Source organism: Athene cunicularia (assembly GCF_003259725.1).
Source record: "Athene cunicularia isolate RWA chromosome 3 unlocalized genomic scaffold, athCun1 chr3_part1, whole genome shotgun sequence".
NCBI lineage: Eukaryota > Metazoa > Chordata > Aves > Strigiformes > Strigidae > Athene > Athene cunicularia.
This window is the reverse complement of record NW_020799097.1, coordinates 60,856,905-60,920,067: the sequence shown is the minus strand read 5'-3', so window position 1 is coordinate 60,920,067 and position 63,163 is coordinate 60,856,905. Positions and strand designations below refer to the sequence as shown.

Genomic DNA, 63,163 nt, shown 5'->3' with positions numbered 1-63,163 from the left:
GGGGGGGGGGGGGGGGAGGAGATTGTTAAATAGCAGTCAATACCATTTTAACAAATCTGTGACAAAAGACATCATTGTGCATTGAATTAATTACAGGGATTACTGAGGTTGCAAACCCAAATTCCAAAGAATTGGCAGCGGCCATTTCAACAGAGACCAAGGAAGCTTTTGAGGAACCCAGGGCTGCTGCCAGTGCAGCTGGAGCTTCAGCTGTGACTGAATCAAACTGCCTCACCAAATGTCAAGGGAGAAGAGCAGCAATACCAGCTTCATGTTTCCGGGCCTTATCTGTGGAGTCATCAGAGATTATCAATTTTAATTTGTTGCTCAACTGTTAACGGCTGCAGGGGAGACAAACAAAAATGATGTAGTAGGAAAGGTAAACATTGGGAGTTTTCCATGCTGTTGCATCTCAGAGCTTGTGACACTTGTCACTTTCATTTTTTTACCTCGATGAAATCTCCACCAAATGTCTGGTTTTTAGGAAGACTGGAGCAAACACCAAGTGCCCACATAACCCTCATCTGACTCCAGTTTGTGAGGTGGCTATGGCACAAATCGGAACTATGGACTAGCAACAGAGGGTATAAATTGCACCTCGTTGCATGAGGGGCTATCCGCTCACTCCAGCCAGAGTGTGAAGAGCCTTGCTGCTCTCGCAGCAGGAGGACGGACCGAACTTGCAGGCAGAGGAAGGAATACTGACCTATGAGGTCTCCTGTGATAATCAGCTCCAGGCTGGCAGGGTCTTGACCCTTAAATTGCAGCATAAACCTTCTCCCGGTGGTTGGTGGTTGTGGCAACTATTTCATGTTGCATTGCTTCTAACCCTCAGCAAAATTTCTGTAGCTATAAAAAAGATCGGGAGCTCCAGACTAAAAGCCTGAAGCTGCTTGTTAAAGAACAATGGGTGCTCAGCACGACACAGGACTCTCCACCTTTTGGGAGCTAAAGAAGCTCAGTTTCTCAGATCCTGCTGTGAGGACTTCACTGGTGCTGTTGCAAAAGAGCTGCATTGTAAACTATTCTAAAAATGAATGAAAAAATAGCAATTGTCTTGTTTCCGAAATATACTTATAGGGAATTTTATTTAACACTCAAAGTATGTTTAGAACTTTATAGAAATGGAAGAAATTCTTAATAAAAGGGACAAATGAGAGTGGAGGTATATCTGAAACTGTTTTATTGTGTCTGGCAATAATGCCCTAAATGAAGTCAGAAATCCTATGGAATTTATGGGCACATCAAACCATGTAGATTGAACTGTGGTCTTCAGGTTTGTATCTGTATTTTGTATTTGCATGTTACTGGCATCAAGGGATGGTACATGGCCGAGCAATGAGCCAAGGCACAAGTTTCAGGACACACATTGCAAGACATGGGTTCTGAACTTTCCAGTTCAGATGTCTCTTTGTCAGGAAAAAAAGACTTAGTCCTTCATAACTATTTGCTTCAGAATCCATTAATTTTACTCTCCAACATGCCCCCTTTTTGATAAGTACACAAAATTAGTTTTGCAAAGAATTACCATTTTTTTTTCTGTTTTACTGGTCTTGAAGAAAAATATGATCTAAGGATAATAAACTGATCACCTACTATTTCCTGTATCATTGAAAAATGGCATAATCCTGCTTGCTTTTAGTCTTAGTTTGGCATATATTATTGCAACTTTAATAACTTTTACTCTAACAGTTGTTAGATTGCTGGCAACAATACAAGCAAACTATGAAAAACCTTTGTTTTAGCAATAGAAAATACTTGCTTGACAGTGATTGCCTGTCTCTCTAAGCTATACAAAAATGTTTTTTATTTCAGAAAAAATGCCTAAACACATGCAATAAAATCCTGTCATGATGATAATGTACTGACAGTATTTCGTGGGAAGCACATTGTAAGATGTTTGAATACTTTAATGCTACACAAGCAGACATTCATTATGCTGTTACCAGTGTTATCTCTAGCAAACACAGTTTTAACACCTAACCTGGCAACCATATCTAAGTGGTCTGCACAAGCAAGCCTATTACCAGGAAGAACACTTTTGTACCTATGGTGGAAAACGTGTAGGATATTCACCAACAAGAGGAAAGAAAAAGGGAAAATACTGTATTAGAGTAACCAGTCCTGTGGTTTCTTGCAGACCTGAAGGGTTAATACTGTGCTGCTTCCAGCAAGGTTAAAAGCAGTGCTTATCAGCCTGAGAGAAGTCCAGAACAAAGCAATCGTGTAGGTACTGTAACATCCACTGCAGCTAGCTAGCGATTTAAAGAAGATAAAACATTATTTCATGAGTTAAATGTGTTACAACTGAAAATAAATAAACAGAAGGCATCCTTGTGTTCTCATCCATATTGGTCTCTGCATGATATAGATGTGCTACAACCAACTCCTCTTTTAGTTCCTGCCTTAAAACCCATTTCTTCTAAGACATCTATAACTTGGTATAACAACTTGGTAATCCAAAAGGTAACATATAGAAAGGCTGTTGTGAAATTGCATCGACTAACTCTCGTCTGAATCTTCAAGATTCATAGATGGTCAACTAGGGGCAGACATTTGAAAAAATGCCCAAGGAATTTCGGAATTCATATCCTCCATCTCCAAACAGATTTTTATTCCTAAATCATACAAACAGCTTTGAAATCCACCTTTATTTCATGTCTAAGAGTAAAACAACTGCTGTATTAAATCAGGTTAAACAGTGGTCAAAGATCTGCAGCTGAGAAGATTTTTGAGCCAGAGGGAAGATCTCCTGCTAAATACTGTTTGAGATAATTTTTCATCATGTCTAACCACTTTTTGAACACATGAACACTATTACCATCTACCCCATTCTGCAGTAGAAAGTTTTGGAGTTTAATTCTCGGTGCCTGAAGAAATGCCTCTTTAAATTTTAGTGTTTATTGTCATCATGGAAAATATGTAGGTCAATGTATTCTGAGAAAGTCCTGTGCCCTGTATAGTAGTGTTACCATTCACATGCTTCATGTCTCCTTTTCAAAAGCTGCAGCCACTGGCATTCACTACTTTTTTACTGGAAGCAAGTACATGAAATGCCAAGTTTGCATTTCACTGCTGGAACAACATTTATTTCATATGAACATACTAAAATGTCATCAAAACAAAATTCTGGAAAATACTTTTACTTTTGAAAAGTACCCAGAATTATGCTTTGAGACGGGCTGCACTGAATTCTCATAAAAAAAAAAAAAAAAAAGTGATTTTCACAATGCAAGTTGTTCCAGTGTTTTAGCAGAACACAAATGATCCAGGAACTTGTTGCACATTTAAGGAAACATCTGGTATTGTAAAATAGGTTATTACTCAATAAAATCCACACAAAATTAAAATACTGTGTGCAGAGATAATGAGAGAAGCACCATTTGTTATTCCTTTCAGAAAAAAAAAACCAAAAAACAAAAAAACAAACAAAACCAAACAACTAATGAAGGCTTAAAACAAGAGTTTAAAATTATTAATATTATACTTGACAAGTATAGTGTTAAGACTAACTAGAAAACTCAAGAGAAAAAACCTCCAGAAGGGGAGGAGCACCTGGGAGGAAAGAGAGGGGAAGTTACATAATCCTGTTTTAATCCTGCAGATGCTGTTTTTTATTCATCTGAATTTCAGTGCGGTATGTGCAAGCATTGCAAGTTTAGGAGATGATCAGATTCAACAGAACAAAACATCTAATGAAAACATTTTGTTGTTTGGATCAAATTTCCTCTCCATAAAAGGACGTTCATAAAGTCTCCAAGTAATTTGAATGGCTGTGGCATTTCTGTACTTCAGAGTAACAACAACAACAAATACGCCATGTTTCTGGAGTCCTGACCATTAAAGCCTTCACTGGACATCTGGTTTTGCAATCCTGACAGGTCTGTTCCTAAACACTTTTGAAAGCTTAAACACTATTTAAGAACAACAACTGTAGATAAATTTGAATCATCCATGAATTGTAGAGCTCTCTAATAATCTCTAAGTAAGCTGACTAGACTAATTTTTTCTCAAGAATACTATAACTCTTTTCCAATGGAAACAACTACCTAACGTTAGGGTTTAACATGTTGCTACTGTCAGGAGTAAATACCCGTCCTTGCACTGCCACATCAGCCTGTGCCCAAGTCCCTTGCTGGTGCACGTCACCTGCTCAGCTTTCTGCTTCTGTGCTTCTTCTGGCTTCATGTGACCATGCACACACAGAAAAATTCACTAAGCAGGGAAACTGTCTCCTGGTAGGAAAGATTCACACTCTTGTCTCCAAACAGGGTGAGTGGATGTGACCAGCACCTGAGCTCACTCCAATCCTCTTCAACTCTGCCCTGTCACCAAGCTAACCCATCCCACTTCCTCTTAGACTCCCACAACAAAAAACTACCCAGGGAAATTCCGGGACAACATTTTAGTATTAGTCTTCAGGGCTTTGTAATTTGCTTCCTCTGCATTTATGAAAACAGATCTTTAGAAATATAAAAGTACAAGAGGATGCACAACATTTGTTCTGGTAAAACTGCTTCAGACTGATAAAATGAAACCATTTTCTGGCCCAGGTGAGAAGCCCTCCAGGAAAGGGAAACAATGCATGTTTAAATAGTTGTTAAAAAAATAAATAAAATCCTTCAGGATGATATCTCAAGTATGCAGTAGGTGTTCTGGGGCAGAGCACTGCACCTACCCCTTTTTTTGAGAACCAGTCTCAAGTCTTTAGCAGGGTGCCTACTGCGGAATCCCTGCTACTTTATGGCCTGGGCATATTATGCCCGACCTGGGCATTGTCTAAAGTCTGTCCAAAGATTCACCAGAGCTAGGTGTTAGGAACAATAGCTAATTCAGGCTTCAGGGAATGCCAGGAAGCACATAATTCCAAGTCTGATTCAAGGTCTATACCAGGTACTCTAGACATGATCTTCAGGAGCCCAGAAGATCACAAGGGATATCTTGTCATCCAAACTCAATCTACTGCTCTACTTTCAGAGCAGAATTTGAGTATGTTGATATGAGTCATAATTTTGTCGGTGGACAAAGAGAACTGGTGTCTGCATGAGATGAGGCTGGGAGACTAGGGAACATGTGCTAAACCAGCCCTAAAGGGACACAGGGCAAGTTGACTCAATACTGGCTTCACAATCAGGGTAAAAGAGTAGTAAAAACCTAAGTCCTCCAGTTTTTACTATTTTACTTTCACACCTTCTTGTAGCCCATAAAAGAAGTGGAAGTCAATACTCTTGAATCTATTAATGAGATAGTATGAATAGATTCTACTACAAAAAGCAGGTCTTTTACAAACAGAGCAGCCACTCCTGGACTGACTCCAAGCTTGCACCGGGTATTTCAGGCAGCACTCATCCTGTTCACTACTCAATCCACTCTTTCTTCCAGCTTAATTTGCAAATGAATCTGAGGAGTAGAGTTAAATATCCTTTATAAATTTCCCAAATCATCTATGTCTTTTTTTTTTTTTTTTTTTTTTTTTTTTTTAAGATGTCTACATTAAACTAATTCAGCAATTCCCTTATATGGACATTCCACAGCCAGTTTATCTTCAGATGTCAGGAACAGATTTGCTCATTCCATATTTTTTTCCCTTGCCTAAACTTGTTTGTCCCCAGTTTCTCGGTAGTCCATCACTTATGAGAAAGATTGTATTACTCAGCAAATCTTGGCTAAGCATCACTCGCTGTAGGATATGTAATACAGAGACTGTGCAAGTGTTGCCTTCCCATATGAGCTCTTCCTGCTAGGACGAAGAAGCTGGAAAAAATGAAAATAACTCAAAAGACGGGGTATGAAATTTACATGACAAAGAACTCCTCCAGAGAAAAGCTTAACAGCTTTTTTTTTCTATTCATTTTTCTATTCATTCATCTTTTTGTTAAAAGATACGAAGAAAATAAATGACACTTTTATTGCCAGCTTTTGCAGGGATGTTTCTTTAGTCTGTTACCATTAAAAAACTACTATGTTCAACCAAACCCAACTATGTATTTCAAGGGGGGTTGAATTGACTCAACCAGGATGTTAGTGGTGTCTAAAAATCATTTTACTCTCACCCCAGAAAGAAACATCGTGTATTTTTAGTGAATGTTTATTTTTGTCTGGGGTTCCTTTTTCATGGAAAGTTCCAAGAGCTCTGTGTACCAGATACCTTGGCCACATAGTGGCCACATAGTTTACAAGTTATTGGTAAACCATTTTGTCTCAGACTAGTAATTTAAATTTCTGAAGAATTGCTTGTCTTTGGAAGGTATCTTCCTATAACACTTCCAGGGTGTTAACTTACCGCAGGATTATTGCATTTAGTCACCCTGGTACTTATTCTTATCTCCTGAATTGCAACATAATTCACAGAGAAAGCATATGAACAGTAGTGATAGCTGACATTTTGGAGATGGCAAATCATTTGTGCTGAGGTACTTCTTGGTGAGTTACCCCTTTAGATGTGTTAAGTGTCGATAATCATGATAAGTGTTCATTGACAGAAAGTTGACTCATAGTGATGCCCTGTGACACATGGTTAGAAACATTGATCAAACGATTAGACAAAATCTTATTTTTTTAATCTCAAATCATGTTTTAATCTATTTTATTTGGAAAAAGGTCTAGAGTTTACTTAACTACTCTCATGGGGAGAGGGCTAGGGCAAGCAATTCATTAAGGTGAAGCAAACGTGCTTTAATTGCCAGTCAGAAGTCACTGCCCATATTCTAGTTTAGCAATCCACATGCCCCATGGGTTTTCAGAGCATGTACAAAAATTATGAAATAAGGAAAACTTTGGACGTAGCTCTGTGTTCTTGGCATTCTTAGATAGCAATGGGAGTGTCTAAGAGATTCTGTAAATGCAGATTACCTTTTCTGTGCCTGATGCCTCACAGAGACATCTCCTCTGTCTTTTGTCACAACCCTCTTTACTAGAACAGTTTATATGACAGGAGCACCAAGCCTGTCTCTTTCCATGACTCACATCTCTCTAACAAGAAGAAATACAACTCAAACACTCTGAGACTGATCAGGAAGACCAACGTGATAAGGAAGCCTTCTTACAAGGATAAACACCTGGAGCTGCCACCATGACCTGGTCTCTCACCACCACCATCATTCCCAAAACCAAACTAGTCAGTTGGCATCAGGTAATAAGGTAGGATGAATCCCCAACACCGATGGCCAGTCCCAACAGTGCCACTGCCCTTGAACTCCCTTCAGTTCTGTACTTTGTTTACAAACAAAAGCCAAATGCTAGCAAATATTATTATTGTTTAACTTCTCCACTAATTATTGGAAGATAGATATTAATGGAATGAGTTTTGAGGGTGCAAGTAAAATATTACTATACTCCTTTCTACGTGTGAACTTAAAGTCTCAAAAACATGCCAGACAACTATCTTTTTAGAAGTTCTATGTGAAGAGCAGAGATAAGTAAGCAATAATTGTACCCTATGAACTACGTAAACACTGAATTCTTGCAAGACTTACATGAAAAGTATTTGGAATAACTTTTTTTATAAAAGTTACAAGGCAGTAAATCTTCTTGTTTTTCCCCTTTATGGTATAAAAATCCAAAGCTCCAGCAAATCAATTTTAGCACATGCATCAGCTAAAACATATAAACCAACTTCTCTCTGATCTTCTTTCTGAGCTTATTTCTCAGTTATTAGTGTTTATCTTATACATTGTGTGTCCCCTAAATAATTGAAAAGTGTCCAGGAAGTTAGATGGGGTTTTTTTCAGCTACTCTGGAAGTCTGCAAACAATAAAACAGGCAGGTCTTTCCAGTTCCAGCATCCTAGGATAACATCTGAATAATCTTCTCTCACTAACCAAATAATAATACTGGTGAATAGTGCTCAAGACTTGCATCCTGTACCCAAAACATTAAAGAGGCAGGGACTGAGCTATCAGGATAGTCATGTAATAGTCACTCAGTCAATCAGCTCTCACATATAGATAATACATTGAACTGCCTTTGGCCTCCTGTATTTCTTCTCCATCTTCTGATTGACTGCTCTCAGTGGATATAAATGGGAATGAGCTGCAAGGCAGCTTCTCTGCAATGAAATCTGAGTAGATGCAGTAACTACCCCATCCTCCATCACATGTCTGGGCTCTTTACAGCCAGGCTGCTTTTCCCTTGTCTCTGTATATGTTCTAACTAAAACTCACATATCTTTTTATGAAGAGTTGGAATAGGATTTTGGCAAAGAAAGCAAGGACAACGTGAGTTTTGGATGTGATGAAGATGAGAGTCATGGCAGAAATGTGCTGATAAAAATTTCCTGTCCTCTGGGAATTTTTAGGACTTCAGAAACTTTCACATTCTGCACCAGGTCAGAGCCATCTTTCAGATGGGGACAGCAGTCAGACAGAAAAGCAACAAAACAAGTAGCACATTGGTTGTTGAGACACTAACTCAAGCTGTACAAAATCCAGATTAAAGCTTGTGCCTACAAGCTGCTCCAACTATGGATTTTGTCAGCTCAGCTGGCCATGGAGAGGTATGGCTGTCAGCCAGGAGTCAGTGAGTTCAGGTTGTTTGTCAGCTCAGGAGAAGCCTGGAAAAAAAAGTCATGGAGATGATATGCTGGCCTCTAATCTTGTTCTGAAAGTTGTTTGGCTGACAAAGTTGTGCTGGGACACCACTGAAAGCAAATTCAGACTCTGCAAAATTATTTCATTTCAGTGAGCTAATTCATACAAAAAAAAAAAACAAAAAAAACAACCCAAAACCCAAACCAACAAACCTCAACTAAGTTTTATTAATCTTCTTCTGACCATCTCTATCCTTGCCCTTTTTTCCCTAACTAGTCAAAGGTACTTTGTACAGTCATTTTCTGGCTCAGCATGACAACTCCTGTTATATTTCAGAGATGATCTCTCTCACACATTCTTGCAGATGCTGTGCAAAACAGTCAATAAAGTCAATATAGGAAGGAGGTATTGATGATTTGCATTACAACGCCACCCTTGAAATAAAGGACCCCTCACCCTGCCACCACCTTTTCATTCGGTCATCCACACACATACTTCCCAACCTCATAAACACGTCTGGAAGTAAGGCAAGTAGGGAACAGTTTTCCTATCCAAGTGTTCAGGAAGATGATTCACAAGCAGTGAAAGCAGAGTGAGAGCTAGGACTGTTGAAATGGCAGGACGAGCAGTACTCATACAAATCCTATCAGCACAGATACTTTTTGTTTAAATTGCTATAAAGCCAGGTAAGTTTGTCACCAGACTTTTAGTGTTAATCTCTGTTAAATATCCTTGAGCACTCTCTCAAACAGATTTTGCATTACCTTTCTACAGTACCAATGCCTTTTTTTTTTTTGTCTTTCATTTAATTGTTATTCATTGAGGCAAAGAACACAGATCCAATTGAGTCATTGAGGCAGTTCCCTGTTATCATGGATAACTGTAATTCAGGCTGATTCATAGGCTGACCAAGCTCTTTCTTAAAAGTATTTTTGTTTATCCCTTGCAATTTCCATTGAGTAGCTGTTCCAGAAGCTTACTGGTGAGAATCTGTCTTCCAATTTCCAGCCTCAATCTACTGCTAGCAAATTTATATATAATTCTAAATATTTGGTGCCAACATTGTTCTGTACCATAGCCAGATTGTTTTGTTCTTTCTCTGCTGTTCATCACTACTATCACTCTAGCAATACAGCTAGACAGAGTGGTTTATCTTCTCTCAGGTTCTTGGTTTGCTCTGCTAAACAAGACAAGCTTTTAAAATCTCTTCTTGTCTGGGAAGAGATTAAAGTAGGTAAGAATATAGGGGCTTAATTTTTCATATCATAGCAGGATCCTTCCTTTGCTCCTGCTCCAAATCGAAAACACCTCTTCAGTAACTGGAATTGCAATGTTCCCTTACAGTTTGAAGCCCCCTTCACATTCTAAACAGCAACAAAAAAGTGTCATCAATGTGCATTAGGCAGCCTTACATCAGCTGTACTCTGTACCTACAGAAATCACCCCTGGAGACCATGTGGACAACTATTTGACAATCTGCTTAGCTACTGACAACTAGCAATCCAAGGCATGCAGGTGTCACCAGTGACAGTCACACCTATGTTCATTTTGAAGCAAGCTTTTGGTTAGGTAACAAACTGCTGCAGCTCTGTGTGAACTCTGTATAGGCTTCAGGATGTCTAAGTCCACTTTCTTGGAAGTTTCACTGCCACTGATGTTCATTCCAGGTCTACAACACAATCCTCATGCCATCCAGTCTGAGCTGGACAAATCTGTAAGTAGCTATATGTGAAACCACTCAGAAATAATATCTAAAGAAGAAATTATGCAATTTCTTTGTTTTCTCTCCTCTACTTGGCCATTAGGGCATCACTGCAGTCATCACTCAGTCCAGCCAAGTCCATATGGCTATATAAAAACCAATACACATGGAATACCTCATTTGTATTCAAAGTGATACCTAGACATTGACAGCAGTCCACAAATGACATCAAGTAGTTAAAAAGCAGATGGATTATCAGAGACCAGGAGGAAATAATAGTTTTCTTCAGTTTAGCCTCAAACCTCAGTAAACAATCCAAGATGTCACACAAAAAAAATCCCTGAGCACAAACACCACACTGGTGTGTCATGTCCCATATATCATTATCACATGCTATAGCTGTCCAGAATACTGTGCAGCTTTGTTGGACAAGAACTAGACTGTGGATTCAGTGATTCATAAAGAAGGAGCTTTAGCCAGAGCATACAAAGTTTGTCAGTGCTATTTTTCTCTGCAGTTATTCTGCATTAATCACAGTGTAGAAACATATTCTAGAATATAAAAAATCAACTCCCATGAAGAAATACAGTCTTCTTTACAGTGGATTTCATAAAGTTCCTGAGATATTCCAAAAATCAGTTAGACAACTTCCCTTTTGACTTTGTCATTCATCAGTTGTGTTTCACCAGGACCTGTTTTTTATAGCACTCAATCAACAAATTTGTCAAACAACATTACAGCAGTTCATGGTTGTATTAGCTTGTTTACAATGGAAAAGAAGGAACTTTCTATAACTGCAGTAACAGCAAGTATTAATTTTTGCCTGCTGCTTCAAAATATAAACTGCCTGCCTTTATGTGAGATAAAATATCTTGGAATCTATATTTCTATTTCTAGAAAGCTTTCACATTGCTTTTATGCACACCTTTTAACTTTTGGTAGCTTTTAATGTCTAGAGTGTTAGGTAGTACCACTGACAACATTTCCGCTGTATTATTTCTCTTAAACATTTTGCATGTGAGGAAGATATTGAAAGAAAGACTATATATACTTCTGTAACCTATAAGATTTACAGCATTTCTCATACAGCGATGTTTACTTAGAAGTTCTCACCCTCAAGGGGTTTTTACACCAGTACATTAAATGAAATCAGTACTTCATGGAACAGTTATAATGAAATACATGTTACCATAAAATGTTAAAGCCTTTTGTTAATGGAAATGCTTATTTTTGGACTTCTCATAGCTCATCTTATTTCTTTGGAAGAAGCTATGTGATTTTAATGACTAAATTAATCATTTTTACACTAAGATTTCTGATAGTCCTGAGTTGCAGAAGCAGCATGATTTCTGGCCTGAGAAAGCATGGGTGGCAGCGATCACAATCCCAAAGACTGAGCAGGGAGCTAGTTTTGGTTTTATTCCAAATCAGTTGTTTAGGAAGTACGGTTGGCACATGAACAGTTGGGCCAAATGCTAAGGGCCAAGGTGGAGAAAGGAATGGGGACTCCTTTCATTGCAAGTGGCAACAGCTAGAGAAGCCAAAGATCACACTGAGCCACAGATGTTGGGGAGAAAAAAGACACACATTGGAGTAAGAGAAATGATAAGCAGGAACCATGGGAAAAGGAAGATGTTGGAAAGCAGATATAGCCAGAGATACCCTGCACAAAAAATAGAACCTGATGTGGTTGCTTCTTATACCCGATGTTGTGGGTCAACTACAAAGAGGGGTCACTGGCCAGACCTTGTGCTCTCCACAGCACACAGTCTCCTAGGGAAATGTTACCAGTCCTTTTTGAAACATGCTTCACTGCCATCTCTTTCTCTTTTCTCATTCCTCTGCTTTCCCACCAAACAGTGTCTTGTTTGCTGTCACTCCATCTGACTCTGCCTTTAGGAGACAGGATTATAAGGAATTATTTGCTGTCAGACCACCAGAAACACATTTGGTATGCCAAACACAGCCTGAAAGTTGTTGTCAATGTTAATAAACAAAAATTTACTACAACAAATACAAGATCGTATCATGTGTGTTTTGTAAGCCTATGCAGCTAAACTGATTCCAAAACTACATACTACTCATAAGATTAAGTCTCATGCCACATAAAATGTGATCTAACTCATAACTGAGGAAAGGAAATGAGGCAATATTTCTCATTCTGTGGAAAGAATTCGAGAAAGCAACAGTTTGAACTCACCTTTCCCATGGGTCTGCAGTTAATCTTTCAAAAATGCCAAAGAACAAAATCTTGAATATTCTATTTTTTTCTGCAGTTCAGACAGTGCTTTTTTTCTGCCCTTCTTCCTCCTTGAAACTGAAGACAGATCTAAAATGCTTAACGGTGCTAGGAAGATACCCAGCATCTGTAATCTGAACAAAAATTTAGAAGGATATAAACCGGTGAGATGAAAAGATGTGGACAATGCCCCTTAGGGAAGACTGGAAAGGAGGGCTGCAAATTAATCTCTTTGGAATCTGCTGCTGCATGAAAATGTGCTCCCAGATACATTAAAGGCATGCTTTTGCCTAAAATGGAGGAGACATTCATAAGGAGAAATTAAAACCAGCTATCATTTCTGAAGCATATTTTGCATTCTTGGCTGATGGGAATATCCTTCAAATGTTCTAGAGATGATACAAATGGTATTCACAGTTGTAGTTTTGGTAGTTAGACACAAGTCTATCAGCTTTTCTCCTGAAAACAAATAGCAATGGGGAAAAAAAATCCAAACCAAAACAGCTGAATAGATGGAAATTACACTGACTGGCTTTCCTGCAAAGCAAAAGGAGCATTCCTTTCCAAAATGCTTTTTCTCAGCCATTCCCCATCAGTCCTTTTTTCCTCTGGAGAGCTGGTTACTCCTGAGATTCAAGAGAGAATTCTGTGGTATGTCCTGCATATGATAATAAGAGAAGGACAAAAAGATTGTTATTTCCCATAATAATTATGAAAAGTTTTTTTGGTTATCAAATTGAGTGTTTTATAATTACAGCTGACTGATACAGCTTCCGTCTGTGCTGATGTGTGTTAAGCTGCTCATACAAAACAGTCTGACATATCTGAAATGCAGGACTTTGAGAAAATCTTTTATCTTGCCTACAGAATAACAGGCTTGTATTCTGCCACTAAGAAAATTTCATAACAATAAATAAAACCACTGGCTTCAAAAAGCATTCCAGAAAAAGCACAGTGATTAGCCTTGCAATCTTTGAGGAATTCCCATTGCTGAGTAGTTAATAGAGGTCTATACTGGGTCCAATAGCGTTCAACATATATATAAATCATCTGAAGGGAGGGTGCAAAAAGGATAGAGCTAGGCTCTTTTCAGTGGTGCTCAGTGACAGGACAAGAGGCAATGGGCACAAGCTAAACCACAGGAAATTCAACTTAAAAAGAAAAATCTTCTTTGGTGAATTAAGATCCATTATGTTTGCAATGTTCTAGAAAATGCATCTAGACTAACCTTCAAGTTATATGTCTTTTTAGGTTTTTCCTGCATCTTACCCTGAGTGGTCCTTGTAGGCACTCAGAGATCCTCCTGAATTATTGTGGATATTCTGCCTGGAGCCTGCTTAGAAGAACACAGGTTGCTGAGCAGAATTATGGAAAAAAATCTGGAAGTTTTGTTTTTATGGAAATGAAAAAGATAACTGGCTTACTATGCCCCCATCAAAGTGTGGAGCTTAACCAATAGCTCATTACTCTTTCAGCTACACGCATTACAGACAGTCATGGAAATGATTAAAAAGCCTTCAGTTGCCTTTTTTGATGCCTTGCAAGCACAGCTGGAGTTGATATGGTTGGCACATCTGTGAACTGTTGATCCTGTTGAAATCACAATGTGGTCAAAATTCACTTGTCCAGCCACGTCTCTCTTAAGAGTGGTTTCTAAGTCATATCCTGCTGTCATTGTAGCTGTGAAAAACATCTGCTGTTGAAGTACAACCAGACAGAGAAATGGCTTCCTTACTGCCAAATATCAGGAAGGGCTGTGCCCACCATCTTCCCAGATGAGACCACCCTGCCTCTTAGCTTATAACATCACTCTCTACAGTCCCTGATCTTGTGCAAAACCACACATGCCTTTGGCGAGTTGTTCTGACCATTAGGCAGCAATCTGACTCAGTAATAAGAGGCAAGCTAGACAGCAAACAAAATTCTGAGTTTGCTTTTCCTCAGAGAGCCTCTGGAAAACTGGAGTCCTCTTCTCCCTAGGCATGTTTCTCTCACATGGAGAAGGACCTGGAGATCTACCCTTCCTTGCAGCCAGCCTTGGGAAGCACTTGCTCTCCTTCCAACTTCCAACCATTACAAGCAAAGCAGGCTGTGGCTGAGCTTCCTGGACAGTGGGCAGTTTGGTTCTTCTTAATATACATTCATAAGTAGTTTGGGTCCTTGCCAAAAGACTCCTCCCACTTCACGTCTGGTTGACCTCAAACCCAAAGCTGTCCTAAGCCCTGACCCTGGCTGATACCAAATCATGTTCTACACACCACTTTCCATCCTTCTGAGGACACTCCTGTTCTTTGGTTCCTGCTCCAGGGACTGGGAAGGCTTCAAATTTCCTGTTAGATCCAGACTATGAGAAGGAAAGTCATTCCAGTAATCTTCACTTCCCTCTCCCCAGGGGAATGTGATCAGCGAGGGAAGTGCTCTTTGATGAAGATGACACTTCTGAACCTCCACTTTTGCCAAGACATCATGTCCAGAGGCATGACTGCTTTGCCTGCCTCCTTATTGGCAGCCTTCACCCAGGGGCAGGAACTCCTTGCACTGCACAGGAACAGAGCAGTTAGGTTAGAAAAAGTCTATACTTATAAACACAGTTGCACATTTTGCATACGAAAAATCCCATCATCCTATGTACAAACATTGCAGGAGCAGTGTAGGAGGCAATGTGAAAAAACAGCCCTTTCTATATCCATTAGTAATATTTTCCTTAAGGAAGAATGTTCAAGGTAGGAGTCAAGGGTATTCTGTGCCATTTAAATGTTTGCACTCAACTTTGAAGGTAGCCTTCAGTGAGGTACTGACAAAAAGCCAGCGGTCTCTGTAATAAATCTTAAGCAAAAGAAGAGGTTTTTTTTATATGGTGACAGTCTCACAGAGCCAGGGCGTGGTGTTAGGGAAACAGTAGCACCTGCTTAAAAAAAAAAAAAAAAAAAAAAAAATCATTTAAGCCTTTCCTCGCTCTGGCTGTAAGATTTTCTGGAGCAGGGTTGGCTGTGTTCCTCTTTCCTGCTCTCTTTTGTTATTACTCTGCCTTGCTACAGAGACAACACTAGTTATAGGTGGTGCAAAATTTCTAGATTTGCTTACAGGTTTGGTTTAATACTCTAAAACTAAAACACACCCCCTCTCCCCCCCCCAAAAAAAACCCAATAAAAAACCAACAAAACAAACAAGCAGAGGAGAGGGAAACAGCCAGATCCTCCTGAGTTCAGATTTTCAATGGCTACAGACGTGCTCAGTTTCTCTGCTTGAATAGTGGTCTATTCAGCAGATCGATTTACGCTTATCCCAATCCAGCTTCATACTTAGGGGTCCCAAAACTGGCTAAAACCCACAGAAACAAAGGGCTTGCCATTTTTGGGAAGTTATACCCAGATCCCCTAGCAAATAAAAGTTTGAAACTTTCAGAAACAACATCACTTCCTAGTTCTTTGGACAAATCAGGGCGGTTATCAAAGGAGGAGTACATTTTTAAATTAAGTATTTGCCATATGTTGGTTTTACTATGTGTCATTGTCTATTTGTTGTTACTTTTACTGTTCCTTTATTTTAACTTCTGAATTTCTTAGCATTTCTGAGTAAAAAAAAAAAAGTTAATTTTATACATTCAGTTGACTGTTCTTTTGTCCTGCTTTTCTATAGCAAAGAACATGTCCTAGGTAGGCTTCTTACAACATCACATACTATTTCACTGCCTTTGAACTGCAGGATAGAATTTATTCCCTTCCTACTCTCCTCTACATACCAGAACTTTCATATAGTTGATAACTTTAATGCAGAAAGGTATTCTTTGCTTTTGAAATGCAAACCAGGATCAGTTTAGGATCCTGAAACATAAGTGGCTGAAATGTTCCAGGTCAGTGTTAAAATGAAATAAAAATTTTTTAGATTCTCAGAATGACTGTGCTGTAGTTTGTAGCCTTGGTGGCACACAAATTCTGTTTGAGACATCTGTTCATTTCTATCTCCACACAAATTGGAGAAGTTACTCTATTTCAAAAAGGAAAAGATCCATACAAATGTCTTAGGAAACTGCTTATAGTTTCAGGCTATATCTCTCCTGGCAATGCAACCATATGTACACAGTATTGAGTGTTTTCTTATGAATTGACAATATTTTTTAAATTTTTATTTCTATAAATGGATAAAGCATTACATTTATTTTCAAATTTAAACAAAAATGCCTCTGCAAACATATGAACCTGTTAAAAATTTTAGATAAGGTCATCGAAGTCTGAACAGTAATGCATTTCCCTTGCACAAATCCCCAGGGTTCAAGAGCTGCACTTCTTCCCACGTGTAGCTTTAATTATGTGACACAAGGGTGGTACACAGAGCCAAATCTGTCCCTTAATCATCATTCTATCAACTTCACTACTAGTTCTCCAATCTCCAATACAGCCACTGGCTCATGTAACTAGGAAAGGGAAAGCAAGAAAACAGTCAGAAATCCAGATGTGTTCTAAAGTAGTCAATGACTAGGCTCCCTGGCTGAACATAATAGTGATGGGGGAAAGAAAACTTCCCATGATTGTTCCTGTAAGTAACAAAAAATCCAGAAGGTTTAAGGAGGCCTCTGAATCCACAAGATCAACAGGTAGTCATTACAGCCTCTGGGGAGAAGGAGAGGGAACACAGTGCTCCCAGAAGCAGTGTATAGCAGACTTTGTCACGGGCTGTGACTGAAGCTCTACGATACTGCACAGAGAATTGGCACCGAGAAAGCTGGAGATTCTGCAACAGGAAGAGAGTACCCAGGCACCGGTGCCAAGGGAAGAACAAAGGGCTAAGAACCAAGTCTTCTACTCACATAAAATGTTTAGTTAAATATATCCCTATGCAATCTTCATACTTCTATCTGTAAATGACCCACTACACTTCTGAACGTTAGGTATTATGATAGCTGAACGGATAGTAGGAGAAATAAATATGACTACAGCAAAACCACTTTCATATTTGCTTTCTTAGAGTAACTGCAACTTCAGACTTCATAACCACAAAGTTTGTGTAAAATCCAAATATGTGACCAAGATCATCTTGTGTTAGATGCTATACAGATACAGAATCAGAAATACAGTTTTTGTCAGCTTCATAGGCAGGGATCTTTATGTAGAAGGGCCAATCTTTATCAGCAGGGTGGGGTGCTTTTCTGTGAGGAAGCTAGACATTTTGATAAAGCAGAATATAAAAGAGTCTTGTAAAGGAGGACAGCAAATTAATTTTGCTGCTATTTATGTCCAGTACCTGTTGTGTGTGAGAGCATGGATTAAATTAATTTTCAGAAGTCTGGGCAAACCTCAAAAACATTATTTCATCACGCAGGTACCCACAGATACACATAATTCAAACATGAGTGCAACTGTTCACAAAGGCAAATCTACACCAGAAATTTGCTTTCACAGTTGAACTAGAGTATTGGTCTGAAGTTTGTATTGCTGCCACGGTTGATGATACAGGGGTTAATTCAAATTTAAATATAACAAGTCACAACAATGTCACCTCAGTCAAGTTAGTTCTACTTTAAATTGCTAATGCAGACATACCAAATATTATACTCTTAAAAAACTGTTTGTTTCTTCTTATCTCTGAAATTAATTTTATGATTATAGACTAGTTAATTTACATGTCTAAATTAGTACATATTATGCAGATTCATTGACTTGAGTTAGGGTATGATTAATTATGCAGTGAAAAATTGAGGCAGTTTAGCAGAAGTCTCTGGTTTAGACAGACAGACTTTGATGCCACAGTGTTGCAGGGTGAAATACAATTCCATATTCAAGGCAGTCATGTAAGATACAAATCTCGACATTCAGCTTGGTCCCACATCTTGATGTAAGATAAACATTGTCAAGCTACATTTGGAGTGTATGTGCATACACTGATCCTCTGAGACATGGAAAACAAAATGTCCTGTAGTTGTTTTGGGTTTTTTTGTATAGATTTTTAAAGATTCATTTTTTAAACAGTCATATCTCCTTCAGTTCGCAATTAGTTACAGACAGAAACACACTGACATTTTCTTTAAAATTCAACACTGTGCCTATAAATCAGACAAACAGACAATTGTCTGTTGTTATTCATACCTGTGCTTAGCAGCATTTTCAGTGGAGAAAATCAGCTACCGTCAGTTAACGCCTGACATTTCTATAATAGCAGAATCTGTGAATTTCCACTGCCTTGTCCCACTTACCTTCCCTCACTAGTAATTTGTGAACAGCACGGTGTGAGTTTGAGTCTCTGTGTATGAAGTCATTACAAAAAGGAACACTGACTATTTTTTGGATGTCACCACTAATCTTGTGCTCTAATCTCAGGTTTAACTATTTAAAAACAGACATAAAAATTCTTCTGGCTAGAGCATTTCTTTTACCTCTTCATGTTCAGAAAGCTTTAAGATTTCTGATGGGTACAGAATATATCTCATTTACTCTAACTTCATTTCACTTATTACTAGCATAACGAATTAGCCCAAGTGGAAAACACAGGGGATGATCATAGAAGACACTTCCACTATATACACAAACTTTTTGTGAATTTGAATATGTTTTTTAAATACATAGCAGCTTTCCATGTGAATTAGTAGGTGAAAAAGAGAAATTCAGAACATACTAGTATTACATAACCATAATCTCTCGGTAAACAAAGGGAAAAAACACACACACTCCTCTCAAACTGTTTCACTTTCCAACTCCATTCTAGAAATATTTTATATATAGTTTAAAATTCTGGAGTCTATCTGCTATGAAGCATGTTCCTTTTGAAGATGTTTATCAAACCGGTACTAACAAAATATTCCATTTTGAAAGCCTGGCTCAGCAATGATGATTTAATTTACTTTAAGTAATTTTTATTCAGTTGGCACACAACACTTGACTGAAAAACATGCATTTGAATAAAGAAATTAGCTCCTCTTAGTGTGTTTTCATGTAGAAGAGCTGTGGTCATGTTTCCTACATACTTTAACAAGGAAAAAAGTTAAATCATTTAAATTTGCTTTCTTCGGAGCACTGATGCTTTTTTAATAGATACTCAGTTAATTTCAGTCTCAAATACTGGCAAAAATGTTTTTAGCTGTAAGATCTCAGAGATGGGTTCCTTTCTTTCTTGATAAAAGTCAAGCCCAGTTAGCAGCTCCACATCCCGAACACGTGCAGAATGTGCCTGAACTCTTTCTTCAACCCATTCAGAAAGTGTCTTATTTTCCTGCCAAAATAAACAAGAACAATGCTCAAACACATAAAAGGCACTTTGTTGTTGTTTGGTGGTGGTGTTAGACAATAACCAGTGTCTGAACTGGTTTTGACAGACTAAAGGCCTCCAGTTGGTGAAACTTCTTTCAGGTTTTCCTAGACATTTTTACAGCCCTGCATTTAGGGATCTCATTTAGACAGAATCAAACAGATGTCCTCTCTCCCCACCTCCCCACCTCCAAAGTAACAGAGAAGTAAAATTATGCTGAAATGGCAGGTGTGACTTTTAACTACAAAGTACAGTTGAGTCATGTTTTAAACACACAAGTAAGGATATTTTTAGTTACAGTATAAATTAACGGCAGTGCTCAGGCTAGCCAAACAACAGGAGCCTTGACAGCCTGAACCAAGTCCTTACAGCAGCTCAGTCTTGATTGTTGGACAGCCATAATAATTGCTAGATAGACAGGGGAAACAATGGAAATGTAATCACTAATCAATTAAAAATTGTTCAATTCTCTTACTAAAAAGGTGGGGTTTTTTTGTAAACAGATGGTAATTTGCTTTTTTGTTAACAGTATCTGCTTCTGACACAAATGGTTCACTAAATTTACATCACTGCAAGACAATGAATATAAAGTGAAGTGATTGTTGCTAAACTTCAGAAATAACAGATGTTCATTTCTGAAAACTAATCCATTCAAATTATTTATTTTGTATATTTAGTCAGCTCTGAGCTGCCAAAAAAATCACTGGGCAGTTATGGGTTAGCCACACCACAAATGAGGAGACACCCAAGTTGTTTCTAAGCAGCACAAGCTTGCACCTGTCTGGAGTTATGAGTTCAAAGTTATAAATAAGCTAAATAAACACAACTGTGTTGATTTGAGGGGCAGTTTAAGTCTGTGCAGACATATTTGTGTGTTGGGAGACTCTGTAATACATACACTGAACTAAGGAACCTTCTGCATCCCAGAGTTTATGGAAGAGACACTCATCTGGCCCAACAATACGCATTACACTCAGCTAATTTATTTTGTTTGCTACAAGATATAAGATTTACACTGTTAGTGGTAAGCATAGATTTTATCTAATTCAAGTATGAATTTCAACTGCAGAACCATCCATCTAAATGACTACTGTCTAATTTCTGATAAAGGTGGAACAAAGGATTGAAGGAATTCTCCTATCTACACTGAATGGAGAAGCACTCAAAGTCTTCTGATACCTCTGGCGTAAGTTTATCCTGCAGCCTTTCATAAAGCTATTTCATCACCCTGTTGGCTGTGCTGCAGTTCTCAGCCCTTCTCAGGTGACAGTATTGCCATGCCCTGCTATCAGACCCTCCTTTCTTCTTCCTTGCTTCCTATAAGCTCATTAGTTTCCAGCTGCCTCTCCTGGAGCTTCTTGCTCTCCTAGTCATTGCTTCAGCTCTCAACTCACTTTCAACTCATGGGGAGTGAATTAATTAAACACTTAGACTTGTAAAGATTCTCCAGATGCTGGGATGCCACTGGGAATCAGTTCACAAAGCTCATTGGCACACAGGAGCATAGAACTTTACTTACAGCACAGCTTTCCGTGTTGTCAGGTCGATGAGGAATGATAAAAGACAAAGCATCCAAGGAGCCTGAACAATTCAATGGAGTATAGGACTTGTTCTTGCAGCTAGTCAGAACCACAAAGTAATGGGTAGGGACAGGGATTTCTGTATTGTTTACATGCCTACAAAACAAACATTAATTAAGGGATTTATCAAGATATCAAGTATTAAAACTACTGATGTCACTAGTAATTTATAGACCTTATTTCAGCATTGATCTTTCACTATGTGACTTTTATTTACTTCATAATTGAAATAATTACCTAATAGGATAGCCTCACTGTCTGTTTCACAAACAGCCAAACACACATGGATTCATTCTTTTGCTACAAGAAGTCCCACTGAAACCAGAAGGATTGCTTACATGGTCAATACTCTATTTTGTCAGATCTCTCTGCATCTGGAATAGGCAGGATAGAGCATTGTATTTGCCTGTCATTACATTAATAATTTCAATCACATGAAACTGAATTGGAGAAATGTGATGAGAAAATTAGCTTCTGGTTCCTTGCCATCAAGAAATGCCAGAAAGATGACTTATGGCTATGTGCTATAGAAAGAGGTTTAGGATACCGGACTGAAAATGTCTTTGCCTCCCTTTTTTGATTATTCCATGAATATGGTCACCTTTGTGCATAAAATTATGAGGAGCCGACAGCTTCCCAAATTTGCTGTACACCTTAAGTATTCCACAAAACACCATCACTGAAATCATTATACTGCTTCATATGACTGACTAACGATGCTGAATAAAACAGACTTATTCCAAACTGTAGACAACATTATGTGGTCAACTGGGTATTACAGCATTCTGCTTGGAAGGAAGTTCTAGTCTCTCCTCCCTTCCACCCTCCTAGTTCGTGGCAGAGATGATTTTACTATTCTCAAACCATTTTTGACAGATGTGGTATTAAGTCTAGCCTTGAATAAAACATCTCCAGTGACAGATTCAGCTGTGCAGATTTCCCAGCACTTTTCTACTACATAAGTGTTCTTACTGTCAGAAGGCATTTTTCCTATATTTGGAACAATCTAAGTTGTTTGTTCTTATTCTGTTTTTTCCTCCTTCTGTCCTCATTCACTAACATAAATAATTGGTCCTTTTCTTTTATATTTCTCTTTCATAGATTTTTTTAAATATAAGTCTTCTCTTATACCTGTTTCTACACACAGATAATTTTAAAAATGTTTTTGTTATGCTACCAGAGCTCAGTAAATTGCACCTAGAAATTGTCTGACCTTCAAGTGATCTGTGTAAGCCATAGCTATGCAAAGGTACCACTCAGGAACATTTCATTTTACATTCCCAGTTACATGATGTAGTGAAGGCAAACACAAAAATCTGATATTTGATAAAACGCATCAGTTTGAGACAACAGGGAGAAACAACAAACAGATGAGTGAGCACAACATGAAAGTGAGAAAATTATGTTTAAGCACATCTTTTGCATATTTAGATGTCATATATTCTCCTAGTATTTCTGTTGCAGAGGCTCTAAAATCTAGGCATAATCTTGGGAAACAAATTACTAATCTGTATCTGTGCATGTGTACATAGATACACATGTAACTACAAAGCTTTTTTCTCTTTACTGGAACTTTGATTTCTACAGTACTGTATCTGTTTGCAAGAGTATTTGCTGTCATATGAGTAGCAGTGGATATAGTGTTATAAATGGAATACTTTATTCTCCTTCATTTTGATTGTGTGGAAATACAGTGAAAAATAATCTGGAGTTTGACTTATGGAGTTTTCATGTACTTACTGCTTGATTTCATCACGAGTATCAAAATGGCCATCATAATTGTAATCAAACACTGGTCCACTGATGACATTTACTCCATTCCTCTCTCTAGCATACTCCTGAAGAAGCACATTATGGAAATAGTCCCACATATCTGCCATTAAAAGAAATTATAAGCATATTTAATATAAATTTGAAGTTATTTCACCACTAAAGAAAAAGAACATACTTCCTTTTTCATTATAGATGAATAATAGAAAGTTCCAAACTAAACTGCCTCTAAAATCAACCCTTTCTTACACAGAATTTGGATTTCATGTTAAGTAACATACTCTCACTCACCACTGAAAGAGGCACGGTAAATGCTATTATAGCTCTGCAAGGCCCATTGCACTACTGGAGATAATGCATTCAGTCTGAACCTGTAGCTGTGATTCTGGATCCGAGAGGACATTCATATCTGGCCTGTCTATCTGCTAGCACTTACAACTGTGCCGATTAGTAGGAACTGAGATAATGGCTTTGTTAGAGGAATGTTTACCACCTGAGAGTTAGTCTAACTCTACAGAACTCACGTCAAATATCACTAGGCACTCTAGCTCAGTTCAAAGATGTTATTTTAGAAAATACAATTTGTAGGATATAACTAGTTAGACTATTCAGATATTTACAGCTATCATGGTAAAAAAACAACAGAGGGGTTTGGGGCGTTGAGGGCATCGCCCATGGATTTACCTCTTGTTTATGGTCTAGAGTAACTGCTTGTAAGTTTAAACCTCTTGGAGAGTTTTCCTTGGAAAACTGTATTTTTCATGATGTCTTTGATCTACTTGAAAGATTACAGCCACTTTGGCTTTCTGGATCTCTGTTTTTTATGACACAAGTGAATAAATAAATGAGGTCTGAATGCATTAGAAAGGTAGTCACATCACTGCTTTTCCTTCAGCTTTTTCCTTACACAATTCCTCTTTCTATCCTTTGTCTAAGAAAATGACCCTAGCCCTAAGAGTAGAACAAGATGATATGCAGTTGTAGAAAATTTCTGATTGGTGATTATGAAGAAATGCGAGTCAGGCTGGATGGAAAGAAGTAATGTAGCTTACTGCACTTGTATAATAGGAACATTTTCCTGAAACAAATATTCCAAGATGAATATTGTCTAGTTTGGGTTTCTGCTTGATGAAACAGGCTCTGTATCGAGGCACTGTTTACAAACTTTGTCCTGTCTTCTCTTCAGACCTTGCAAAAGGGAAGAAAAAGTGCCATTTTCATTCACCTTTAGCATTTCCCTAAGGGGATATTTTCATGAGAGTTTAATAGCTAGCATTTCATGTTAGGACAGCACACAGGAAATGAAGAGAAAATTCAAAAATGAACAGGCACAGTTAAGCAGAGGTTAGACAGGACCATACACAGAAAAAACCCCACCAAATAAGTGAATTTTAAAATTTCAAACGTCTACTTTAAAACAGTTTTAAATATATTTGCACAAAATCTGGATATACTGCAGGCCATGTATTTATGTTTCTAAGTCCTTGCCATAGCTTTATCAAATCCAGAACCATAATTACAGAAAATTAATCAAAATTAATCAAAACTTTGCAACCTACCTTTGAAAGCACTATACATGGGAACAATATTGCTGATGAGTAAGGCATCATACTGTTCATCAGCAGATGAATTGAAGTCTATATACAGGAACAAAGTATAAATTAATGAAATACTATACAAAGACAATTTTGATTCATATGTCACTATAAATAACAGTTACAGGTATTCAATTACATTTTACATTTGGGCATGAGTGTATGATCCTACTGCAAACATACTTCCGAATTTGTTTGTACAATCTGTTCAATAAAGTAATTATCAAATTTGACAATAGCAAATTATATATTTATACAAAGGATGAGTGACAGCCCTTCACTCCAATCCTTTACATCTTTCAAACCAGTTTTCATCATATTCAAGTTGTTCCATTTTTAAAAGAAAAACCTAAGTGTTCTAAACTGAAAATACTTAGATACAAGTAGCAGTTGCCCTGCTTTTGGTCAGTCTACAAACACTGGAAACCTTTTTCTGCCCAACATGCTGATCCGAATAAGTTTGTTTTGGTGTTTGGGTATATGTTTAAACATAAACCCACATCCAGCTGATTAAGACTTTCTAAGCTCTAGCTATAAAAAGAACCATGCTCACTGGGAGGATAGAGGAAACTGCGGGTGAAGGTCAGCCCTTCTGGGTAGTTGGAACAATTTTGGCTCCGAGCAGCAGGGATTCTAACATCAGCCCGCAGACAGTCTGAAACAGTGGGAGGAAGAGGAGATGTGTTTTCCTGTGAAAAGGGAAAAAAAAAAAAAATTACACCCACGGCTGTGGCTAACCCAGTGCTTTGTATTGTTTTAACTTTCTAGAATGGACTTCATTGAATTTTCTCCTATTTTCGTAGTGAATCAAGTCAATGCAAGTAATGGACACTGACATTTTCTGCCTAGTGTTTTTCCTCCACTTCTGTTTTTAGGTAATTCAGGGAAATCCTTATGCAGCATGTAAAAATGTAGTAGCAAAATAAGGTTATACCTTAGGCAAAACCAGGTGACAAGTTTGGCTCATTTGTCACCTTTACATATTTCTGGAAACACAAACTTGACATCACATCCTTCTGGAAAGCAGCTAGTATATAAAGATGACACTATCACCTCATCTTAGTATTGGAGGATGCTATCTCCATAATAAGAGTCCGTGCTTCTGAAGAGTTAAAGCTAAATAAATTCATAGCAAATTCATACATTTTACTGGCTAGCTTCACTAGCTTCACTGAGACACGTTAACATCCATGATACTTAAGATCTGGTCAAAAGTGATCCTGATGAGTATAATTGTTTATATAATCTTTATTTTTTTCTATAACCTTTTCTATAAACTTTATCATAATTTTATCACAGTGTTAACTAAAACATCAGAATATGCTTTTCTGTGTTTAACTGCATACTCATTTACACATAATTTATTTTCATTTGGTAAGAATGGAACATATTTATTTGCATAGCTCTATAAATGGTAGCTAAACATCTACATTGATTTTCAGTACATTGTTCATTTTGACTAGTTGGAACTGAGCAGAAATAAAGAACTGGAATGCTCTTGTGCCTCTTTTGTACCCTTGATTTAATTTCTTTACTTAATTTTATAAGAATTCCTGTGGATGCCCATATTATGCTCAGATTGTATATTAATGGAAAACACATATACCATATGGAATGAAATATAAAAGACAAAAGACTGCCTTTACCACCTGAGCAGATAAGCTGTCATTGTCAAGCAAATGCAAATCCCAATAGAAAAGTGACATCCAATTCATTTGAGCAATTTGTCTTTTCTAATGTCCAAATCAATAAGGCAGGGTTAATGAATCAGGGACACTGAAGAAACCAGTATTTTAAACTTAATAATTGAGATGTGAAATTCAACAATGGCCTCAACTTATTTATGATCTCTGAAGGGAAATCTGAATCAAAGTAAAAAAGGTCTGAATAAACATGTCAAGAACTGTCCTGAAGAGAACTTCATTCTTCTCACTAAATACAGCAGTCACACCTAATGTTATCCAAATACAGCAGAGAGGCTGCTTTTGACATTTTACTTTACTTTTAGGGATCTGGTGTAGTTGGGAACCGTCAGTGTTAGGTCAATGGTTGGACTAGATGATCTTCCAAGGTCTTTGCCAACCTAGATGATTCTGTGATTCTGTAACCTATATCATGAATCTGGGTTATTATTAGCATTCACGTTTTCTCCAGCTTGAAGCAATGAGGACACCACTCAACTCTCTTCTTACTATTTCACATTTCTTGAAGCTAACTATATGAGCTCTAATCCAAGTGCCAAGGCAGAAGGACAGTGTTTTAGAGCTTCTGTCCATCATGTATGTAATACATCATATAACCTGTATTTTTATGAACACTCCCATACATTTAGGAGGTGAAGGTTTCTCATGGCTATTTCCATTGAACAATGCAGGAGAAAATTCTCCAGCTGAAGAAATGGGAATTCCTAATGAACCTGCAAACTCTCAAAATGCTGAAAAAGCAACCACTCCAGAATATTTCAGCTTGTATTTTCCAGTGATCTACAAGTCAACATGTAAACAATATCAAAAGCTGTTGAGAGATGAGAATGGCTGTCTGTGTCACCTTTTAGTACAATGAGACCAACAGTTAACACAAAGTCAGACTGCAAGACGTATTGCTAATGCTCTGTGAACTAATACACTCACTCTGCTAAAACCACTCTTCATTTTTTTTTGCCTCAGAACATAGGAATATGCTATTTTTAAACAGATTATCAATAAGAATAGAATGAAGAAGCTGTTGAAAGTGCTCATTTATTAAGAAATGAGATCTTGGCAGTGATAGCCACCACCCCAAAACTTCAGAATTAAAAAAACCCATCCATCACCAATTGAACAGACAGCCCTTTGGCTCCTTGCTTTTCAGGTCAAAGAACCATAATGTCTTCTGAAGCAATCAGTTACAACTTATAAATGACTTTGCCTACCACATCATGCATTACCTTTTCTGATGAAGGTTACTGTCTTCTGATGACCTAGTAATTAATGTTGAGAGGCATGAGTTATTACATGACAGACTTTAAGCATCTGCTGTGGTTTGTCATGTCAACTTCAGCCACCTCCAGGAATCTTTTTTCAGTAGTCAAAAAGAAAAAATGCTAAACCACAAAAAACAAAACTCCTATAATCCCCAGTGCACTGAGCTTTAGTTCCAAAAATCCCTGTGCTTTATACAAGTCTCATTGCTGGTTTCATCCCATTGCAGGATAGATTAGATTGTCATACATTTGAATATATTTTTATAGTAAACTTCAGTGATTCTACATAGCAAAGCTATTTAAATTCTGCAGGTGTCTGCAGGCAGGTGGAGGGACTATCTTTTTTCAAGAAAATCTGCCTTCTTCCCTGGTAGATGAGTATAAAACCTCAAGAAAATAAAGGTCATTCAATATTAAATTTTCCTTTGACTGAGAATACTAAGTAACCAAGACTCTCTCTGACATCTTTTATTTGAGATCTGTAACTATTCATAATATCCCTGATTCTGATATCACATGCAGGGGCAATAAGCCTGTATGGGCTTGATCAGCCAGCCCAGTTTCGAAGCTTCCAAATCACACAAAACCAGCAAAACTCTGGTTACTGTTTAAGACCATCTTTATAGTTACCTAATGTCAAGAAATGCCCCACCTTACAAATTGTGTAAAGCTGCATAGTCTTTATCCATGATATATATAACCTAGGATGCAATAAAATTTCAGTAGAAATTGCCATTTTCTGACATTCCCAAGTATTGTAGCCAAAGCTTAAAGTCAAAGACATTAGCTCTATCTCTCTGTCCTTCCACTCCTGTTGTAATTCAGAAAGCTTTTTTCTCTTGATTAGTACATGTTTTAATCAAAAATCATGATGTCAGCTTACTGTGTCAGTAAATCAGAGTGAGCTCTTACACTCTCACCACTCTCACCCACAGCCTCTCACCACTGTGTCTTTGAGAGTATTACAGAGGAAACTTATTCTTTCCTGTTCTTTCTACAGAAAACACATAACTGTATCAGAGTCTGCTGTGAACTATATCCTTCAGTCTCAATCATTCTCTGCTTCCCACAATGTTGCATAAACCACTATCTATTTCTGTTGATTTAGATGTCATATTGGGCAAGAATATACACTTCTTTTCCAACTGAGAATTTGGTTTTCAACAAAGGAAAATGTCCGAAAAGTTATTTGCTTTTGTTTTGAGTTTTTGCTGCTGGTGCTGAAATATTAAAAATACTCCAGCTATGGTAGGTCTTGTGCATCTTTTTAAAGCAAAATCAGAAAAAATTCTGCCCACTATTAACTGGTTGTCATTAGGGTAATGCACTTTCATAGTATGGTATAGGAGCAGATCTTCAAATATGATGAAGTAAAACCAATCTTTGTTGAAAAGAACATTTTTTCACTAGACTCTAAGACATCTTAGGGTTGGATTTGTCATCCTTCAGGCAGATTGTGAAAAATCAGTAGAAAGTATGTAGTAAAAATTTCTGAAACACTGACATCCTAGCAGCATGTATGTGATTAAAATAACTTCCCTGTATTTGTACTGATAAATTAAGAAATCGTGTAGACATCAACAACAGTTCTCTTCAGACAGAAAACTCAGTGTAAAAGTTATTTCCTCAGGGCAACTTAGAAAAAGGGTCAAATTACAGGGGGAATTAAGCCCATGAATGTCCACTACTTTACCGACCCTGAAAACTCAAACAATTTATTCCAGAGCCATATACCCTTGAACTCTCAGAGGTTCATTCAACTATATTTTTCAGAAATTATATGATGTAATAGAGAGCAAATAAACAGAATATACAGAATTATGCATTCGTACAAACTGCCATGCAGAGTTGTACAGAGGTTTGTTAATAGGAAAAAGATACTCATAGGAAAGCTTAAAAGGTTCTGATTTTTGAAATCACAGACTGCTTTTCCTCAGGAACTGACAGCAAATTGGAGCGCTGTCTTGAGAGTTCATCCCTTTTACAGAATAGGCTTAATGGAACCACCTTACCAGCACCTCTATTCTCCTATATCTTTTGTGTACCTAACAGATGGCCATTCCCAGTTTTTTAAACAATATTTTAAAATGAAAATTAAAAGATATTAAAGACACTTTTTCTTTTTCAGACATAAGGGCCTTAGTCACATGATATCCATCAGTCAACCAGAATTCCTGACAAATGAACCACATTGTCAATCTGTTATATTACATATTTAAGAATAGTATAGATATTTGATAACCTACAGGCTTATTCACAGTGTATGCAGTCCACAGTGGCATCCAGATATCATAGCTGTATCCACTCACATACTGATGATGGGAAAGGAGGCAATAGACATTTTTCTTCTGAAGAACTTTGGGTCTCCCATATGGTAAATGATATGAATTTGCCTTCTTTACTAGAATTTAAACAATAATTATTGATTCATTCTTCTAGAGCATTTTAGATGGCATAAAAGTTTAAGAGAGCAGAGAAAAAATGTAAATTAAAACACTAAAAAATACAGATAAAACCAACAGTAAACATGGGCATGGGTTTCTTTAAGCTCTTAGCTTACGAGTGGAATAAAAAATGTAGAAAATAGTTTTCATGTTATGTTTAAGGTACAGAAGTCAATGTAATATATCAGACTTGCAAATTCTTGTTTCCTTGCAATGTCATACCAATAGAAATACTTCAAACTTATCTTGTCAGTGGAGAGACATTTACATATTTTTTGGCTGGAAAGCATTACAATGCTTCCTAAAATATCCAAAAACCCCTTAAAAAAGTACACAGGAAAATCTATGTGATTTTTTTGTGAGACAAAGGCAAAGTTGTGGTTATAAGGTGGGGAACCAGAGCTATGGCATATACCCTGAAGTGCTCAGGCTTTCTCCAAATTCCACTGAAAGCAGTATGGGTTTTTTCCAAGGTTTTAATGGAATTCAGATCTGATTCCTATGCACAAATGTTGCTATAACAGTATCAATTAGCATTTTTTAAAGAAATGCAAAGAAAAAAAAATAGTCTTCTTACTTTGCTTTCCAACTTAACTTTAAATGGTAATTAACATTGCAAAAATTCCTACCAAAACCAATAATATAAAATCCAAACCACTCATAGATTTATAAATAATGCTACTTACTTTCTTCTGTGCTGAGATTTAACCTCTCATTTAGTACTGAAACATTCAATACCTGTAAAATATAAAACGATCATTCAGAATGAAACCATAGTTTAGAAAAAACAAAGAAAAGAGAACACACTTGATAAAGATCATTAAAAGAGGCTAGAAGCCCCTACTTGCATGCATGTGCATCCCAGTTCATCTGTCGGAGTCAGATGGGAAACTGGACATGAAGATGGAGACGAGTGTTCTTTTGCATATGAAGGATTGTAAAAAGGGTTTTTTAAGAGATGATTCAAGCTGCCATGTGTTCCATTGTTTGGTGATGGTGTAATATGCAGTAAATCTGTTGAAACATTTGAAATTTGTAAACATATTTTAAGACTAAAATGGCATTTTAAAAAATCGTTATCTTTCCAATTCTAGGCATTTCCTATGCATTCTAAACATAGAAGAAATATCTTATTCAGTTATCTAAACTATTATGGTAACTACTATCATCAACTTGCAGTTTTCCATGTATGAAGGTTCATTGCTATCTTCCACTGCATCAAGATCTGAAGATTATGTATCTGAGTACAGTTGATACAGTTTTATACATTGCCATAATATTCATAAGATTAGATGATTTAATGCAGAGTACAAATGTATCACATTATGAAGCATACTAGCCTACTGCATTTTTGTGTAAGGCCTTAATACATATTTTCTGAGGCACATACTTCCTAATTGCTTACTGCCAGGACAGTAATGGTCCATCTTAAGTTATGAGCAAGAGCGGTAACTCTCTACAAGATTCTTATCCCACAGGCATCATTTCAAGAGCAAGCCCATGTGACAGGAGCAGTTCTCTCTGATTCTTTAGTGGAATACTTCTGTAATCAGAAACAACCTTCCAAGTGGAACAGTTTTTAGTAGTTAATCTTTAAGCACTGTACAGAAGGCAAAAGAGCATGGCTTCAGTGTTTTGTGTGAAAAACTTAACTTCTGAATGAATTCACTCAATTTTTAGCTGCTTTTTTTTTAGCACTTACAACACTGGCATGTGAAAACACTGTTGGTTTATCATCTAAAGTACTAGATTGTTGCTACTCACCACACATAAGGTTGTAAACCTCAATGTTTTCAAAAGCATCCACTTCTGTTTTCTCTTTAAAGCTTGGGCCATATGCTAAGAATATAGCCTAGATTGTAATTAAAAAAAAAAAAAAAAGTTGTTATCTAAAGGAATCCAAATTCAAAAACAATTCAGTTATATTTTACAGAAACAGGGACACTGGAACAAAATATAGTCTTTTCATGGTCATAAAAGTAAAAATACAGGATTGTTCTGGTAAAGAAGGCAGATTTTGCCCATTGCATATAATTGGAGAAAACCACAAAACTTAAATTAATTTCTCAGGATACTTTAAACTATATAATGTATTGGGGGGGGGTGTGTGTTATTCTTTAATATTTTGATGCATACTTATGAAAATCATTGTTTGCTGTGTTTCAAATTCACACTGTTTTATGCTTTCATTGCAACAGCCAATAACAATGCTATTTCAACAAATGCGGAGTTATGGCACTAACAGCTCCTATCTAAAGGCTAATACTGAGCCAGAATTAGAAGCACTGGGGGGTTTAATGTGAAGGCTTGTTTGTTTGCTTTAATACAAACTGCATTCTCAAAAGACTTGGGGTCACTTAAGAGCCTACAGCCATGGCTAAAGCAAGGAGCAGGGAACTGCAGAGACCTATCCCAAGCTCAGCAGAGACCTGCATCAGTACCACCAATGGTACAATGTTGTGCTGGGCGGCCCTTACTGGGGTCTGCAAGCATTGTAGCAGATACTACTCTAAGCAGTGATACTACTTACAGTCTCACATTAGTTTCTACTACTCTATAAACCTCTTGAGTTGCCTGCCATAAGATACAGGAAACATGAGTAAACAGGACAATGATCTGTTCTGGAAGAATATTATTATGTTTCCATAACAGAAAAGTAATTTTAAATTTATTTTCAAAAGACACTATTAAGACATTTTGCTCCTTTATAAAGAAAAAAAATTTCCTCAGTCATTGTGCCACCAGAATAAGATTATCTATGAGTAAGGTTTCCATGGTAATAAGAGTTTACGTTTTCTTTCTATACAAACATTCAGCACCATTCTGTTCAGTATATTGGCATATGGTTTTAATATAGTAGTGAAGACCTGGAAGAATATGATTCTTAGGCACAGAATATGGGACTATGGCATGCTTGACCTTACTTAAAGGTTCACATCACAGAAAGTACATGAAAAAGCAAAAGCTCAAGTCCTCAAAATATTTTCACTGTAACCAGAAGTAAAAATGAGATGAAACTGCAATACAGGCTATATTAACATCCAGATTATACCAGTGACTGATTTGCTCTGATGACAGTCTTGTAAGATAAGAGGAGATGAGATTTATTTTATTTGAGCACAGGAACTCCCAGAGCCTATGGAGATTTTTCAGTCATTGCTTCAGCAGAAGAATGAAAGAATGAAAGAATTCAGTGTCCCACATGTAAACATGGTATGCTCGGTTTGTTGTAGTCTGTCTGGCTCCATGGAGTTAATGTGAGCCCAGACAAGTTTTACTACAGGATCCCAAGGAAGCAGGCCTCATACACATCAATGAAAGGCAATATGAATATGTGGACCCAGTATGTGTTCACAGTTTACATGTCTAGTTAACATGGAAGAAGCAGCACACTGCAAAAATTATCATATATTCTATATTCTGGTTGTTCACCTAGCATATTGTGATTTTCACAGAATCACAGAATCATCAAGGTTGGAAAAGACCTTGAAGATCATCCAGTCCAACCATTAACCTAACACTGACAGTTCCCAACTACACTGTGTCCTTAAGTGCTATGTCAACCCAACTCTTAAACCCCTCCAGGGATGGGGATTCCACCACCTCCCTGGGCAGCCCATTCCAACGCCAAACAACCCCTTCTGTAATGAAATACTTCCTCATATCCAGTTTCTATATAAGAAGGTACAAAACTTGAATAGAAATCATCTTACCTCCATACTTTTAAATTCGTTGTTATAGCCATGGTTACCCCCATCACAATATGTGTAAGTTCTGTCCCTAAAGAAAAAATATCATATAGTGTAAATAAAAATGGCACAAATAGAACCAGTTAAAAACAGTCATCCTGACGCACTGGACTCTGGGATCATGTCTTAAGAACTGACTCTGGCAGGCATAGTGTTGTAGTTCTTTTTGCTCATCCAGTGTTCACCTTCATGAAGATCTCTTTCTCCTGTAACAGAGATTGCTATGGACAGAAATAAATCATTCTAGGTAGCTACTGAGCATACAGTGAATCAGTGTTTTCAAAATAAAGTGAAAAAATGGCTATTGTTGAACTGAAGCCTTCATCTAGCTACAAGTTTCACATCAAGTGTAATCTGTTTTGGAAGAATTCCTCAGTTACATTCTATGCTATCTGCATTTTAATAGAAACCTTATAATGGGAGAACTCTACTGTTAGCCTCTATGGAACAATATAAAAAAGACTGCAAGAGATTTTGCCTTACAAGAAGTGCATTTTCATCATGGATTCTAAAGGCTGAAGGAGAGATGCGGATGTGTGTGTGTGGGTTATAGAATTAATAACATGTCAGAATAGTCTGACTTATAATGACTAACACTTGTTTTAATTTACCCGTTGCTCAGATACATGGAAAGATAAAGAGGTAGTCATCCCATAACTGATTCAATGCACACTTGTCAACCACATGTATCCTGTTTTCAGAGGCACAAGAACATTTAGGAACAGTTTAAAAAAGGGTGAATATGAGATTTTTTTTCAGTGGGCATTTCTTTTTATATGTCCAGAACAATTATTCGGTTATATCAAAACAAAGAATCAAGTCACAGACTCATTGAGCATTTTCTGCTCTTTGAAGAGTCTTGAAGTTCCAAGTTGGCTCGTGATTCTCCTACTGCAACACTGTAGCTCAGTAAATACAGTATTGCTACTAACACCACAGGCTTTGTGCTGAGTTTTCAAAGCCTCAGGACTAAGGATTGTTTGAACTGCTCTTGACTTGCTCAGAGCTATTCTTTTATTATTTAGCTCCTACAACAATTTTTTGTAATGATAAGGTGATCATGTCTAATTTGTTATGATCTTATGTTTGCATGGCAGAGACATAATTTTTAGACAGATAGCAACATTCTGTGTAGAATGGAGATCCCGAGGCTAGAAACAACTCACTGCTGTCAATTAAGGAAATGCAGATCTGGAACTGAGCAAAACCAGACTTAGAGGTTAAGAAAGAGAATAAAGAACAAATATCTAACACATGTAGAATACACCATACCTAGTAAAATGAGATGTAATGTTAACTTGCAGGCCACTGAAGAATGAGCAAACTGTAGCATTAGCATACATATAGAAAGGACCCCATTCAGATCACAGAGTGAGGAAGAAGAAACATCGACATCATACACCTCCTGATGAAGGACTCATAATACTGATTACTTGCTGTATCCACAGATGTGCCAGGCTGAAGCCATCAATGTCTGGACTCAGAAAGCAGTGAAGCAATGACTGTAATACCAGGAAAAGGGCTAGATACTAGGAAGGCTTTGTATAACAATTTTAACTGCATTATTCTGAGACTTTTTCTGTGTAGTGGTATTCATTATTTTCTTTTTTTCCCTTTTTTTTTTTTTTTCTGTAAAAATTTGATCTGGAGTAAATATGGTTCTTTTATTAGACTGTTAAAATTTCAATCATATTATTAATACATTCTTGACTTTAAGTATAAGGTGAGATTCCTTTTTACACAATGTAACAAGCACAGAGATGTAACAGGTCGAAAGGAAAATAGGAAGTAAGACATCTGTGAAGGCTGAGGACGAGAATGGGATGAAAAAGATAAGGTAACAGTCACACAAATTATGTTACCTCACAGCCAGCCACTGACGATCCACCAAAAGATGAACTTTATCAATACGAATGTTGTTAGCATAGTGGAATCGTTTCGGCAAGTCAGGCGTCAGATAAGGCTTGAAGTGCTGAGGGGATCTTTTGCACTGTGCAAGAGGAAACAGCCCAGACCTGAGTTTTGCTCAGTATCAAAAATAAGCCCATCATTCCAAATTATCACAAACATCATAGTGACAGGAATGTAAGCACAAAGCACATTATTCACAGATAACTTCTTGGATAACTCGCAGGTCTCATTTTTAGCCCGAGAAGCAATGGAAGGAAAAGCAGGGTTTTTTTGGAACTGTTTGAAAATATACTGCTATAAATATGTATAGCAAGTTTACAAATACTGTGGTAAAAGTACTCCTAAGGCTGAAAGACATTTAGTAGTAATGTTTATAGTCTACATGTGCATACTAATGTCACTGGCATCTAGCATGTAAGATCACAGTCTCCGAGAGAAAGTTCCCTGGCAGTTTATTTCTGCCATCTTCTATTACTTTATCATTCAAAAAATTACAAAGAAAACCAAGTATACATCATGTAGCTTAGTCTAGGATTTTAGCTGCAAGACTGAACATGTCTCTCATACCATGTAAATGATCAGTGCTCAGCTGTTAGCTAAAGGCCTTGACTTTTACATACACATTTACTGTGTTAATATAACTGTTGCGGTTGCAGGCATGCCATGAATGAGTTTGGCATTGAGAGCCTAATGACAACCATATGACATACTGCAAAGATGTAACTACATATGGCCATCAGGGGCCATTCCAGCTGGCTGCAAGCATCATGGCAGGCAATGTTTCAGAAGTGTTGCTCCTGATCAGAAATCCTGCACTGGGACAACACGGAACCTGTAAAATGCTGAGGAAGCTGGGTAAGCCAGAGAAGTGGACCTGTTTTACCACACAGGCAGTACAAACTATAGCATGCTTGGAGTCAGATCTGACATCTTCACCTCTAAGAACTAGAATTGTATACTCTGCACAAAATTCCATTAACATGTGAAATGAGAGTAAGTGTGCATGGACAGTCATCAAAGCAGCATAGTGGAATCCAGGAATATGAAAAATAAGGATTCAATGGGTTCATTAGCCCAGGAGAGGAGGTCATTCTACAATGGATACTCTAATTAAAGGGAAAAATAGAGGATATCAACATGACTTTATGTCTATTGATTAGCAACTAATATACAACACACAACTCCCTTCTCTGCCCAAACCCCTCATTCTAAGAACCGGAAACGGACAAAATACACTATAGGGACAAAATACACTATTTATGAATAGAAAAGGAAAGAGGATGTGTCCGGATACCAGGCTATTCCTGTAAAGCGGAGATGTCACATCTCTGTAACTATTAGCAGTTTCAGTTTCATCTGGGGTTGAGAACATGCAAATTGTGCTATTTCCCTCACACTAACGCTCTTTGATATGACAGGCTTCACATCACACAACGGGGTAGGTGATATAGCATTCAAAAAGCTTCTTCTGCTATTCCCAACAATTGATACCCTATTTCCGCAACTGCTTTGAACGCCGGGGAATAAAGATGTGTTCTTAGGTATTAAGAATTTAAAAAAAAAAAAAAATTAAAAGGGAAAGTTCACCGACCTTTGGACTTCAGCAGCAGGCAAAAGCTGCATGTAATACTGCAATCTGAGTTGTTCAGCAAGTTAAAGGAAGACCTCTAGTGGTGATTTATCAGAAATATACCCAGTAGATATGACAGAATTTTTCCAAGCCGAGAGCATTTATTGTAAAAGTATCAGAATATCTGTCTACTGCTTGGACTAAGAATAGTCACAGAATAGAAAACAAACTGGCAGTGAAGGAAAGAAGGAAAAATTATGACAATATATACATAGAGAGTAAGAAATTTAAATGTTTATCTCACTGTAAATTATAAATGCCAAGGAATTTTTTTAAAAAAAAAAAAAAAGAACTTTCCTACAAGCATTTTAGTTTGTTTTGATGTACATCTTGAATGCAAAAAAAAAAAAAAGGTATAATTATCCGTCTAAAAACATATGAGGAAAAACGCACTGTCACATCTTAGCACCTTTCAGTGAAAGAAATACGCTTGGTCTTCCTTTGGTTTTGCACTGTTCTGCACTCCTTTGTTTGCACTCTTCAGAGCTCAGGTGTCACAGAGCATACCCACAAGGAGCAATAGCCTACATGGGAGACACAGTCAAGCTTGGACCTGCCCTGAAGTGCTACGTCCACACAGTATGGCAGAGACCTAAGATGAACTATTATCATTATGAGGCCCAGTGGTAGTTCAGCATACCTAAATGAATTGCAAGTACTTAAGTTATATGTTATCAAAGATCCTAAAAGAGCCATACTGCCTCATGCCAAAGGTCCATCTTGCCTTGCCATTTCCAATCAAATCTCCAGAATTTCCAGAACCAGGTACTTAGAGAAAGTGTCTAAGAACAAGTCAAGTATTGAATGTACATTCTTTCTTATACCTGCTCAGTTTCCTCTAGGCTTCAGGGCTTTCTTAAGTCAAAGGTTGCTTGTGGATCATGTTTAATAGCCCTTACAGGCCTTTCCTCCATTCATTTATCTAAAATCCCCCCTTCCTATTTTTATTTCCAGCCTTTACAACACCCTGTGGCAATGTGCTCTGCAATGTCATTTTCTGTTGTGTGGAAAAGTTGCTTTAACCTAGCCAGGGATCAGCACTTTTGGTCCAGAGCTAACACATGACTATTATCTAAAGCATCTCTGTGTTGCATTCTGTTCTGTAATAAAGATATACACTACTTTATCCATGTGAAGTCAGCCACTTATTTGCTTGCAAAGTGAAGTACTGAAAACTCTTGTTTTGAACAGATTGCCCATAGCAAACCTTTGTGCACCATCTTTGAACAACTTCCAGGACTGCCTCCTATGGTACACTGGAGTCAGTACACTATTTAAACTGGCACTATAGTCTCAGTTTTTCACAAACTGTGCTTTTTAATCAGATAGCTATTAAGAGGAACTATGAGGAAAAATTATGAAAATGTTTACTCACTGTGAGGTTTTTAACAATTCCTTCTGAGTCAACTGTTAAAAAGAAAAGATGAATTAACAAACATTCAAACACTGAAGGTCCAAATCCTTGAGAAAAATGTCAACATGTTTTTTGTATGTAAAACTGAATTTCTTTACTAGCCCATGAAGGTTATGGTAACCATAACCTCCCACGGGTAGGAATGTTATGTTTCCAAGGGTGACTGTCTGTAAGTGTGTTAGCTTGTGGAAGTACCTAGCACTTTGTGTACATCAAGACAGATTGTAGAAAAATGCCATGGTGATGACTGCTTAGACCTAAAGCTGACACATCATCACCTCTGTTTGAAGTATAACCTTTTTTATATTGAACTGGACCTAGAGCACTTGTATTCCACTTCCAGAAGCAGTCACAAAAAAAAAATCCAGTCTGGCTAAATACATTTAGATCTTCCACATTTTCCAACAGTGACTTTAACCTTTTGACATGAGCTTTCTAAAAAACCAATCTGAGCAACTTACAGAAGGAAAATTCCTCAGAAAAAGAAAGACCATTAGAGGAAATGAGTCAACAATTATACTGAGATTAAGACATATACAAAACATTATTATTCTCTCCTCTGCTTATTACTTTGCTCCTGAGTTAGACTATCTTCTACTTAAACCAAGCAAAATCTGCTTTATGTTGTATAAATATTATGCCTGCAAATATAAATAAAATTAGAAAAGATAAATAAGAAGTACAATGGAATCCCAGTTTTTATTTGAGATTTGCAAGAATTATGTCTTTTATAATGTTTTATGAATTCTATAAACTCACTAAATAGAGCACTTCCATGGTTTTACCTCTCTCCATTCCTTTCCCTGATACAGAAAATTTTGGGATTTTTTTTTTTTTTTTTTTTTTTTTTTTTTTTTTTTTTTCAGTCTGGTAACATGGTATCCTGAGTTGGAGCCAGCTCACATGGTTTCAATTTTGTGTTCTTCTGCGATAGTAGCTAAAGGGTTCAAATAAGGCTTAGTTCCCACTGTGTGGAATTCAGATTCCGTAACTTTGTACACAGTTAGAAAGAGTCACTGCTTCAAAAAAGCTGCCTCTGTCAATGTTGCACAAGAAATCTGTGAAGAGCAATCCACTTATGAAAGACCTGAAGTTCCAGCTCAGAACAATAAAACTGTCTTCATCTTTCCATATGCCAAGAAAATGCAAATCAGAGTCTGCAACAAGCTGTTCTAACCTTCAATTTCATGTAAGGGTGTTCTTGTAAAGAAAGCCTGAACAACTTCCATGGATGTTTAAGACAGGTTAAGCTGTTCACTCTGCTGATTACGACTGATTATTCATTTTCCTTATTTATTTATTTATTTATGGTCACACTTACAAGCAAAATAGTCCTTTGGAACATTTCTCGCTCGAATGCGAGCTGCAGGCCCAGCATACATGTAGAAATCAATCTGTTTGAAGTAATTAGTCATATATTCTAACTGTCTGCAGTAGGTCATCTCCATTCCTAAAGGACAATATAGAAAGAAGGTTTTTTTATATAAATATATGTCAAGGAAGATAAAGTGAATTACAAAACAGTTTAAAATAGTAAGCACACATATACAAAGAGGAAGAAAACAAGGACTGAGTAAAATTTAGATTGAAAAAATAACTATATAGATTACCATGATCAGCTAAAACAATGAGGTTTACACATTTGTGCAGGTTTCTTTGTTTAAGTCCATCCATTAGCATCCCCAGTGCTTGATCTGCTACCTGTAAGGCTTTGATTACCTGTGAGATAAATCAGTTTAATTAGAATTTTTCTTTCTTTTTTCAAGTTCTCTCTTAAATGTAATCATCAAAGTCTGAAAAAAAGTGAGCTTTTCTCTCAGGTTCTTAATATTCCTTCTCTTTTCTTTTTCCATCACTACTAGACTATATATATGCAGAATTTCTCTACTTTACCACAGAATGTGCAACTTAAAAAAAGATTCACAATTAACTTTTTTCTACTGCCTTAGAAAAATTGAGCTTTTAAATGTTTATTGAAAGAAAAAAGTAACACATTCATATCAAATTTGTTCCTTACTCCAAAATTCATATAAAATGCCACATTTATAACATAAAATACATTTTTCGTTGTAGTATGAAAATGTCATTGTATCAACAACAAGCAACGTTTCAAAAATATTTACACACATGTATTACCTGTAAGACCAGTGTAGGTAGCATCCAAGAAGGCACAGTGCCCTGCTCTCCTATATACAGTCCCTTTAAACTTCCTGCAGGAAACCACTGACCACCGCAGAAATAATATGGGAGAAATGCAGCACAACCCACCCTGCAGCCTTTCTCAAAGGATGGCTCTTCCCTAGGTGGGACAGGTGACTTACAGTCTTCCTCGACAATAAGGACAATAACTGACTGAGTCTGAGGACTCCACACCTGAGCGCTTGCACTCTTTGTTCCCCTAACTCTGCTGCACTCTCTTAAATGTCTTGCATGCATGGACAATGCTAAAGTTGGTGAAGTTCAAAGTACAGCACCATTTTTAGTGCAATTTAGTCTGAGAAAAACATGAAAACTACTCACACCACCACTAACTGGTCCAAATGAATGTCCAGAAGAATCTGGTTCTTCAATATATAAAGTGTAGAAATCAGGCCTTGAGTAGGAAATAAATATGAATGGAATATTATGAGAATTTAGAGACAGCATTTCAAAAGAACATTTTCATTAAAAAAAAAAATAGATTAAACTTAAAACAGAATTATAAAAAACTTCTTTAAACCTTAACAAAAATCCATACAGCAAATTTAACCATTCAACTTCCTCTTAGTTTTGTAATTAATCAACATGGGCTATCTGAAGTTACAATTTCAGAAACAGTATCCAGTGTCTTTAATCGATATCCAGAAATCACTCTGAAAAACTTCAAGATCTCAGACAGCAGAGCAAGCTGTTAGTTTTTGAGATATAAGTGGAACTACCACCTAAAAGATCTCTTCCTGATTAAGCAGAGAGGCTCTAGAGAGCATCTCCTAACTGCAAATATATTAGGAATTTGTTAAAAAAATATTGTATTTCACTTGTTTACATGTCACAAACAGTACTGACCTCTGCTTTTCATTCTGAATTACTACTTGCAACTATTTTCAGGTATTTAACCTTTCTTGTGTAACATTTTTCATATAAAATCTTTCATCCATACACTTAGACTAGAAACTGAATGTTCCATGTTTCCTTTAGGCCATGCACCAAGAAAAAATACACAACAATAAAAAAAACCTATCAACAGTACATCCCACTCAGCTATATGTTCAGTTTTTCATCCTTTGTGTCTACAAACTTATCCTGAAAATGACTAGCTATTACTTACAGAACAGTATTAAATTTAGCAAATTATCATTTGATATGGTGAGGAAGATTCCATGTTTCATAAATACCAATAGAAATTTCAACTGTTAAGCATTAAAATCTTTCTAAACTATACTCTCACAAAACCAGCTTGATATTACTGTTACCTCTCAGATTTGGTATAATCAAGCCACTTCAATATTCCTGAAATTCTCTGTTCATACGAAACTGAACTAAAAAAAAGAAACACAAATAAACAAAAGATATGTAAACAAGGCAAGGCTTTTCTGATAAATCCTTCTAATTCCAAGATACAGAGAAAATGACCACCCTCTAGTCATATAGTAAAGTCACAGATTTGGATTTCAAGAATGGTGCATCTTAACAAGCTACCAGTAATCAGTTTTATTATTCTCATTTTTGATTGATTGTAACTCACTTCTAATGGTAAATTAAAAAGATTCTGATTTTGCAAACACTAACGTGATGTTGGTGGGAGTACTTGTATATTTATAAATAAATACATGCATGTGATATTGGTGGGAGTATTCATGTAACTACATGCAAAAAACAGATTTCAAGTTTAGGACATAAACCTGAAGTACAAGTCAGAATAATTTTTATTCTTTCTAGCATGTATAAACCTTGGGCTTCCATATTTTAAACCCAAGTAATGTCCCTAGCAAAATCTTTGTGAGGTCACGCTTTGTCTCATAGGAAGGAATTAATCTATTAATAGCTTTGCTTTCCCTTGAAGTCATGCACAAGCTTTATTTTAGTTACCTACGGTACTTGGGTGTTTTCTGCATCCCAATCCTAGACCACTGCAAAAACCTTTATATCTATAGAGACTGACAGTTAATTATTTACTTTAGATTACCTTTGTAAATCTTTGGGAGATTTACTAAAATCATCACAAAAATTTAGAAAAAATTGCTAGTATCAATGCCTTCCATAAGGAAAAAAAACAAAACTATGAAGTTAATTGCTATATTTTCACATGCGTAACCTGTAAATTAACTAAACAAATCATACAGAACTATGATTCAGTAGCAGTGTGCACATTATCACACACACAAGCAAGAGGGAATTGATCTAGAGCCCCTCTTCCTTCAGTAGCTTCCCTCTCCAGTATCCTCTCTTCGATTAGTTTCTGCCTCCTAGAGTCTCTTGCCATGGCTTCCAAATTTGTGTTAATTATGTTAGGGTATAGGTTATCTGAAGGCTTATTTTCAAGTACAAGTATTTTTGAAAGGCTATATAGTATGTGTTGATTTTATGTGTGCAAATACAGTAATCATTGGTATAGCTTAGCAGTGGCTACTAATCAGTTATAGGATGCTTTCTAAGTGGGAGATCAGTGGTTTTCAGTTGGCTGAAGCTTTCAGAACTGTCTAGGAGAGCAGAATATACAGTACCTCAGACTTTCTCATTGTGAATCCCCTAAATGGTTTTGAAAATTTCAACTATTATTGGTAGTTCCATGGCAAAACCAGAATGATGTGACATGGCACTTATCTCTTAGACTGTTGTTTAAAGACCTTATATTTAATTTCCTTCAACTGCCATATGGGAATTTGACTTTTTGCAGTAATTTACAGGAATTTACTACAAGCCCTATAAAAACTTACCTATTGAATACATGGTACAATGTGGGGTATGTTCCATTAATTGGAACATCAGAGCCTGGCCAAAAGAAGGTGCCTGCTTTCAGATTTTGATACATTGCTGTCAGCCAGACCTATGGGTAAACATAAAAAAAAATTGATTTTATGGCATTTATACAGCTGGAGGACCTCAGATCACCAAAGGAAAAATGCATAACTGGATTGGAAATATGGACTGTAAGAATGCATTTCTCCTCTTTCTTTCACAGATCATACAGTTGCCTAATGACCATACCTGATTTGAAGTTTGTTTTCTACGTAGACATTCTGAAGAAAAATTAGCATGGAAGCCAGGGGTTGCCATTTTTATTTGGTATTCTCAGCATAGAAAGAAATAATATAGGTATTTCCATAATTGGCAAGAAGTACAGATCTTTTATTCCTGTGGCAAATGCCAGTCGAATGGACCATGAAGATGGAAGAATTGTTCAAAGCTGTGTCAGGGGAGGTTCCAACTGGATATTAGGAAACATTTCTTCAAAGAGAGGGTGTTCAAACTCTAGAACAGGCTTCCTAGAGAGGTGGGTCAATGCCCCAAGCCTGTCCGTGTTTAAGAGGCATTTGAACAATGACCTTAATAACATGCTTTAACTTTTGGTCAGTCCTGAATTGGTCAGGCAGTTGAACTAGATGATCCTTGCAGATCCCTCTCAACTGAAATAGTCTATTCTATTTTAAAATATGTATTCTAGTTATATGACTTTATTATAAGGGGGCATATTTCTATTCATCTTAAAAAGCACAGCAGTAGTTCTGTTACAAACCTAATGAAATCCTTAATGAAACAATAGCACCAAACCCTGAGTACCTGAGTATACTGAAAACATGACTACACAGATATATACATATACACACACAAACATAAATAAATATATAAATGTACATAAGTAGATATACTATATACTGCATGTATATTTTTTTACCATTATTACAGCTTGATATTTCTAGTAAATGAATACTATTAATCATAACCATAGGTACAATGAGAGTCTTTTATTAAATGTGTCATGTGTTATATATAAGCATCAGTTTTGCTGGAAATCAAGTTCTTTGCTATTCTCTTCCTTGCTTTTATATGCCTGGACATTGTAAGTGTATTTGTAAATGGATGTAATTTGGAAGTAGATTTTCAGATTTCATTTTGTAGCTAGTTGTCAAAAGCCAAACAGAAAAATACCTCTCAATAAAACCACATCAATCATATCAAAACCACATCAAAAATTTAGTGTGGCTTCCTGGGGCAAGAGATCCGTTCCAATACTAGCCAAAATATTTAAGTCTTTTTACATAACTGCCACATTTAAGTTAAATTCTTAAGTCCTAGACTTAACATTTTATGAATTGTTCTACTTCTATAAAAAGCAAACTGTTTTGTAGGCAGTCTATAATACGAAGCCTACAGGATATTTAGCATGTACTGCAAATATATCACACATCTCTGCATTTTAGTCTCTTTCTGGGTTGTGGTTTTTTTTTGTTTGTTTTTGTTTTTTTATAATTTGGCACATGAGACACTCTAGATGTAAAACAATACCATGATGAGAAATAAACCTACCGGCTGCCCCTTCCACCATGAAGGTTTGAATTTTTCCGTTCCCGAAAGCGAGAAATGCGCATTTAAGTATACATCATACATGCTGTTATCAATAATACCATGAGATTCTGGATACAATCCCTGTAAAATGAAAAGAAACAAAAAACCTCATTGAATCTTTAAATCAAATGGATCCTAAACTATGTTGCAATCCACACTGTTACACCGTTGCAATTATTTTTAGGGCTGTTTCATCACAGAAACAGAACCTCCTTTCTTAACTCACACAGATCATCAGGTTCCTGCCAATGAATTCAGTATGCCTGTCAAGTTCCCTTGAATTTCCCTATTTTCCCCCCACACCAGCTAAAACCTGATGTGCTATAGATGAAATACCATCAATATCTGTGTGGCTGTATATCAGCTGCCAAATCCAGTTTTAACACACACTCTTATCAAAGGCTGTGTCCTCACCCATACCCACCCATACCCAATTAGGCTGACAAATATCAGGAATAACCGGTTCACAGGTCAGAATCAGATAGCATACATATATAGCCACATAGATCATGCCAGCATGTATTGTCTCAGCATCTCTCTCTTTAACTACTATAGTCTGAGTTCCCATGTCCCACAAAAAGACTGCCACCACAAAATAATTTCTATGTCACCCAGATAATGAAAATGAAAAATAGCAAATTCTCACTTACTGTGACAATAGTATAGTGGTTTGGAAAGGTTTTTGTGGGGTAAACAGCTCTCATGTATTTTGAATGTGTGCCGCATGTTTCTGCAACAGATTATGGAATTAATATAAATTTGCTTATATTTTTTTTTTTTAATTGAGAAATAACATGCTTAAAAACAAACCAAAAAAAAATCACCACAGTCAGTTGCTGTGGTATTAGAAATGTAACTCCAAAATACATTCTGTGTCTCCTTGTGAGCTAGGCCTAGTGTCCCATTGACTAATGGACGCTGGACACCTAATTCAGCTGCCTACAGCCATCTGAGACATCTTTAATGCCTGGCCTTCAGATGCTGCTGCTACATCCTGTCTGCCAACCCAAATGAGTGTCTCAGATACTTCTGAGATCCAAAATGGCACTAGATGTATATGTTTACACAATGAGACTGAAGTTTTAAGTCAGCCCAGGCAAGATATTGTGCAGAGCTGTGTGATGACCAGATGCATGGGAAGGACTCAGTTGCTTAAGCACTGGAGTCTGGTGCCATTTGAGATACCCTCAGATATCCATGACATCTGCATGAAAGTTGGCAGTTTTGACACATGATCATGGGGAGACAGATTTGTGTCCTTCTGACACAGCTGCTGAAGTCTACCTAGGATATGACACAGCACTCTAAAGTATACTAGAAACATAGGCTAAGGCAACAATTTGTCCAGTGGCACCCTCTGTCTGTTGGTTGAGCTGACTTGCTCTCTAGGCTCTTCCATTGCACTGTATAGACTGTACTAACCATAAAAAAACTGAATATGGTAAGCATGTAGATCTCACATGCAGACACCTCCAAGAACGTATCTAAATGTATGTGTCTTGCTCTGGAGTAAATCCCACCCCTACCTTTCTCTCCAAACATTGCATCGCTTTTCAGCAGTCTAAGGCACTTAACACCCCTGAACATCTATAATAGCTAAATACACTCTAGTATCCAACTTAGTGGGAAGACTGAAGATGCCTTAAAGCCATTTTGTAATCTAACTCATGTGGAGAAAAAGTTCTGTATTAAGCTGTATCCAGATTATTTGATTCACACTCAACTTTATTCTTTGATGCAGTGTTTCAGTCAAAGAACAGAAACTGATTTTAACTAAAGAACATCAACTAAAAAATGAAAGCCTGAAATTATTCTACAAAACTATTCCAGTGTGGTACAGAAAAAAAAGGCTTAAAGAGTGTTTAAAGAAGGGCTGAATAATTGGCAAATAGATGCGAAAATCAGCATAATTTTTAATGGATTTCTCCTGAACAGTAAAGAAGCTACATTCATAGTGTACATATTCTATAACAACTAGCTTGACTAGCTCTACTGAAAATCCTAGGTTAATGGAGTTGATAGAGAGGAAATATTTTATACTACAAATCAGCATTACATTTTTTCTTTTGCAAAGAAAGGAATTTCCCTTTCCTTTCCATTATAGGTTTCTCAGAAGTGTAAGCATGAATGTGCATAAGCCGTTGATAAAATTGACCACAAATATGAGTAATGCTGAATTAGGTCTGCTCTTGTTAAAAAGTTCGTGTAAACATATACGTAGCATATTTTTCATGCCTTTTGCCAATTTGGCATTTCAGTTTCACCTATTTCAAAAGACTGGTACTGAACACTGACTTCTGCATGCATGATTTCCTTACTGACTCAAGTTCCTTTCGACATCAGACTGACGTCAGAGAATAAAATATTTGCACAGGAAGTCAGGTTTGCATACTGCTTCAAGTTCAGGCTTCAGGATACCCTCATTATCCACAAACAAGATTGTTAACTATTCAGTAAAATGTATTTTGCAACATTCATATGAAGTTTTCAAATAAGCACAATAGAAACAGAATATGATATATTCATTACAGATACGGACACTGTTAGACTATTACTGCTGAGAACAAATTAATAAATATGCAGACATTTTGTCCAGGTACAACATATTTTGAGAGTCGAGCTCTAAAATATCAAGGAAATTTTAATGAAGTGTGTGCTAATGGGTCCCACTTTTTAGAGCCCTTTACAGCACAAGCTCAAAATCTTTGACTTACTCTTTCTCCCAATATTCAGAAATATTGGGAAACTGTTACTTGAACATTACTGGAATCATATCAATATACTAAATTATACCAATATGTAAATTACATTGCATTTAAGTCTAATATAATAATATTCACTGACATACTTTTAAATATACAGCTTCTCTTTAATATCTTAAAATATCTGACTTGGAAAAGTGCATATTTGAGGAAAATTTCCTAATAACCCAATGCATTTTCTCATTGTATTATACTTTAATGATGATCTCCTTATCAGCTAGAATTTTCCAATGGAGTATAGAGACTACAGGAAATCCTCTGAAATTTTTTTTTCAGTCTTAAATTGTATTTGAATGTATATTTGAAACAATTTATTTAATAAAAACTGTTGACCATTATTAGTGGCCTTGTTAAAAGAAAGTCATGTTTGCTGTGCACTCAAATGCAAGAATTAATGTAGAACATATAATAATGAAAATATACAACTGATGAGGGAGACCTGATTTGTGATTTTCTTATTGCTGAACAACACATATGCATGCCAGCAGCAAAAGGGACTGGAGAGGCTGCATTAGACTTTTAAAGAAAATAGTCAAAGCACTGTTGATAACTTACTGAGTTTTTCAATATTTGGCAGCAAAGAACTCCAAGTTTGCAAGTATTCTGCTCTAAACCCATCCATTGAGAAAAGGATAAGTGGTGGCAGATCAAACCTACAAGAAAATATGAGTCTGTCATCGTAAAGGAGTTTGAAGACTTGGTGACTTGCTAAGATCTTTAACAATATAAATTCTACTTTTAAAAGCAGGATCCAGAATTTCCATTTACATCCCAGAATTAACACCACCATGTGAGATAATAGTTTAATTCTGAGAGCAAATACACAATCCTGAAAAAAAACACTGGAGGAATAAAATACAAGCTATTCAGTACAAATAGAACATAGAAAAAGAAATTGGGTTTCGTTAATCTTTTAATTACAAATACAAATAAATACAAACGCTGCAGACTAGCATCCACATACAAACCCAGAGTATAGAAGAGCCAAAGTATCTCTGTACATATTAATGGGTTAAATTCTGTCTCTCATCTCATAATGCATCTTAAAAAAATCTTTCAGGGCAGCTGCTCAAGGACTGTAAAAGTACAGCAGTCACCCAGCAAGCAGTTAGGGTCAATTGGTCTCAGTGCTGAGAAACATGTCTTTGCAATGTCAGGTTTGTGCTAACCCCCTTACCTTACCACATTTCCTTTGTGAAGACATCACTAAGCAGTCCATGTTCTTTATGGATTAAATCTTTCAAGTTTCCCAGCTCTTATGGAGCTGGAGAACACTTCTTCACCTCAAGGCCCCTGACAACTGAACTCAATGCTACAAAAGGAATGCAGCATCTGCTAATGTGATTAGGGTAAGACTTTTTGTAAAGAAACAAGGATAAAAGCCTCAGATCTGAGTTCTATGATAAAACAGGCACAAACTGCAGCTGATCTCTAGAACAGTGTTTAAATTCTTGCTATGAAAATTCTAACTAGGAGGTGCTAGCTGTGAAAATAAACTTCTAAGTTACTAAACATGTTTTCTCTTAACCAATCTAAAAGGACTTGTGAGGAAAAATTAATTAGCAGTTATAAAGTGCTGGCGCTATAGCACCTTTTTTCATAGCTCCAAGGGACAAATCAGTAGGATCAACTCATCTAGTTCTGCAAACTCAGTTTTCTTATTAACCATCATTATACATTCCACTATCTCCTTAGAAACATATAAAGAAACATAAAAATTGTAAACATACACTTAAATTTAAAATGTAGTTTGAAGTAGGCTTCACTGCACATCCTATCTAAAAAAACCCAACTATTTATAATTTATAGGAATCGTTCACTACATAAGTGAAAAAATATTGATAAAATGCAGTCACTGAGAACTGACTCCAAACCATTTTTTTGAGTAATATTTTGAGTAATAATTATTAAAAAAAAAAGTTATATATTCACATCAGGTAGTAATGACTATCCCAGCTCATTTCTCACTCACAGCAGTCTTTCAAAAACACAGAAGTACACTGGCATCAAGAGTTTGTATAAGAACCGTTTGTATAGAACAGCTTCCTGATTTGAATCTGCAATTATATGTAGCTTTATATAGCAATGTTGTTTACAGTACTTAAAGAAGCCCTCCTCCACTAGTTTCCAAGCTTTAGCCTATGAAACAGTGTTAACTCAGCAAGTTGTTAACCTAAAAAGTATGCTTTTATACCTATGTTGAGAGGTGCATCTAGGAACCCATGAAAAAGCCACAATACTAAAGGTATTATTGTTATAATTAAACTAAATTGGCAGTAAAATAGAATAATAACATCATAAATACCATAACTGAACCATAAAAGAATGCATTTTTCTTTGAGAACAACTTTTAAACTGTGTTTCTGCCTAGCCTCTACCTATGATTCTGCAATACTGCACAAGCAGCAACATATCTACAGGTGGACATCAGGATTTCTGTGTTTCAGTGTTTGTAGATATATATAAGCTACTTTCATAGCTTCCTTTTTAACACACCTTTCTTCCCACAGATAAGTCAAGTAAAAAAACCCTGCTACTTAGATAAAGAATTGCAGTCACAGATTCTAATAGTTACTACAGCTTGCATAAGGTGATTTATCTGAATTATCACAGATGCAACATGGTAACATAAAATGGACTACAAACAATTCATGATACATCAACCTTGAGATAACTCTAACAATTTTTCCAGGTCTTTGCAAACTGACTTGCAATATGGATTTGAACTCCTGTTCTCTGCTCTAAACTGTAAATGATGAATGAATGTTCATCAAAATGACAAAGCTTTGAGAAAGCAATGCTAGCAACAAACTGCTTCTGTAGAATATTCCTCAGGGCAAGAACCTTATTCTCAGTAAATATGAAAACCTCATGAAGACCTGCTTCAGGCCACTGGAGTATTTCTGACCATCACAATGATTTTGTTTCCCAAGAAGACAAAATTATTTTATCCTACCCAGCTGGACACTGAGGAGTTTCAAGTGATATACATGGTTCTTCCACCCAAGGTATTTCACCTATAAGGACAGAAGAAAATGCTAAGTCAACATTAAAAAAAACGAACAGCAAAGAATTTTCCTGGTTGATCTTTTTAGCGCTCTTCTTGGTACTTTTTCTGCTTTAATACAGAATTATAGAAATATAGGGCTAAAGATACCTGTAGAAATAATTTCTTGCAACCTAATAGGCCCTTAAACACTGAAAGGGCTAATGTCTACAATTGTAAATTAAAAACAAAGCACATATACTACACAGACAAGCAAACAAACAAAATGGAGAGGAAATCACTATGAAAGATTATCCTAAGTTTTATCTTGTTTTAAATAGAAAACATTTAACTGTGTCCTGTCCACACTGGATTACTGACTTCTTTGTCTGCAGATACCACTTACACATTTAGAGATGTTTGCCAGGGCTCCCTTTAGCCTTTTTGTTTGTTTGTTTGTTTGGTAAAGAGGCCAAACTCCTTTAATATTTTCTCGTTGACCATGCTTTCCAAATTTCAAGTAATTCTTTCTGTTCTCCTTTGAATATTCTCCACCTGCTTCAAAGCTATACTTATTTATGATAATATTTGCCCATCTCTTTGGAAGAAATAAGAGAAGAAATAATGAAAACATCCAAAAAGGAAAAAATATAAAGAAAAGAGAAAAAGCAGTGGCTCTTTAAGTTTTCAGCTCACCACAGAGAGCTTCCATCCCAGCAAGCGGCCAAAGGCAGGGATGTACAGTGACCTTAACTACGTCATCTCAATCAATTTAGCAGCCAGTCAAACTCCTGCTTTTAGCTTTAATTTGCATTTAAGTGACAAATACAATTTTGAGGGAGTTGCCTTAAATCTCTGCCACCTCACAATATAAAGGAATCCTGATAACAGATAGCACTTTTTATGCATAAGAAACACAAGCTGAAAATTAATTTCTAATAAAAAGGATGGGAAATTTTAAATTAGGGATGATTACTACAATATGTACTTTGGATTGCATGAAGTTTAAAGCATAAAACATATCTCCATCTATTTTTGGAAAAAAACCCCAAAACACACCAAGTCCAAACCCCCACATTTGGTATACTGCTGCAATAATCAAAACATTCTTTCTTAAGAATGACACACATTCACATTGTTCTCTAGAAACCATCTTTTTCCCAGTAAAAATACCAAAAGCTTCACCTCAAAACACCTTCATTTTCCAGAAAGTCACTGCAAGACTCTAATCTTGAGAAACAAATGCATCTACCTTTATATTTATCATATTTGCCCATCTATTTATTTCACAGGACAATTTATATATAAATCTTTTTGACTTTTGATTTACCTTTGCAAACACTGTTGTAGTTTACACAGCAGTCTTTTTTCTGCAAGCAGTCATCAGAACAAGAACAGTAACTTCCAGGTATCCGTGTCTCACCACAACGGAAATTAGTGCACCTCCAAGATCGGGCTGAAAATTGGAAGAAAAAAAATTGTGATTCAGTTCACAGAACCTTACATAAACTCCTTTGTGTGGAAATACACGAAATGGGTAAAGAAAAAAAAAGTTTTTGTTAAACTATAATTTACACATTCTGCCTGAGTTGCTTTAGAACTTTTGTCTGAAAGGAAAACTCAAGATTTCGTTTAACACATAAGCCTATTTCTATGGCCACTGAATGTTAACAGAGTCACAGAATAGCTTATTTTACAAGGGTGTCCTCAGAGTCACCCTGTTCAATGCCTTCCCCTCTTCCAGGAAGATCTAAAAAAAAAACCAAACCCATATTTCTACTACAGAAGATAAAGAGAAGGAACTGATCTGTTTCCTGTTCTTGTATGTGATTCCCTGCAGACAGCAAAAAAAAGAGATGTAAAGGCTGAAGCAGGCAGAAAAAGCGATAAGGATGAAAAAACATCCAAGCAGCTGCTGGCAGAGCAGAGAGTAACTGAAGAGGAGTCTGGCCTCGATGCAGAGCCAGGCCAGTCCCCTGGAAGATGAGTGCACTCCTCCAAGCCCAGGCCCCACTGAGTGCTGCATGAGGCTGGAGACTGCACCTGACTGGGAAACACCCGTTCATTTTTAAAAGTGTAAGAGATGCCGGCTCAGTGGCATTGTTTCAGGACCCCTGTCAAAGATAACCTACAATTTCTACTCACACTAATCCACAGATTTATCTGGACCAGGAAATCTGCACTGCAAATGCTTTGGTAATCCACAAGGGACAAAAATACAGAGATCTGATTTGAGAAAGACACAGGAATATTTTGTGTCCTGCCAGATCACCAAGTTATGGCCCTCTAGCCATCTGAGTGTAGACAACTTGAGACTGCCATGTCCTTCCCTCCCTGAGAAAGTGGGACGTAACTTCCATATATCTGTGTAAATACAGTAATTTAGCATTTTCCTATTACTATCACATGAAAAAAGAAACCCACAATAAAATGGAAACCAGCGAGCACTGCCTGTAAGAGAACATACTTGGCTCCACGCAGGTGTCCTCATAGTCCCAGCAGCAGTCCCGGCGCTCCTTGCAGCTGCTGTCGCACTGGCAGCCAGGCACCTCTTTCCTGTGCAGCTCATTGCACTTGTGTCTGCAGCTGACTGTAAGAAGAAGGCAGCAAGAGAACTTGGATAACCCTGTCCCAGACAGGTCAGTTAAATGAATTACAGACACAGCCCGCAGGGAGAAATACGCTGAATAATTTCCCAAATCCATTTCCCTAGTCATCTTCCAATGTGGTCGCTAGCGTATGGGTGAGGAAGGTGAAACAAAAGCTGTAGGAAGTCCTCTGGACGTTGAAGGTCCTGGTGGCTGTTTGGGCCATGCTTGCCTGGAGCATGTGGCAGGGCTGTTTCTGCAGCAGGTCTCCCCAGGACCAGTGGCATGGGAGGCAATGCCAGGGTGTCCCACCCTCCCTGCATGAGGAGGGGGAAATTGGCATCTCTCCTGCTCATTTCTGGGTCTAGGATGCAAGATGAAGAGTGACTCCCACTTTGGACATTCCCAAGTGTACCTGCCAGGGACCTGCATGGGACAAGAGCTCCCTCAGAGCTGCAGCCAGGGGGGCACGGGGCAGCCCCGCTCCAGGAACGGGACACCTTGTGGGGACAGGGACAGGCCAAGGCCAGGCTGCTGGTCTGTGGGTGGTCCTGGCTCAGCAGGACCTATGGCCAGGCAGGGCAGGGCTGTGAGGACCTCGAGACCAGCCCTGATGTGGCATTGCTGGGACAGGGGCTGATGGCCCCATGGGGATGAAATGGGGTCCTGGGCCATGGGCAGGGTGGGGGCAGCCCTGTGGGGCTGAGCAGGGCCCATAAAGCTTATCAGTGCACTCAGAACTCAGACCATACCTCTCCTACTTAATCATTACAACGTCCCTTAAAAATGTGCAGGTTTGGTTGTTTGGGTTGAAAGAAAGAACATGGTCCAAATGAGGGGGTCTCATGTTAGACATGGAGATATGTATTTCCTCACCACAGCTCTAACACCTTCACGCAAGGTGAAGGGCGAACTCTGGCTGTCCTGAGGACACCAGAGGACAACCCCAGATCTCCAGACATCACCCACAGCTCCATACCAGCCTCCACAAGGGCAAGCCCTGTGTCTGCATTCTCTGTACTGCAGAAATACTGTGTGAATCACTCTGAGCACCTACATTTCCAGCTTTCTTGACTACGCACACTGTTAGACAGACATAGGTATAATACTCAGATTTGCTGGTGCAATTCTGTTATAGTTGCCAAAAGGTTCATGCTTTTGCAGGGTGCACTGCCTACAAAATTTGGGCTTCAATATCCACTGTGTTCTAGAAACAATCTAGAACTAAAAGGTAGAAAGTTTTCATACTGTACCTTGCACTTTAAGTGCTTCCATCAACAACTATTATTCAATGCAAGAAAGCTTTGCAAATAATTAGAATAACAAACTATATATGCAATGAACATAAATGGATCCTTCAAAAGTAAAGATCGAAAGAAATAATTGAGTGTTAAGTGTTTTATGACTGGAGTCTGTTCTGTCAAGAAAGCTACCAATTTTTCATGTACATAAACAAGTGCAAACAGTTTTTCTGTGCTTTTTTGGCTGAAGTTTAGAGTATTTAATTTAATTTTTCCTCTATTCATTGGCTTTTGAAGAACTCAGAGTTGTTCAAATGGTCTACCTGATCTAAAATGATATAGAATAGCAGGTCTAAGTCAGAAAAAATACCCCTCATAAATTGTAACCCGTGCTTCTAATTTATTTACAGTATTTACATAACTGTGAGAGGTCAGGAATTTAGTATTTGATTAACTTTTATTTGAAGAAGCCAGTACAATTACAGGAGCTATGAGGAAATTTACCTGGAGTATGTAAAAAGAAACAATTGTGCTATCACCAAATGCAAACTCTGCTAATTTTTAAACATACAGAATGCCAGGTCCTCCTGATTCCTTTCCAGGACTGTTCTCCTGAGACTGCAAGCCCCCTGCACCTGTGTTGACCGTAACTTGTTTTGCTCCTTAACAGCAACAGTCTTTCCCACTGCCCTCATAGCAAATGGAACTGTGTGCCAGTCCCTATTTAGTGTTGTTCTGTAACACCTGCAGACAGAAGCACCAAAAATGCTAACATTCTGATGTGGTGCCATGTTCCCCTTACTACAACTATGACCAAGTTCCTCGGGTAAATGTCAGTGAAGACTCAAGCTGTGGGCATCTACATATTTTACACAGAAAGTTGTAATACAACATACACGTCATCAAAAAGCATTCCATCTCATCCTATTCGCTAGGCCCACAGTGTTGAAAGATCTCAGAAGGAGCTAAGACTTGATGAATAAGTAGATAAACAAGTTCAATATGTGTTGATTAGGAATGAGAAAGAACCTGTGCTTTCTTGAACTCCTCCAGTATGAGATTGCTATTGTTTTGATTCTAAAGGAAGTGTTTTATTTAATTCCCCGTGTGGTGTGTTTGTTTGTTCTCTTCCCAATTGATACCCTGACATCAAAGTTTGTTTTTCTAACTAAAAAATAATATTCCACCAAATCAAAGCATTACCTTCTTTTTACTATAGCTTTACAGAAACCAAAGTCTTCAGGGAAAATTCATAACCGGTTTTAACATTAGCCACCTGAACTATGCCAAACGTACCCAAAGTGTGAGTCTCAAAGATGGTCCACTGATATCTCTTCTACAAAACATATTGCTTAAATAATTGCAAAGTATTATATGTAATAAGATAACTACTATCTCAAATTTCTAAAAGTGTTATTATGATTAAATTTCCATAAGATTGGTCTTGATTGTGAACTAGATTTAACGCTTCTGGAAAGAGAAGCAAGGTACTCAGTGGTTTAGGACAGGTTTTTCAAGTATAGATTGTGAGTGTACAGTTTTTATACAACCAATTTGAAAAAATGCAAGAACTTTATTTTCAGGTAAGTTTTCACAAACATTTATAATATGGTATAAATGAGCCTCTGCTGAAGGCCTTTTCCAGCTCTACCTTCAGTGGTAATTATGCTGAGAGTATCATAAACATACCTTGCTCCTGGTGTCCACGGTTCAGTCCTAGTCCTAAACCTAGTCCCAGGGATACAACGACCAAAGCACACAGCAGAACCTGTCACACAGACACAGGAAAATTAAAGCTCACAATTGTGATAAACTGTTATGTTTATTAGAAATTAACTGTGTGATTTTTATTTCTATGAGTGTATGATCTCTTATGAACTAATAATTTCTTGAACTTGTTAATCAAAAAATTGGAGACATTCTGAGCTTCTGACATTGTGAACTGCTTACAAGCCAACACCTTAATACCGCACTTTTAACCTATGGCCAGTCACATGTTGTAATCAGGGAAGTTGTTGCTGGGAAGACAGCAGGAAGTAATCAAAGTATTTACCTGTTCTGCAAATTCTTAATCTGTGTAAAGAGAAGGAAATTGCTTTTATTTAGCTTCTGTATTTTCCTGAAATGCTCACAGTTATTTCTTAAAGAGACTCAGCTTATTGATTGAGGCTCTAAGTGTCAAATTTTCATCACATGCCAGTTTCTCATAATACATCACCCCATTAGTGACGTTAGAGGAAACTGGAAAGAGATAAACAGTCTAAGAAAGCCCCATCACAGAAAGCAGCATAATGTTTGGGAGACAGGGAAAGAGCTGAGGAGGCCTCTATCAGCTTAACAGATCCTCAAGATGAATGGTGATGTATGCTGGCTGAAAGGCAGAGTGAAAAGTGACAGCCCTCTCAGAGTATTTCATAGTGTCTATACTTTTGCCTTCTCTAAGGCAACGATGGGAAAGAAAATGCATATAAACAGAAAAGCACCATAAACCAGCGGGGTTTACTTTCCATTTTTGCCTCAGAGCCTTCTTTTGTGTACTGCCATTTCCAGGAACCGCCAGGCACTAGCAAATACTGAGATTCAAAACAAAGTAGAAATAAGAGCAGCTTACCCTCATGCTTGGTATTACTGTAAAGGAGTCTCTTAACTGAGACTGCAGCAACTATAAGGAGCTGAGAAAAACTGTATGTGTGGGTAGGATATAACCAAGTGCACATACACTGCCCTGTTACTTTTTGCCCATCCCTGCTCACAGAAACACTCTACGCTCTTTGTTACTGCCCTTCCTGCCTTGCAGGTGCTGGGCAGAAGCGTGGCAGCAGGGAGGGCTGTGCTACAATTTGGCTATGGACCAGCTCCACACTGGGACAGTCTAAGAGCACATTATTTCTTCCCATAGACCAGGAAAATCCAGGCACTTAAGCCAGAAAGTCAGGAGTGTGGCACACTCCCAACTAGACCTCTCACAGGGACAACAAGGAGACATAACTGTGGGTCTGGCATGGCACATATCTCTTCCTCTGGATAGATACAATCAGAGGGGCTCCTTCCATACCCCACATTTTCCCCTCCTGTTGCTATGCTCCCTGTGACCACACTCAAGAATTTCCCTTACTGCCCACACTCTCTAGCCTCACGTCACTAATTTTTCCCAAGCAACAACAAACATCAGCAACACCAAAGTTACTTCCTTCACACTCTCTCTCTCCCACCTTTACTTTCTTCCTGCTGCTCACTCTCTGTTTTTTGTACAGAAGAAATGCCCCATAAGTAGGAATGGAAATGGAATTGGTGAAAGAACTGGGTAAGACAGACAGATGGGATAGCATGTTTGGGAAGAGTGCCCAAAGTTGCAGAAATGCTGAATTCCCTCCCTCAAAGAGAGACACACGGTGCGAAGGCAGCAGTTTATTCCTACATCCAGTCAGTAAGGATTGAGAATCAGGGGGAGCATTTGGGCTAGAGCAGAGGTCGCTCTTTCTGGGCAGGGAGGACAGCACCTAACAGGTCTTGTTTCACTGAGAACAGATAAACCCCATCAGCAGGGCATGTGCTCTTCACCTTAAAGTTCACTATGGTTTTACCCTCCATTTTCATTAAAACTTACATTATTAGTTGAAATAAACTGATTATACTAAATTGAAAGTACAGCTATTACAGCAGCAAACATTCCCACTGCTGCAAGTAATGAGAGAGCTGAAGTAAAACCCAAAAAGTCATGGCAGGTATACATATGAGATGCTGCATTTATTATAGCATTTGCACAAAGACCCCTGATTCCGGGACATTCACCTTAGGGTGAAATAACATTGGTAGCACCTATTCAAATCCTTAGACTTTCCATGGCTAACTTCTATGTCTAAATTCAGGACTACAGCTACTTACTCATAAAAAAGTTGTTCCTAATGCATATGCTCTGTTATCTGGAGGACTTACTAGACAGTGTGACTACCATTTGCAAAGACACAATTCTCTGCCTAAGCTTTTGGGAAGAAGTTGCCAAGTACTTCATGCACATAGTTGATCCAAAACATATATAAATGGTGTAGAACATTAACAGTATACATCTCAAATATTTAGATTTTTGTTTTTTTTTCATATAGGCGGGCCTTTAAAAGAATGCATTCTTTTCAAATGCTTTCGAAAGAATTAATATGTTTCAGGATACTTAAATTTCTCACTTCACTCTTCCAAGAATCTCTTGAAAGTATAATTTACTTTCCTTCATAGGCATTTCCCCCCATTGTTTCTCATGATTCATTTATTTGTAATGAACACTTAAAGAAAAATGTGCTATCTTTTTTTCCCCTCAATTTCCAGTATTTCCCTCATATTTTATGCAATCCTTGCACAACACAGCATAACATAGGAAGTTGTACTATGTGAAATTATTCTGATGACATATTTCTGAGAGTATCATAACTTGACTCTTTTTCGTAGGGCTGTTTTCAGAACTAAGTTATGAGTCTTTCTAAAATCAGTACCTCTCATTTTATCCAAATTCCAATTTACAGATGCAAGACATATACATATATATATGTACTATAAGGTATAATGTTTGTTTCTTCAGTGGTCACAAACAGAAGCTTAAAACTGTACATCAGCTACAACAAAAGATTTCAAAAACATAACAAAAACCTCACACATTATTATTTACAAGGCAGCTGCATGACTCTTAAAGCCCTGGGGAAGAGGAAAAGAGTTGACACGATATTTGAGATGTGGGACTGACAATACTGTACGAAACGGTTCATTAGTCTTTTCCCATGCCTTGCTTCCTGAGTGTTTTTCACCAGTGCCTTGCCTACATGTTCTGCTTTGTTAATGACAAACCCAAAGATAAAAAAGTAAGCAAAAAGGAACTCTGGCTGCTTTGGCCACAAACACATCTGCTTTAAACAAACGTATAAAATAAATTATTGAAGCAATGTCTTTGCTGTGCAAAAGACTATCAGGTTACTGTAGTACTGCCAGAAAAAAACAAATTTGCTTCATATGTATTGGAGGAACTTTAGAAATCTGTCGGTGAAGTTACTGTATTCATTCAGTAAAACTTTAAGCACTGATTACCGAGCTACCCTGACTGATTATATTAATACAATTAAAGTCCTAAAAATTCTGCAGATTTGAAAATTGTTAAACTAGCAGCTCTGAAGAACTACTTACAGCACAGATGGCTTTGTATTTCAGGAGGCTTTTTTTCTTCACATACTCTGCTGGTTTTAAAGACACCTCATCCAAATGTTCGCTTTGATACTTGGTGATATCATCTCGAAGCTCCATTTTGCCGAGATCTGCCTCTCAGCTGCGCGTCCGCTGCGTTCCTCACCCTCCCAGCCGGGTTAGCTGTGACTAAGTTACTACTTCTGCTTCAAGTGTGGACTTACTTTGTTCATAGTTTTTTTTATGAGATCCTAGCCTTTGCATCAGTGGTAACTTTGCAGGAAGCCAAAGTAAGCAGGAAAACGACCCAGAAAGGTCAAAGGCTGAAAAACATTATCTGTATACAGAGAACCTGTCTGTCACATTTCAAGATAAGGAAGGCATTAGGTAAACTCTTAAATGGAGATTAAGAGTAATATGTTGCTAAGCAATAAAATGCAAAAATGACACAAACTCAAGTACTCAACTATTTGGTTAAAAGGTTGTCATCCAGAGTATTTGTTATCTTCAAAGAAAGTGTTAAATACATTAAACAAAACCAAAATGAAAGTAGATGGTTTCTTAACTCCTGCTCTGTGTTTTCAGGTCCCTTCCCTTATATAGCACCAGAAAATTTTCCCATGTAGTTCTAATACATCTTTGTCACATACTTTTTTCAGTTTGTTATATGTTTTTTCAGTAGTGATAGATGTACTCAATAAAAATAAATTGCATACAGCCAAATCAAATTTAACAAAAAATAAAAAGGTTTTCTTCAAGTACAATTTGAAATCTATTTGTTTTTCAATTTGGTGGTTAATGGAAGGGTTGTTTGTTATGAAAATTTACCTTCTTAGCCTACTAGGGTTACGCAAGTGTAACTGTTCAATTGTTGATTTGATTCTAAAGCTGAGCACCACATGAGCTGTAAATTATAATAAATAAATTTATAATATTTATAATTACAAAACCAAATCCAAAACATACGAGCTGGTATGAAGAAAATCAACTCCATCCCAGTCCAAACCAGTATAATCTCTAGCCTTTATTCTATACCATTACTGTCATACTCAGGTCCCACATTATCCAGTACATCCCCATTAATCACCCCCTCCCTCCTGCCCATCCTTTCATATGTAGACAGATATCATTCTCCTAGTTTATGGGCCACCCCTGTAAAATTTCTATTGAGTTCACTTCTTCCATATCCTGGGTTCCATCTGTTATGGTGGCTACTCAGGACAGGAGAAGAAGTGTGTTATGATGTTATTGGCTGCCAAAACTTATTCAAGTTGGGTCACTCTTGCAGGGCTGCTTGTGAGCCTTGTCCTCTGTTCAGGTGGTTTCTGCTATGGTACTTCCTATGACATGCAACTCTGGCAATGGATTACAGCAACTTAAAGTTATTACAATCTTCATGCTTGGTCCCTTTGAACCAGGCTATAAGGTTTAATATTGAAATGAACTTCTCCCCTTGCCCGTGCTCCCATATGGACTTATCCATGGGCTGCAGTCCCTTCCTTTGGATGGAAAGCTGCCTGGTGGAAAAGGACCTGGGGGTGTTGGTCACCAGCTGGTTGAATATGAGCCAGCAGTGTGACCAGGTGGCCAAGAAACACAATAGCATCCTGGCTTGCATCAGAAATAGTGTGGCCAGCAGGATGAGGGAAGTGATTATCCCCCTGTACTCAGCACTGGTGAGGCCACACCTTGAATACTGTGTTCAGTTTTGGGCTCCTCACTACATGAAAGACATTGAGATGCTAGAGAGTGTCCAGAGAAGAGAATGAAGCTGGTGAAGAGTCTGGAGCAGAAGTCTGATGAGGAGAGGCTGAGGGAACTGGGGTTGTATAGCCTGGAGAAAAGGAGGTTGAGGGGAGACCTCGTCGCCCTCTACAGCTACCTGAAAGGAGGTCGTAGTGAGGTGGGTGTTGATCTCTTCTCCCAAGTAACAAGTGATAGGACAAGAGGAAATGGCCTCAAGTTGTGCCAGGTAGGGTTTAGACTGGATATTAGGAAAAATTTATTCACTGAAAGCGTTGTCAGGCATTGGAACAGGTTGCCCAGGAAAGTGGTTAAGTCACCATCCCTGGGGGTATTTTAAAGACATATAGGTGTGCTGCTTAGGAACATGGTTCTGTCATGCACTTGGCAGTGTTAGGTTTGTGGTTGGACTCAATTATCTTAAAGCTCATTTCCACTCTAAATGATTCTATGACTCTATGATTCAGGAGTGTACCTGCTCCACTGTAGACCTATCCACAGCCAGAAATGCTTTGGGGTGTATCGACCCACAGGTCATAGTCCCTTCAGCTAGAGTTTAGATTGTAGTTGCAGCATGCCTACTACAGCAGTACAGGGACAGCAGGGATGCCCTGGACATATGCCAGACCAGGCACGTGGCCAGTGCTGTTATCAAAATGTTCTCAGGAACAGCAAACCAAGGTGATAAGCAGTACAGCAAATAGCAGCCACCATTCACTAGGACTTAATACACAGCAAAGAAAGCAAGTGTCATGGCAAGTGCAGGAGCCTGTCATTTAATAGCTAAACAGCTGTACCACCTATAAATCCATTCTAGCACATTCTGATCAAATCTGTCATTATCTTGACCTCTCTGGCCCCACACTGGGTGACAAAAAGCACTCTTGTAGGTTAAGCCCAGCAGGCATCTCAGCCCCACCCAGCTGCTCGCTCCCTCCCCCTCAGTGGGATGGGGGGCTAGAATTGGAGGGGTAAAAGTCAGAACCCTTGTGAGTTGAGATAAAAACAGCTTCATAGGTAATGTAAAGCTGCACACACAAGCAAAGTAAAATTGGGAAATTGTCAGCACTTCCCTACTGCAGTCAGGTCTTCAGCCATCTCCAGGAAAGCAGGGCTCCACCATGCATAATGGTTACTTAGGGAAACAAACTCCCTAACTCTAACTGCCACACCCTTCCTCCTTTTTTTTCCCCCAAGGTTTCATGGCTGAGCACAACATCATATGGTGTGGGGTATCCCTTTGGTCAGTTGGGGTCAGCTGTCCCAGCTGTGCCCCTCCCAACCTCCTGTGCACCCTCAGCCTCCTTGTAGAGAAGGCCTTGAGGCTGTGTAAGCACTGCTCTGAAATAGTTAAAATGGGGAGGGGGGGGG

At 37.6% G+C, this 63,163-nt stretch overlaps 1 protein-coding gene across 1 annotated transcript; it reads right to left on the bottom strand.

Annotated features, from left to right (window-relative positions):
- Window positions 1–18,914: 18,914 nt before the first annotated feature.
- ENPP3 (ectonucleotide pyrophosphatase/phosphodiesterase 3) lies at window positions 18,915–60,216 on the bottom strand. The gene is made up of 25 exons (XM_026844046.1): window positions 60,053–60,216; window positions 56,576–56,654; window positions 53,525–53,647; window positions 52,388–52,513; window positions 51,028–51,088; window positions 48,627–48,724; window positions 45,960–46,039; window positions 45,271–45,390; window positions 43,680–43,789; window positions 42,216–42,281; window positions 41,284–41,356; window positions 40,374–40,482; window positions 40,085–40,213; window positions 38,725–38,756; window positions 35,671–35,798; window positions 33,773–33,839; window positions 31,824–31,911; window positions 30,904–31,073; window positions 30,746–30,797; window positions 29,862–30,016; window positions 25,207–25,342; window positions 24,618–24,695; window positions 23,029–23,161; window positions 21,228–21,384; window positions 18,915–19,672 (listed from the first exon to the last, which is right to left on the bottom strand). The coding sequence occupies exons 1-25, from the start codon at window positions 60,167–60,169 to the stop codon at window positions 19,499–19,501; spliced, it is 2,661 nt and encodes an 886-aa protein (XP_026699847.1). The 5' UTR covers window positions 60,170–60,216; the 3' UTR covers window positions 18,915–19,498.
- Window positions 60,217–63,163: the final 2,947 nt, after the last annotated feature.

What these genes read in the sequence shown, in the direction of transcription:
- ENPP3 (XM_026844046.1), bottom strand. Translation starts at nt 60,169, where the DNA reads ATGGAGCTTCGAGATGATATCACCAAGTATCAAAGCGAACATTTGGAT. An exon ending in AATACAAAGCCATCTGTGCT is followed by an intron (nt 56,655 to 60,052) that starts GTAAGTAGTTCT and finishes TCTGTGTGACAG; the next exon opens with GTTCTGCTGTGTGCTTTGGT. An exon ending in ACTCGTGATGAAATCAAGCA is followed by an intron (nt 21,385 to 23,028) that starts GTAAGTACATGA and finishes TTTGTTTTGTAG; the next exon opens with GCATGTAAACAATACAGAAA.